Raw genomic sequence first — 70,640 nt, 5'->3', positions numbered from 1 at the left:
GGGATATAAACCAATTTGCAGAACTTTTAGTAAGTCAGAAATATAGACTATATTATATAAAGTGAAAGCCACAAGTCTCTGGCTGAGGAAACTCCTTCCAATCCATTGATTGGTGGTCACACCAAGTATCTTGTCATTGTCAGGGAGATTAGATACTGACCTTTGTGTTCAGCAGCAGCGGTGGCCTCTGACCTCATGGCTGCTCCAACAAACACTCCGTGCTGCCAACTGAAAGCCTCATACACCAGAGGGACACCTGGAAAAGATCCAGGAGTTAGAATTAATATCATTCAGATGCATGTCTCCTGTTCCTTTTCTGCTCTCTTCACTTACTTTGATCCGACTACATACTGTCACTGTACTTTTCCATAATTCTAAACATCTTCTATCCAGTTTGTGCTCACCTTCTGGTCTACGTCCTCCAAAGATGATGGCCTCAATGGGGACTCCCTCAGGGGATTCCCACTGTGGGTCGATGATGGGGCACTGATCAGCCGGAGTGCAGAAACGGGAGTTGGGGTGAGCACAGGGTTCACCTGGAGGGGAGAAAGACAGGACAATAAGCTTTGTTTCACATCATCTTGTTCTTAATTCCAAGTCTTTGATCTTCTCTAGCTCTCTCATCCCTGCTTTCATAACTTGATATGTATGTTGTTGCTCTGATCATCCTATCTAGCAAACCTCTAATCATTTGACAATGACATCAATATCTTTTACTGGTTCAGTTCTTCTGTAAGGTTTCCTTTTCTTGGCTAAACAATTTGCTGTTACTTTTTTCATTCTCATACAAGGTCTTAAGAAGAAAAATAAACAAACTCCTACCATCTTGGGAGCTCCAGGGCTTGTTCTTCCAGGAAGTGATGCTGACTCCCTCGGGCAGTGCCTGGTCCATCCCCTCCCAGTACACACCACCATCACTGGTCTCTGCAACGTTGGTGAAAACTGTATTCTTGATGATGGTTTTCATTGCGTTGGGGTTGGTTTTGGCTGAGGTGCCTGGTGCTACTCCGAAGAAGCCGTTCTCAGGGTTGATGGCACGTAGGTTGCCTTGGTTGTCAAACTTCATCCAGGCGATGTCGTCCCCCACACACTCGACCTTCCAGCCGGGCAGCGTGGGACACAGCATGGCCAGATTCGTCTTCCCGCAGGCACTGGGGAAGGCTGCTGCCATGTACTTCTTCTCCCCAGCAGGGTTGGTGATTCCCAGGATCTGAGCAGGAGAAATATTGTTTGGTAAGAATGGACCAAGTCTTTGCAGGACGTATCTATGATGTATTATGAATCAACAGTTGGGCTTAATCCCCAAATCAGTTCCTTACCAGCATGTGCTCTGCCAGCCAGCCCTCCTCCTTGGCAATTCGTGAAGCAATGCGCAGAGCAAAGCACTTCTTCCCCAGCAGGGAGTTTCCTCCGTAACCACTGCCGAATGAGACGATCTGCCTACGGTCAGGGATGTGGGCGATCAACGTCTGCTCAGGGTTACAGGGCCAGTTGTTCGTCAGGGGCTCTGAAAGGGAAATGGGAAAATTGGAATCAGTGGACAGCATATGGTTGAAGTACAACATCAGTACCAGTAGTCATCAGTGGTATTAAGCAATGCCTGAGTGGTGTTGTTGACGTACTTTTGAGCGGCAGAGGACAGCCGACGGAGTGCAGACAGCGGACGAACTCGCCAGTCCCCAGAGCAGACAGCACAGCCGACCCCATACGAGTCATCACCCTCATACTGACCACCACGTAGGGAGAGTCTGTCAGCTCCACTCCGATCTTAGAGAGAGGGGAACCTACTGGACCCATGCTGAAGGGAATTACATACATGGTACGACCTGAGGAAAGAAAGTCAGAGATATAACCTGTTATACCTTTTCTTACTTTTTGGACTTTCTGTGAAACATTCTGTTTGACTCTTTCTCAGGTGTACCTTTCATGCAGCCGGGGAAGCGCTGGGCCATTGCTTTGTCAAATTCTTCCTGGGACATCCAGCGGCCCAGCTGGCTGACTCCACCACCCACAGGTGTTGGCACCGTGTCCCTCTGGTCCTGGGTCACGATCACAGTCTTACTCTCCACACGAGCCACGTCTCTTGGGTCGGTCCTGGCCAACCAGCTGCAGGAGGAGGAAGAGGAGGAGGTAGGAGGGAAGAGTTAGAAGGCATTCTGGCTTCTTCTTGAACCAAATTTGGTGACATTTTGATTGTTTGCGAATTGGAGGCACGAGTTAGGATTGGACGATTAAAATCTCTTGAGAGGCGATCACAATAAAATTGATGTCCATAACAATGATCATCCTTGGAATTTTTACTCGACATGGTTGGATAAAAGTGGCTATTACATTGCATAAATAATAACAACAGCCGGTTAGTCTTTAGTTTTTGCTTGTACATAAAGTACTGAAAGAGTATACGTCAAACATCCACTGCAAAGCTTTGTCTGAGCAGCTGGTTAAGAAAGTGGATGTTTCGTGGAACCGAAGAGCAGTAAAGCAACAGAGAAAGTAAACTACCGTTTCCCTCCTGGAGACTGTTATCCAGAAATGGTAGTATGATATCAATTAAATGGATTTAGGGGCAGCTCAGCTAGCAACCCCCCTTCTCGGAATATTCTGTGATCCTGGGAATGAGATGAAGAAAGACCTATGGACCGGACCTTTAAACAAGCTAAGCTCATGTGGTGAGAGTAAATAAGCAATATTCTAATTCAACCAATGATCCTTCTGCTTCCTTCACACCTGGTTTATTATCACATTACTCTTCAAGCTGACGTCATTTTAAATTAAATAATGTGATAAATTTGTCAATTTAGAAAAAATAATTATAATATTTTTGCCCTAGGACAAGTGTTTTGTTTGTTATTGGAAAACAAGTTAATGCCTGAGAGGCAGCAAACCATTTGCTTCAGGATGAACAAACAAAATATGTAAGTTGACCTTACACCTGAATAAATGGTGAGTAAGCATAAGCATTTGTCTGAAGGCTGCTTTGAAGCAGGTGTGAAGTAACAAAACAAGCCTGACTGACTGGTTTGTAAGAATGTGAACCTTTCCCAGGTATGTTATTCATTCAAACAGCTTCTTAGGACTGACGAAGACACACTGTCTTTAACAACAACATAACCGGGAAATCTGCTAATTGTGTTGAGTTACCACCCTCATAGTTATCAAAGGAACTGCAGCTATGACGGATGATAATCAAAAAAACATTTAAGACCTGTTATTGATGACCTCAAAGGAAATCTGGCTATCATCAGTAAACATTTCTTCCTTTAAAAAAACCAATAAAAGCCATGAAATAAAAAATAGTCTCTAATAAAATACATTACTTCCAACCTACCAGTTCTCATATTTGTTGAGCTTCTTGATCATCCCCTGCTCCTCCAGCTGGGTCAGGATGGCGCGGTTCTCCTCGTCGGAGCCATCACAGATGTGGATGGAGTCAGGCTGGCACAGGGTCACGTTCGCGTCCACAAACTCCCTGACGGCCGGGCTGAGGGCGCTCATGTCGCCCTGCAGGATCCTGGCACCGCTCTGGTTCTGGGACTGGAGCTGAGGAGGCATGGCGGAGGATTCTGGAGCGGGAGCGAGTCGATAGACGGAAGAAAGGAAAGACAAGAGGAAGTCTTGGAATGGAGTAGCCTAGAGAGACGATTCAAATGAGGGAAAGGAAAAAAGGGAGAAGAGGATGGCATAATAAGGATGAGGAGTAAAGTTAGCAAGAGGGGTACAAAGAAAAGAAAGGAGTTCAAGGGTAGAGAAGTGGGTAATAAAGTGGAATAAAGGATGTAAGATGAGATGCAAAGAAAGGAGAAAAAAGGGTGATGAATAAAGCAAATTAGTCTTTTCCAAAAAGTATAATAAATTGTTACGTTCAAATATGTCCTTCAGATAGAATTATTAATCCTAATTAAATATAATTTCCCATCTTTTCTTGACTCTAGGCAGTTAGACCTAGAAAGAAAAACTGCTGCAACCTGCAGGTCAGACAGACTCTGGTTGATGCAACAGCATCCCGGTGCAGACCCCCCTCAAACTCTGCAGATTACATATCATAACAATATCCCTCCTCACATTACATGCAAAGAAAAGACAAAGCATCAGGTTACCTTCAGTAGTTTGTTCGGAGCAGAGAGCCTTCAGCTTGGCCTCATCAGTTGAGGTTTCTGTTGCTCGTTTTCAGTTGAGTTTAGCTGTTTCTCCTTCTTGGTGAGTTGTGTCTGCTGTGGAGAGGTTTGTTCTTTTTATACTCTGGGATGTCCCACAAGAGGAGGAGGGGGAGGAGGAGGAGGAGGAGGAGGAGGAGGGTGAGAGGAGGCTCGTCCTTTAAGCTATTTGCATGAACCTGTTGTTCCATGCAGTTCTGAAAAACACAATGTTACAGGCCGCCGGTGAATCATTAATCGGCAGGCGGACGTAACGTCGTCTTCATGTAACCGGTTCCTTCTGCTCCGCGGCTGAGCGCTGATAGCTGTGAGCTGGATCAGGTCCAAAACAGAGACAGACAGCTGTGTCCTAACTGGCACCATTTCTTCTGTAACTCCCTCATTACTCGGGGGGAAACCAGGGTGATCATTTCTGAGTGCGCGGTTCATTTTGACGGCTAAATTGTGATTCATGTTACATCTTTTCTTTGCAAATCGATAACTTTTCAAACAACCTGGATAATTAAAAAATTGCAATAAAAACAAATCACTGAAATAAAAGAGTCTGATCGTTCTCTGTTTTATGTTTGCAGGTGCATGAGGAACGTGCATTTAAATGTGTTTTAAACAGGGTTTCCTCTCAATCAGCTAAAATAGGTAACACCAAATAAAGTAATTGATTTCTTTACTTTTTCATTCTTTTAAATTGTGAATCATCTTTCATCTCAGATAAAAGCGTCCCTGATTTTACAATCCTTTGATATTCTTCCTTTGTTTCCGCGTCTCTCACTGGGTGTGGAAACTTCTTGTCCTCGTGCAGCAGCGGCTGGTGACCTTTGACCCACATTTAAAACTGATGTAAGTTCAGGGTTCCACATCGTCAGGCCGCTCTGTGACGTGGGCTGAGCCTTGGCTGGCCTCCTTTTTATTGGCTGTCGGACGGAGGCTCGCCCTGGTGTGGACAAAGGTCAGACAAGGGAATGCGTGTGTGTGTTTCTGGACATGTGCATGTGTGTGTGTGTGTGTGTGTGAAGGGAATCTCTGAACAAAGATAAAGGCACATTTTGCCTTTAAAGGTAACAGTGCTGAGAGTTGTAGTTGAGCCAATATTGAGTAATCAATCAATCAAAAGTGCAGAACGATCGTGCAGCAGGGTCCCAGTTTTATAAAGACATAGAACAAATCTGCTGCAGGCGAATAAAAGCAGGCGAATGAAAGCAAAGAAAGTCATAAAGTTTAAAGTAAAAGAACCACATTAAGATAAATGAATAGTAAAGGTTTGTAAATGGCTAACTACAAAGTTTTGGGTAGGCTGTAGTGAAGAGAATAAAGATTTCTCCTGAGTAGGGGCATTCTAGAGATCAGCCGCACGGTAAGCAAGTAATACGAAACCATCTTTTTGTAACAAGCAGGGGCCCGGCATCCAGAGACCGGAAAGGGCGAGCTGAAATTAGCTCAGATGAGTAAAATGTTGTCAGTGCAACAACCTTAAATCAGCTGTAGCATACAACTAAGGTTTTGGAGTGGACTAGAGAAGGGAAAAGAAGTGAGGGACAGAAAGAAAAGATGGCACAAAATGAGGAGAGGAAAGGAAAAAGGTTACAAAGGAAAGAAAGGAGTTCCAGGGTAAAGAAGTGGATGATACAGTTTAAGGGAATCTCTGAAAAAAGATAAAGACACATTTTGCCTTCAAAGAAAAAAGTGCTGAGAGTTGGAGTTGAGCTAAAATTGAGCAATCGAACAATCAAAAGTGCAGAACGAGCTTGCAACAAGGTTTAAGTTGCAGCACGGGGTCTAGCAGCAATAACTGCATTTTGTGTTTCTCCATGGGCTCCGGTATGCTTCCAGGCAATGAAAGTATGTATGATGTAACGATACATTTTGCTGTGGACATGAAGACCTGACACCTGTGTTTATTTTTTACATATACACTCTTAGGTACACCTGAAAATCGATCGAAAAAGATTTGCTTTGATGTTTCCTGTAATGTACAGGCTTTTTCTAAGCTGTCACAGAGGTGTTAATTCAATGATGTTTCAGCATCAAGATCATAAGTGGTGGTGGGGCTGTACTGAGCTGCATTGTATTCAGAGGTGCTTCTAATACTCCCTCATGTATGGCTCTTGTTGGAGCATGCGAGCTGACTGAGCGTACTCTACTTGCATACATTACACAATAAAAACTTTACTGATTCTAAGAGTAGCAGTACTACGTATGAATGACACTATAAAAACTTTTTTATAGTAGCAGAATTGCGAGTAGTTGTGGTTGTAGATGCAGTAGGAGATTTCAATCTAGTAACTTGTTCTGGCAGTAGTTCATATATTTAGCATTTAACACCAGAAGTAGTAAAAGAAATTCTAAATGCTGAGCCTGCAGATGTTATTGAGCCTTGTCTCGCCTGGACTTGACCTCGGCAGCCAACTGATAACCTCTGGGGGGTCAGATTTAATATGACACAAGAGAACAAGACAGGAAGCTGCATAATACTGGCCTCGGTTACATAACACCCTCTGCTCAGGTGTTGTATGAACAACAGCCTGTCAGCAGTCAGAAAACAGACACCTAGAGGATCTTTAACCTGCAGCTAAACTTTAATGAGTCTGCTAATGTTTGTTTCTTCACAATGAAGAACTCTCAGTAAATAACACGGTACAGGTTTTTAGATGAGGAGGGAGAAGTAGATAGTAATATTTGTGCAATAATAAGAGTAGTCAATTGTTCCTAAGAGTAGTAATTCAAACTAGGAACCTTCTGGCTGTGAGGCGACAGCGCTAACCACTGTACCGCAATTGTGTCTCAATTCAGAGGCTGCCTCCTTCGAAGGACGTATTTGAAGGCCGATTGCGTCACAGCGGCGCGTCGAAGGCTGTCACATTTTGCAGGCTCCTTCAGATGCGACCGACAAATGCGTCCTCCTTTACCCGGGCCACAAAGGATCCATTCTTCATGTTAAAAACCGAAAGGGGCCTTGCAACAAATTATCTTTAAAAAACAGGTTAAGTTACGTGACGTAAAATATGACAGCTAGCCACCTAGCTACCTGTTACTAGGCAATAGGAGCAGCGATTTGTGACGCTAGGGTAAGGGCGGGAAAGGCAGAAACAGGAAATCCTCCATAGACCAGACTGTCTCATTTCAGTTCGGCCTCAGCGGTCTACGTCCTTTGAAGGATGAACCCTCTGAATTGAGACTCAGCTAGTAACCTACAATTCACACAATGCATGCTGGGATTGGTGTCACCCTCAATGACCCTGCATCAAATGGAGTATTTGTGTGCTAAAAGAGTTCCACTTATGGTCGGCTTAATAGCGCTTTTGAACACACCTCACAGCCTTCATCTGTGAATCTAAGTGTCTCACATGTCATCAGGTGACCTAAAGGTATGTGGAGAATGTAGCAGCTAAAGAGGCAAATGTTTCTCTCAGGGAGTAGTTGAGGAGCGAACCAGAAATCCCTGTAAAACAACAAAACAACAGGTTACAATGTTTTACAATGTTACAATAATTTAGCAGACGCGTTTGTCCAAAGCGACGCACATCTGAGAGTTAATACAACACATGCTACGATCAAGACAGGAGGGAACGAAGTCAGCAAGAACCAACAAACAGCCTCAAGTGCGATCAGACACTGATGCCAACAGGCAATGTATAAGGCTTTTTAAAAATAATAATAATAATCATCATCAGCAACATCAACAAGATCAGTATAGTCATCATCATCATCATGAAAATCCTAGTCAGCATAAACAACATCCTCGATGTCATCATCATCAATAGCATCACTATCATGAAGTGCAGAGGTGTTCATAAAAGAGCTGGGTCTGTAGCTTCTTCTTAAAGGTCAAAGGGACTCTGCGGACCGAGTTTGGTAGCTCGTTCCACCACCTGGGGACGACTGAGGAGAAGAGTCTAGTTAGCGACTTAGGGCCCTGTTGTGATGGGAGTACCAGGCGCCTTTCATTGGCAGAGGTAGTGTAGACCTGGATGAGGGCGTTCAGGTAGGCTGATGCTGCTGTTCTGTAAGCGAGCAACAGGGTTTTGAATTTGATGCGAGCTGCAGCTGGGAGCCAGTGGAGGGATATGAGCAGTGGAGTGACGTGTGCTGTTTTGGGTTGATTGAAGACCAGTCACGCTGCTGCGTTCTGGATCATCTGCAGAGGTTTGTGCGTGCAGGAAGGCCTGCCAGTAGGGAGTTGCAGTAATCAATGCGTGATATCACGAGAGCCTGTACCAGCAGTTGTGTTACATGCTCTGAAAGGCAGGGTCTGATCTTCCTGATGTTGTACAGGGCAAATCGACATGGCCGAGCAATTGAGGCCACATGAGTCTTAAAGGTTAGCTGGTCGTCAATTATGACACCCAGGTTCGGGGCAGACAAAACAGAGGTGTTTGTGTTTTGCTAAATGTTGTCGGGCTTTAACCTTAGGGGCCACAAAAATACAATTATTTACTCCAAACAAAATGATTCAGGTTGAACTTGTTTAAATTCTGTCAGTAAGGAAGCAGACTTTACAACAGAATAATTGCCACTGCCGGCCCAGTTGTATCAGAAACAAACCTTGAATGCCTCACAGGAGTAAATCAGTGTTTACAACTCACTGACTCGAAAACATCTCAGCCTCTCTGCGCTCTCTCAGTCTTTTGATGACATAATCGTGACACCAGATTGAAGGAACATCCGTGTGTCTTATGTAACTTAAAAACCACTTATCTTTGAAACTGTGACAAAACACTTTAAGTTATCAGATAGAGATCTAAAGGAAATGAGCTGGTCTGTTCATGAAACAAGATGTAAGTAAATGTTACACAGAACAAGTTCCTGCTGATCTGAGCTACACTGAGAATGCTCTGTGTTTCCTTTAATCAGTAAGAAGAGCAAACGTTTCTGTCATGTCCTTTATATAACAGTTAGTTCCAACCAAGTAATCTGATTGGTCAAGAGGTATTCCCTGAGTGCTGATATAGAGTATAACATCACTGGGACTTTTCACTGTGTATCACTCCACCTCAGGTGTTCTAAGTAGTGTCTATTAACATTACAGCAGACAGTGTTCGTGTAGGTTGATGAGGCTGGTACCTCTGAACCACACAGGCCACCAAAGCGTGACTGCATGATAAATGATGACGAAAAGTAGCAAGAGAGCAGGAACATGTTTGTGTTTTTGGACTCCAGTGAATGATTAAATAAATCACAAATTAACAAAAAGAACCAAAGAGCTGGTGGTGGACTTTTGCAGGCACAAACCCACTCCTCCCACACTCGTGAACATCCAGGGAATGGACATTGGGATTGTGGACTCTACTGGGTGTTCACCTGAACAATAAACTGGACTGGATCACACCAGTATCCTTTATAAGAAAGGCCAGAGCAGACTCCATCTCCTGAGGACCTTCTATGACTCCGCGGTGGCATCAGACATCTTTTACGGAACGGTCTGCTGGAGCAGTCTGCTGGAGTGGCAGCGTCACGGCTGCAGACAGGAGGAGATTAAACAAACTAGTGAAGAAGGCCAGCTCTGTTCTGGGCCGCCCCCTCGATCCTGTGGAGGTGATGGGAGCATGATGGGCAAAGCTATCATCTCTCATGGGGAACGGTTCCCAACCCCTGCACAGCTAAGTAACAGCACTGGGCAGCTCCTACAGCGACGGACTGCTTCACCCGCGGTGTGCGACGGAGAGATACCGCAAGGCCTTCCCTCCTGCTGCAGTCAGACTCTTCAACAAGCTTGCTCCCAGTGGAACAATAAAACACACATCAGAAGTATTTCTGTGATGTTTTTATGTGCAATACATGTTTCACTTTTTTGCTGCTGTGTAACACTGAAAATGTCCCCGGTGTGGTATCAATAAAGATTTATCTTATCTTAGCTTATTATCTTATCTTAGCAATTCATGTCTTTTATATTTAATATTTACCCTTTTGAAATGGAGCCTTCCAGCTAAATAATTTCACACGATATCCTGGTGATCAGAAATAACCGAGTGTTTTTAAACCACAAGTCATATTCGAGCAGCCATCAGTGTAGCCCATGTTGTGACAGCAACACATTGTCCGTTGTGTCACTGGTTTATCAGCAACCAGCGACTTTGAGAATTGTTCATTTCCCAACAGATACGATGAGATTAGAATTCTTTCAAATAAAGTTGTCATATTGTAAACAGTTAAATAACGGTTGGCAACATAAAGCTTGATTTCCTTTTAAATCTATAGGAGATGGTCCCTATCAGCTTCTGTGTGTGTGGGTGTGTCAGAGTGTCAGAGCAGTTTACAAGCTTGCTGGGACAAAAACACTGATAGAGCAACGCTGACTGAACAACTTTCATCAACAGAAACTTGCTCAATAACAGCTGATAATGGTATTGTGTGTGCCGTGCGTGTGTGTGTGTGTGTGTGTGTACTGTATATACAGTAGTGTGTGCGTTACCATATGACGAGTGCAGAGTGTTTAAAAAAGGGCTGACACACTTGATGTCCCCCGACTGCTTTCATTTACAGGGTTAGGGTGTTTTATATACAATGTGTGTGAAAATCAAAATAAATTAAAATATGGTGATAAGATTAATTAAAACAAGATTAAATGTTTCCTAATCGTCGTATAATCATAAAAACATGGATGTGCTGGTTGTGTAGTTGTACATGTCTTTACCCTACATTCATGAACATCACATGTGCTTATATGTTGCAAACTTCCACTGCAGCACAGAGTCAAATATAAACCAGGGTTTTATGTTAAACTGGCACAGAAAGATACGTTATCTCCAGTCTGACCTGCTGTTGTGTAGGTTGGCAGCTTGAAGTGATTTGACACAACAACATAACGACAGAAGGTCACGTTACCCGTATTATTTAGAGCCAAGAGAACACACCTTTCCACTGCCAAATTAAGCTAAAATATGTCAGTGATTTCTTTCACACATGCTCTGCACTCCTGAAAATGTCCCGATATTGCATGTGTGAACGCAAACTTTATGCAGACTTTTTTTCCTGCCAGCCTCAAAGCAAAATGTCAGCGAGAAGTCGGGGTGAGCCGACGTGTGAACGCAGCAGGTATTAGTCAGGAACGTTCACTGCGAGCGATTGGGCAGGGCGATGATGTTTATATCATGTGACCCGTGTGATACCAGAAGAGCGACACATGACAGGATGAATTAAAACATCCAAGGTTGAAGAAGAAGGCGACAAAGATGACTTGCCGGCACTGAAATTGTTCGCCAGCTGCATACTTTTTATGTCCTGCCTCATGAGAAATGGGACATGTGTGAAAGGGAACCTCTGGAAAATGTCAGGGACAGACTGTTTTGAAACTTTCTGTTAATAGTCAGGGGTGCACGTCTGAAAGGGCTCATGTGGCACAGACGAAAACAGTCAATTCTGGCTAAATAACTGAGGAGATAAGAATTTACATACATATCTGCAAACTTGTTTATTTTTTCACTCACTGTGTGGTTGATATTTCACCAACTGTCAGATGGATGAGCATGAAATGAGGTAAGGATAAAAGGATTAAAGCCACATGTAGCCCTGTTAGCATGCTAACATTTTGGTTCATAATCAAACAGTTCCATTCATATCATCCTCAGCTGTTCACCTTACTACTAATATGCTAATGTTTAGCATGTTCACATGCTAGATTTAGATCGGGAATGTGCTACTTTATGCCTTCTAAACAAAAGAAGGGTCTAAAAGCAGCATTTTCATTGAGCATGTGTCGCATGTTGATAATAGCATTTAGCTCAAAGACCTGCCGTGCCATAGCACTCTTTAACTTGAACTCATAAACTGGGTCTATACACTCCACAATCTATATAATATCTAAAGTTTATCTGGTTTATGATCAGAGGAAAAGGAGTTTGAACAGTTGTATCTGTAAAGAGAGAAGGACCAGATAACAGGATGGGCATATAAAGTGCAGAAAAGCAGATAGCTGAAGAACAGGATCTCATTTTAAACAATGAGGGATGAATTGCATGCTTACTCTGCAGTCTGCCACACAGGGTCAAACATTAGAAAATACTATTCACCATTCATCTGAGTAAAAATCTACTTTGGTGAATAAAATCAACAAGGTCATTTGCAGTTGTTCAACGCTTCAACAGGCAGTTTGGGGATAGTAGAAAACAAAGTCAAAATCTTGTTCTGCACCTTTAAATTTTTGTTAGGAACTCATATAGAGCCTTGATGTTTTAGTGAACTCAGCGTAGTGACGACAGCAGCCGGTGCAAAACAGACTGTAGTGTGTCACTCAGCTTCTGTTCAAACTGTGATTCAAACTTTAGCAAACAGCAGCTGCAGCAGAAGAGGTTAAAGTACCAAACCCACTGACGTAAAGACACACAACTGATAACAGCACAGGGTCCACAGGGGGAGACCCTCTTTGTCGTCAGTGTAATAGATTATAGCTACGATGCCAAACATAATGGTACAAATGTGTAATATTAGCAAGAACAATATTGTAATGATAAAAGACTGATAATATTAATAATTGTAACAGTTGAAGTCAGCAGGTCAATTATTACCATTCACAGCTATGATGATGATACTGTGGGGAAGACATTATTAGTTGTTGCAGGCTGAGTTGAGCAGGTCCACAGCAGCAGGTGATCTGCAGCGTAATCCCCAGGAACCCACGAGACAAGGGAGCTCATAAAGTCCCAGGAAGATGTATGGTTAGTAACGTTAACGGGACAAGAAGATACATCGTTAATAAAATGCAATATAACATGAGTCCGTACAGAGGGAGAGAGAGAGAGAGAGACAGGAGCTCGGTGTGACCAGGCCACATGAATTACAGTAATTACTAAGAATACATGGAAAAAGACTTATATACATCTAATCAAAAATATTTATGCTATTCAAAGGACTTACATAAATTCATTGTGCTACTTTATCCACATACATTTTACTTACAAAAAGAAAAAAATACAAATTATCCTCCTTTAAAATTATTAAAATAGAAACATTTAAAGTATATATTTCATATTTGTCATATTAATAATCTTAACACTCTTATAATCTACATCCTTGTTTAGCAATATAATCTACTGTATATATTGAATAAAGTTTTTAATAAGATTATTTTTGTGTAATTGATAGTTATAGTTTTAGTGACGTGCATCAAAGAGCCTTGGTTGGAACTGAACTGGGCTGCAGCTTATCCCCATTTCACACTAAGCAACACAAAACAACAAACACTACGGATTCATCATTTGATATATTGAGTTTATATGTTTGGCTGATATTTTAGCACATAAATATAAATGTCTGATGACCCCAGTGTTTCCCGTCTTTGTCATGGCCTGAGTGGAATGTCGTGACACTGACAGGTGAGAGTTGTGTTTTTATAAATTCAGAAACAAACATTATTTTCTCTTTTTCATTAAGCCTATAAGAAGAGAGCAGCAAACACTTAACTGGGAAGTACACACACATATCAACAAGGAATGATGTCTTTGATTAGAGCGCCACCTTGTGTCTCTTTAATATAATGCAATCAAGTCATGAGTCAGAAATATAGACGGTTAAAGTTCACTTTAGCCTTAGGCTTATAAAAACGTTGCTTTGAATTGATGCAATTCTTTTAAAATGTTGTATTTTACTCGATTTTACGCATTCTATGTATTGTAATATTTAACTTATAAATATCATACAGTACTACTTCACTATAATTATATCCATCAGATAGGTTTATTGAAAGTTTAAGTTATATCTATTGATAACCAGAGGAGTCAGACACGTGCCATTTTCTTACCTGTACCAGCCGGTTTAGTGTAGCAGGCAGTATCCCAGCATGTCAGGAGACAGATTGATGTTCTGCAGTGGCTGAGGCGAGGATATGATCACCTCTCGTTTAAAAAAGCAGTAAAAATTATAATTGGCCAAATGAAAAGGTAGAAATAGACTGGTTCTACTGTTGCGTATAATGTTTTGATAAAAAATGTAAACATTAATTGAGATATTTCGTACTTGCATCAGGGGTTGTAGCTTTCATACTTAGAGTAAAATGCATAAACATGTTTCCGCCCGGTCTCGAACCGGGGACCTTTCGCGTGTTAGGCGAACGTGATAACCACTACACTACGGAAACTGACGCTTGTTTCCATGTGACGTCACGCAACTGATTTCCGGACTCTAAACATGTCTTAATCTTGGGCGTTGTGTTACATTAGCCTACGGGTGACAGCTTTTAAAATAAAGTCAGTCACAGCTGCTGTGCATTTAAGAAACGGTAAATACTGAAGCCTCAGGAACCATAAATGCGTTGACTGTTAATTAAACGCGAAAAATATGGGGTCTCCTTACCCTCACCAAACGGGTGAAACTATGAAATAGCGCCCCCCAAATCCTGCTTGTGGTCAAATATATATTACATCCGTAGTGATAAGTACTACCATAGACAATGTATGGGAAAAGTTAAGAGAATTAAGGTCTACCGTACGGAAGACAACAGTTCGATTCCCTGACGGGGAATGTTATTATTTCCATCAGCTGGTGTTAGAAGTGATCACTTTCCTGTAAATGAGCAATATAAAGGTCAGCTATTACTGGCCTGATGGGAAAGGCAAAACAATTTAACTACTGACAAATATATACATATATCTGTTTTAGTTTTAAATGTAAATTGTGATTTACTTGTTTTATAATCATGTCAGGGATTGTCTGATTAATAGTTAACATAAAGAGCATAATCATGTTTCCGCCCGGTTTCGAACCGGGGACCTTTCGCGTGTGAGGCGAACGTGATAACCACTACACTACGGAAACTTGTGAACACACCCCTGTGACGTCATATCACTCATTTCTGGACTCCGAAAATGTCTTGGGCGGGTGGGGGGGGTTAACGGATAGGTGAAGACTGAGCTGGCACCCCGGAGAGAACGGTGTTCGAATCCAGGACTACCCACACTACACATCCAAGCAGCGGCCGTGAGTATTTCACTAAAGTGTACGTGTATGATGTAAAACGGTTACATATATGCCGAAATGTGTCATGTCATGTGGAAACAATTAATCTTCTAGGATACAAATTTAAAGATAAGGGAAAAAATGCTGCTACTGATAAAAATGTAATTAAATTTTATAATACAAGCAACAATAACAACAAACTATATTTTTACTGCCAGGTTGATGCATAATTTACATCACAACGTGCTTCACATCCTTTCTAAAACTCAAAGGCAGGAACTGGAACAATTTAAAAGATTATATAAATTCGATACAGATATGACAATAGACTGCTACAGCGTTACTTATTAAAGATTTATCAAGGCAATAGGAATAAACAATAGATGTCTGTTAAATATGTATAAGCATTCAGCTTAGCATATAAATATTAATGTTTCACTGAAAGTGAAGTATTTATTGTACAGTTAAATGGTCCCTGTCAGTGTTTTACTGATATGTGTGTGTTGCTTTGCACTTTGATGTTTAAGGTTGCATAAAATGGATAAACTCAAGTGCAGTCCTTTAGTAAATGCTTTAAGTTACATTCCAGTCACAATATCAAGTAAAGACAGTATATCAGTAATGCCTTCAAGACATTTTTATTGGATACAGTAATAATGACGACACTGGTACGCTGCTGCCACTGCTGAGGACAAGTGCAGACCGCAGCGTATCATCTGCTCTGCAGAGAGGGTGATCAGCTGCAATCTGGCAGGACCCTGAGGCGTGCAGGTAATATCGAGGCTGACCCCTCTCACCCCGGACAGTCTCTTCGAGATCCTCCCCTCTGGCAAGAGGCTGCGCTCCATCAGGACCAAAAACTCCCGACTCAGGAACAGTCTCTTCCCTTCTGCTGCCAGCATCATCAACAATAAACCTCAATTCTTCCTTTGGAAGCTAAAAAAGTTTAGTTCTGACCAATAAATCACATTTTCACTGTCATCACAGTGTGTACATTTACTCTCAGCAAACTGCAAAAGGCTGCATGGAACACAAAAGACTGCTGTACAGTCACACTCAGCATGCTGACATTTGCCCTATCAGATGGAGCCCCAGCTAGCCGTCAACTACCTGCAAGCAACAGGTGACTTTGAGATTAGGAAGCAAAATGGCTTAAAACGGAGAGAAGAACAAGGAACATTTGGTTGACAAAAACTTTGCTGTGAAGAGAACAGCATTTCTGGTATTTGGAATGATTCTGATTAGTCTGATTATAAACATTAAACAAGAACAAGTTAAAAGAAACTTTTAACAGACACCAGATGTTATCATAACATCAAGTTATTCAACACATCAGTACTACATATATAACAGTGAAAATGTGTTACTGATTTGTCAGAATGAACTGATATGTATGTGTGATACACAGTAAGTATAAGAGGACTATGAGAACATGCTATACGTTGTCTCAACACAGTGGGCTCCGGCAAGCAGCTCAGGAGGGACTGACAGCGGGGCCTTCGCTGTGGCTATGGAATTAAAAAGAAAAGGAGCGTCATTTAAATTTAAAACATTCTGGGCATCCTCCTTTAAAATGACAAGTAAAACAATATAATTACCTTTCACAGGGGCAACATTTGCAGTGGGGTCACTGGCCTGAGCAGGTCTGGAAACAGTAGCAGTGGCTTTTAGCTGCTGTAAAAACAATTCTTTGTCATTGCCTTCACATATTCAAGTCTGTTCAGCTTCATTACCTGTTTTCTCTGTCACAAACTGGCATCCCTCTGAAGGACCAGAGTAAGAGTGCTGGTTCTCACAAGGCCGAGTTTCTGAGGGGGAGACTTACAATTTATACAGTTTATATTATGTAGTGTAGTCATTCTGTTATTTCAACACTGTTATTTCGGTTAACTATAACCAGCATTCTTTTTGACGAGGTTACAAAACTAGATATCAAACACCTGCAGTATTTACCCATTAAAGCACACTGAGCCCTGCCCAAATACAAGTGCATCAATATATTCACAATGAGAATGTATGCGAATGAACTGAAATGAATTTAAAAGACAAAGCACTGTATTATGGAGTAATAATGATAATGTAAACTGTTATATCAACAGTGTTATTTATGTAAACAATAATCAGCATTTCTAATCACTACAACACTGATATTTCACACGTGTGTCTTAGTGTGACACCTATTGTTCTGTATTTTATGTATTAGTATGTTTGTCATAGCAATTCAATTCCATCATACATGCAGGCTATAAAACAGGAATATGCTGCAGTATTTATTGACTGAAAAAGGCACAAAGCTTCAATCATGACATGAATTTGAAAGACAAAACACAGTGAAAGAGACAAAGAAAGGAGGATTTCGGATCACTATCAACAGGAGAGAAATAAAAAAACCTGATTGACAGCTCTTCCAGATGTGCTTGATAAAAAACATAGCTTACAGTGCTGTTAAGGCTGACATACTGTAAAAACAACGTTATCGTTACCTATCTTTAATGTACCAGCCTGCTACCTTAGCTAACACAACACACAGTACGAACCTGTCCATACGACTTAATTCAAACTGTCATTAAGACGGTTTCTCAACATAACATTGGATTTTTAATGAACTTATTAAAGTGACGGACTTACTTTTGATTGAATTGAATTCTTGACAGAGTCGAGATATTTCGCTGTACGAAGGAAATAACTAACTATTATGTTAACCTCTGCTGTCAATGCTGCCCTTAATGTCAATCAAACGTGAAAAAACGGGGTCTCCTTACCCTTACCAAAGGGGTGAAACAGCGCCCCCCAAATCCTGCTTGTGGTCAAAAATATATTACATCCGTAGTGATAAGTACTACCATAGAGAATGTATGGGAAAAGTTAAGAGAATTAAGGACTACTGTGCGGAAGACAGCTCTTCGATTCCCCGACGGGAAGTGTTATATTTTCCATTAGCTGTGGTGAGAAGTGATCACTTTCCTGTGAACGAGCAATATAAAGGTTGGCTATTACTGGCCTGATGGGAAAGGCAAAACAATTCAACTACTGAGAAACAAGTATGTGCGTCTGTTTTAATTTTAAATGTAAATTTTGATTAACTTGTTTTATACTTCTGTCAGGGTTAGGGTTAACATAAAGAGCATAAACATGTTTCCGCCCGGTTTCGAACCGGGGACCTTTCGCGTGTGAGGCGAACGTGATAACCACTACACTACGGAAACTGGTGTTCATTATATCGTGACGTCACAGGAGTTTTTCTGGACTCAGAAAATGTTTTTTTTGGGGGTGTAGGACGATGTGTTATTTTGTGATACAAAAAGTATCATACAGATGACAGCTTTTAAATTTAAGTCAGTCACAGCTACTGTACATTTAAGAAACAGTAAATACTGAAGCCTCAGGAACCATAAATACGTAGTTTATTAGAGGTTGTCTTTAATCTTGACTCTTACAATTTGTCAATAAAGGTTTATTCAATTCGAGTGCGGTTCCTCATGTATTCAGATTAAAAGGTCTGCAACAAAACAAGAAGGCTTCATATATTATTCTCTGAGAGGGACAAAGGTAGCCTACTACAGCAGGGGTAAGGAAATTATATTTTTTATTATTCTGTATTGATCTTCAGTTTTCGGTGGAAGCTAAACGTAAAAATATGTTTTAGTTTAGCCTGAGAGCTGTGAACGTTTTAATTGATTGTTTTGTCCCTCCGGTTTGTTACAGCATCAACACTTTATATTCAATCTCATGAATCTATTTCAATGCATTGTTTATTTTTGCAAGGAAATTTATATAAACTACATGTAACAACACAATACATAAAGGACTGTTAATTAAAATATGGACTTTTTATAGCCTATTTTACTCATTATATATTGATAAAGCTTATAAGTCCCAGGAAAGCCAAACAGAGTACAGAGACCTTATTGTATAATGGGTTAGGTAACTATTCGTATGTGTTGCCATCGTTCCTGCAAAAACCCCGATTAGTTCTATAGCTTCATTGTAAACTCCTAAGCACAATTTGCATGTGACAAACCCTGTAGTCATCCTTCCTCGTTAGTATAGTGGACAGTATCTCCGCCTGTCACGCGGAAGACCGGGGTTCGATTCCCCGACGGGGAGTATTATTTTTTTTCCATTTGCTGTGTTGAGAAGTGATTACTTTCCGCTGTTGCCGATGCTGCGCTGACTGTTAATCAAACGTGAAAAATATGGGGTGTCCTTACCCTTACCAAACGGGTGAAACGGCGCCCCCCAAATCCTGCTTGTGGTCAAAAATATATTACATCCGTAGTGATAAGTACTACCATAGAGAATGTATGGGAAAAGTTAAGAGAATTAAGGTCTACTGTGCGGAAGACAGCTCTTCGATTCCCCGACGGGGAGTGTTATATTTTCCATTAGCTGTGGTGAGAAGTGATCTCTTTCCAGTGAACGAGCAATATAAAGGTTGGCTATTACTGGCCTGATGGGAAAGGCAATACAATTTAACTACTGACAAATAAATATGTGCGTCTGTTTTAATTTTAAATGCAAATTGTGATTTACTTGTGTTATACTTGTGTCAGGGATTGTCTCATTAATAGTTAACATAAAGAGCATAAACATGTTTCCGCCCGGTTTCGAACCGGGGACCTTTCGCGTGTGAGGCGAACGTGATAACCACTACACTACGGAAACTGGTGATTACAATAACATGACGTCATACTACTTATTTCTGGACTATAGATGACAGCTTTTAAATTTAAGTCAGTCACAGCTGCTGAAGATTTAAAAAACGATAAATACTGAAGCATCAGGAACCACAAATAAGTAGTTTATTAGAGGTTGTTTTTAATCTTGACTCTTACAATTTGTCAATAAAGGTTTATTAAATTCGAGTGCGGGTCCTCATGTATTCAGATTACAACAACTGCAACTAAACAAGAAGGCTTCATATATTATTCTCTGAGAGGGACAAAGGTAGCCTACTATAGCAGGGGTAAGGAAATTATGTTTTTTATAATTCTGTTTTGATCTTCAGTTTTCGGTGGAAGCTAAACGTAAAAATATGTTTTAGTTTAGCCTGAGAGCTGTGAACGTTTTTATTGATTGTTTTGTCCCTCTGGTTTGTTACAGTATCAACACTTTATATTCAGTCTTATGAATCTATTTCAATGCATTGTATATTTTTGCAAGGAAAGTTATATTAACTACATATAACAACACAATACATAAAGGACTATTCATTAGAATATGGACTTTTTATAGCCTATTTTAGTCATGATATTGATCAAGATAATTAGTCCCAGGAAAGCCAAACAAACAGAGTACAGAAACTTAATTGTATAATGGGTTAGGTAACTATTCGTATGTGTTGCCATCGTTCGTATGAAGGACAAAAAATGACATAAGCATAAATAAATAAATAAATAAGTAAATAGATAGATAAATGAATAAATGTAAAAATAATTAGATTAATACTTAAACCAAAGCCAAAATAAATACATTTTGGTCATGAAATAGGCTATTTATATATTTTTATATTTATTTATTTATTTATTTCTACATTTATTTATTTATTTACTTCTACATTTATTTATTTATTTCTACATTTCCATATTTATTTATTTACTTATTTCTACATTTCCGCATTTATTTATGTATTTATTATTTCTACATTTATGAATTTCTATATTTCCACATCATTTATTTCTGTGTCCCTGTCCGACGAGGAAAAGGAAATATGTAAATTGAGTGGGTGGTCCTTAGTCACTCTGAATTGGGATTGGTTATATCGGTGTGATTGGATCTACTACTACTGCCTTGACTTGAACTTTGCCTTAATACCTTGAGCCCGCTGCGCCACAAGCCGCTTAGCTAACCAAAAGTTGTCGAGCTTGTTTCACGTAGTCATGGAAACCTTTACTCGAGCCATTGCCAATGATCTAAGATCTTTGGCGAATGATTTTGAGAACAACGCACCCAATGACTACCTTCAGTTTCGTCTGGAAAGATTATTGGAGGATTTAGTTCAGCTCAACGCTGACATGGATTATGAGGTTGACTTAGTAGTGCTAGATAGCCTTCAAGAAGTCGCCCACCAGCTTCACGTCCTGTCGGAGACGGAGGAAGCGACGATAGGACGTCCATCGTACCTTCTACCTCCAGATATAATTAAAGTTCACCTCCTTATGGGGCACACGGCTGGAGACATTGCGCGGTTGTTCGGAGTGTGCGAGAGAACAATTCGTCGGAGGATGGGGCAGTATGGGATAAGGTAATAATCATAATTCTGCCTAGTCCTTTAGTCTTAAGCAGGCTGCAGAAGTTTGAAGTCACCTTTAGAGATATGCATGTGGCGCAGGGATAGGGACAAAATTAAGACTATTGAGAGGCTGAGGGAGGCTATATCCTTGCCGAAGCCAGCTACTGATCTGTTCAATGATAAGCCAAGCGCTGGTAACTGAGAGCCCGGCGGTTGTAGATGAGCAGCCGCCTATTCATTCGACCAGGGTCATGCTTCTAACAGTACAACCCTTTGGATCGGCTGTCAAGGCTGGTTATTAGCTTCCGAGGCTGTCGACTAGCACGCCGAAGCTAGCTACATTAGCCATTGATTTCGATGGTCATTTTCTTCTGTTGTATTTTAGTGGCGTCCTCCACCAAATGGAGGGGTGCGGTGGGGGTGTTGTGGTAATTTTTGGACTTTTCGACCACAGTGTCTGCTGTCGCCTGCTGACTGTGACAGCAACAGAGATGGTAAAGATGTTAGACAGCTGCCTCCATTTATCAGGCAAAAATGTCAGCTATCTCTGGTTTCAATTTTAATTGCAGCTAAGCTAATGAAAAAACAACTGGCCTGTTGTGATCACTGTGTTTTGTTTGTACTGTTGTCGTATTTGTGTAATGTTAACCATATGGTTTTCTTTATGATCAGAGTCCACGATCTATTAACGCCATTGGAGGACAAGGATCTGGATGAAACTGTCACCCAAATTCTTCAGCACCATCCCAACTGTGGGTACAAAATGATGGCTGGGCACCTGCATGCAAAAGGCATTCGCATACAGAGTAAGTGATTGGAGTCATACCCATTCATCTGATTGGGAAGGTCAGAGAGAGAGAGTCAGAGAGAGTGAGAGAGAGAGAGAGAAACAGCTGACCCATGCATGTAGTTTAGACTCTAGTTGGAAGTACTACAGGAGAAAACTTTAGGATTATTGTGCATCAAAAATTACCTGTGTGCTTGATGAAAGGTTTCTGTACTGATTTCATTAACCTGACCATAGACCATAACCTATATGGATTTCATAGACTAAAACATACAAAAACTTTGTGGAATAAAACTAGACTACAACTAACGATAATTCAAATGAATAAAATGTGACTCACTAAACTAATATGCATTTTAGTCAAAAGACTAAGACATAAATTAAATTAAAATTGGTTGCCAAAATGAACACTGCTTAGAATGTGGGGAGAAAAGATGCTTCATTTACTGCCAGGCTACATTTTAGGAGAGGGTCAACTTGTTTTTGAGTAAACCTAATTTTGTGTCCCTTTTTGCATATTATAGGACAGCGTGTGCAGGAATCAATGCGTCGCATGGATCCCCATGGAGTTTTGATGCGCACCCTCCAGCTTAACCCTCGAAGGCGCAGGAGGTACTCTGTACCAGCGCCTAACAGTTTGTGGCACATTGATGGCAATCATAAATTGATAAGGTAGGCTATCTGAAGAATAGTAACAACTTCAACGAGTTTTACAAAATATCATAGAAACCTCAGCACAGTAAATAATATGTTGAAAACGAGATAGATAGCTAACTACTTTAATTCAAAACACTTTACAGAACCATACATTGAATCCAGTTTGAATCCTGGAAATGTCTTGATGGAAAAGGGGTAAGAGATCCATGGTACATGTAGTGGTTGCTCTTAATATATGTCCATACATAAATATTTCAGATGGCGTTTCGTTGTGCATGGTGGTGTTGACGGTTTTAGTCGTCTCATTGTGTACCTGCATGCCGCCACCAACAACCGTGCAGCAACAGTCTTGAGAAGCTTTCTAGAAGCTGTGGATGTCTACGGTGTGCCATCTCGTGTGAGGTCAGATAAAGGAGGGGAAAATGTTGCTGTTGCACGCTACATGGTGACTAACAGAGGACTTAACAGGAGTTCCCATATTGCTGGCAGGAGTGTCCATAATCAAAGGTAACATTTGTAACCCAGATGCCTCCTTTTCTTTTGTACTCAAAATGCATTTTTAAACAGATCTGTGGATTATGTCCATCATTGGTTACTGTTAGGTTGTTTTCACACCAGTAATTTGGAATGACGTAATGATAAACAGTCTTACTTTTTTCAATCAGAATAGAGAGACTCTGGAGAGACGTTTACGTGGGAGTGCTTGATCTGTTCTACACAATCTTCACAAACCTTGAGAGAGAGGGCTTTCTCAATCCTGACAGCGAAGTTCACCTGTATGCTCTACACTGGTGCTTTCTGCCTCACATCCAGAAACACCTTGAGGTTTTCCAGCATGGCTGGAACTGCCACCGGCTGAGCACTGAGGGAAATCGGTCCCCACTTCAACTGTGGACTCGCCATGAGCGTGAGGCACCGCAAGACCCCATGCAGGTTTGAATTTTTTTGTATGACTGTCCTACATAATAGTCAACATCCTAACCACCTTATCTAATATTATACAAGTGTTTCAATTGTTAATGCAGGGACAGACCACTCCAAAGTTCTGTTCTGCACGGCTGCATCTGTAGAATAATGTTTACATAAGTCTCATTTGTTAAATAATATTTCAAAGTGTTTTAATTCACTTTTTTACATTCTTTTAGTAAATGTCAGGTTGCACAACCAACTATATTTATTATTTCCTAGTATTTATTCGACCTAAAATCTTTAGTAAGTAACCCCGAGTTTCTACGGTGGCTAACACATTATTTTGTGGTTATGTTTTGTATTTACATTTCAAAATTAATTTTTAAAATAGGTTTATTTGAAATGTTTTGAACATAAGATGAAGTGTTTTGAAGTTATCGATAAAGTACCATTTTAAATAGTTTAAATAGAGGTTTGAGATTGCAAAACATAAAAGAAAACATATTATTTCAATACACTGAAAATATACTCAGAAAATAGGTTTTAGAGAATAAAGTGATGCACGTCATGAATCGAATATTGTAAGAGGAAATAAGGCACTCAGCCACACTTATGTCAATGACCAAACTACTAAAGTAGTTTGATATCCAGTAACTAAATGGAGCTTTAAAATTGTTGCTACAATGTTGAATTGAGAATTTGATACGTTCAACCAGTTATTTTAAAACTAGGTTTTATTAAGTTACCAGTTACACAGTTTGAGGACGGCTTTCATGTCTTTAGATAATGAATACAATCACTGATTCTGGTAGAACAGACCCTGTAACTGTATCTCCTGTAATTACAGGTTGACATAGAGTATGGAGTTGACTGGCCTGGACCATGTGGTCATCGACATCCAGATGTTGTTGTCCCTGAAGTTGAACTGCAGCGCTCGCTGACTGAGCAGGAAGTAGAAAGTCTACCAGAGCCTGACGGTCCTCTGTCCAATGTGTTGGATGTCTACATACAAACTGTGAGCCTGTTGTCAGAAATGCTCCAGTAAATTCCAAATTCACAAGGTTCAAGCTAAATGGAGAAGCAAGGGGTAGTGAGTTTGCTATACATTTAACGATTATAAATGAGATTTGTATTTTTTGTACTTGTATAACAAACATAATGAAATTTACATTTGACAAATGGTAAGGGCAGGACATCAAGTGTTTTTATGTATTTTATTATCAACAGTCTTCATATAAAATACCTTCTGTAATGTACAACATGCTCACGAACATCTAGAAGGTTAAAACATGTTTAATTCTTATGGTTATCTAACATTCATAAACCACAATAACTGTCCTGTTGTAAAGATTTCTTGTTCTAAAACATTTAGCTGAAATGTAAATAAAGAGACATTCTGCGAATCAGGCAGCACAACAATCTGCTTTTCTACCCTCTTTCAGAAGAAGATAAAAGAACAAGAACTCAGGGTGTCTCACTTTAAACAATGGACTCTTTTTCAATGGAGTTCTTTTGAATTCAAAGTCAATGCAGGAAAAGTACAGGTGTACATGATAATGCTGACATTGGCTGCATTTCATCAGTTGTCCCAATAAGAAATAACAGTGACCCAGCAGGCGCAGTACCCGAGTGCTGAACTATTGTCTAAATGGAATGCATCCATTATTAATGTTATTAATTACACTTGGGTTTTTCCTTTTTTGACAAGGGTTGCACACTGACAGAACTATGTGCTACTTTTGGTCTCACTCAAATGATTTTTAACTGAACTAGTTGCATTTTTTCCCCAGGAACGATAACAGTTTTTAAATAGCCAAAGGCAAAACATTTTCTACAGTTATGATATGCTGAACTGGGGGACAGTAACACATGCACACTCCTTAGACCAATCCAAAACCAGTATCAACACTCCAGATAGCAGCAAGGATGTCTCTTTCGAAGATATTATAGTCTTTGCAATGTGCTGGGAGTTTAAGGAGATGAAAGCAGGTGGATGACCCAGGGAAGCTGCTCTCCACCACTTCAACATCCAACTGTCTGGGAAGTACATCCCAGCCCACCCAAAACCGCACAAGTTTCCCAAGTAGGTTTGGTGAGGCTACCACAGGAGAGAAGAAAGTACATGTTTATGTTATTAATTTGTAAAATCAGTACAATATAAAACAGACCTCCAGTTAAACAACCTGGGAGGACTCTTACATTAATTACACATCTACTTACCATTCTCAATGAACGTGCGAAGGTATCCTGTGATCCTACATGCATCTTCCAAAGATACATCACTCTCTTCCTCTTGGTCCTGTGAAGGCCAGTTTATCTTTTCCAAGACCATCTGACAAAATAATTTTTAATCATTTATCACCTGCTTTTTCAAACAGCCAAGAAAGTACAATAAAAATGCCATACAGATAAATATAAGACATAGTTGACACACTGATAAAAGCTTATAATAAATATAAATTATTATAAGGATTTTGGATTAATTTCCCTTCAGGTCTCTCCCAAGTATAGGGTTGCAACTAACAATAAGTTTCATTAAACAATAATCTAATAAATATTTTTAAAGCTCTAATCTTAATTTGTCTATGAAATGTCAGAAACAATTTTAAAAGTTACAGTTAAAGTATAGTCGAAATTGAAGTCTTTAAAAATCTTTTTTAGTTGAACTAACAATCTATCATATTTTTAAAAGCTGAGATATACTGCATTTTTCGTCTTTAAAAAAATTGAAGAATGATTTTATTTATTTATGAATGATTTTATGATCAGCAAAATAGTCATGATTATTTTTCAGTCAAGCAACTTATATAATTAACTGAAATGTACTGAAACCAGTGGCTTCCTGAAAGTAGAAAATAAGACCAACTTCCTGGGGCTAGTTGGAGTGTTTTTGACTTTGAGCATTTACCTGTGGTGTGCACTGCATATCAGATGTCCCTGGAAAGAGAAGGGGAATTGTGTCTTTCCTCTCTGTTAGCAAAGGCCAAATCAGTGTCTCCTTTAACCCCCGTCGTAACTGTTTGACTTGTCTGGAAGTCCTTCGAAGGACCTGTAAAACATATGCATCACAACAGAAAAGCCAAGCAGCCTTACTTCTGTTCAACTCGAAGCTCTTATGACAAACCCATCAATGTTTATTTGTGTATCTCACAGGGGGAAAAAAGCCAAATTGCCGAAATGTGGAAAATTCAGTCAAAACTCCATCTCTGTCCAGTGGGATTTCAATGATCTGTTTAGTACAGTATACTCACAGCATGGATGAGGAGTTTGTCCAGCAGCCATCTCCTGTTCTCAGATGTGACTAGAGGCAAATCCCAGGACATTGCCAGCTCATTGATGGTGTCCTTTACATCAGCTGATAATTCTGCTGTACCATCCAGCTTATAATGAAAATTAGAAATTATAATTGATATCTCAAGAACACTTTGTTTTCAAACATTAATATATGAAAAGGTTATTTTTATTTCTAAATTGAAGTTATTAATGAATTGAGTCAGAAAACATTTGTTTCAAATCACATGAAAAATGTAATTATCAGTTTTTGTATTACTCAAGCAAAAACAAAGCCATCTGTACAGAAGCGTAATGCATCCACTTGAGAAAAAAATATTTGTTACGTTTTTCTGATTAAGGAGATGTGTTATTTTCATGAAAATACTTAAATCTATAAAACAATCTCTTCAGAAATCTTGCGAATTTAGAAAAACTAATATTTTTTTCTCAAGTGAATGCATTATGCTTCAGTACAAATGGTTTCTCTTATAATAAGTAATTTGTTAAAATCATGTTTGCTCAAATAACATTTTACAAAATGGCATCTGTCACTATAACTGAGTGATTTATTCAAGCACTCCCAGGTGGTGCAAAGTAGAACATGATTTGATTGCTGAATTATCTATGTTGATCTGCTGAATAAATAGTATTGAAATAGTATTAGTCTAAAAATACTCAGTGACAATTTTGTTCCAATGTCATACTGTTTACTGTTTTACCCCTACTTATTCTTGGTAAAATGTTTTTGAAAAAAGTTATCATACCATCTTGATTGTCTCACGGATATCAAGGTCAGCACAGTCCTTTATATCTATGGTGGCTTCTTCTGGGGATCCACCAAAGAGCACATGCAGGATTGCTGGGCTCAGTCCCCCAAGGCTTGGCCCACCATGTAGAAATGAATGACCAATCATTCGGCCAGCAACAACAAAGAAGTCGCTCTCCAGAAGGAAATGGGAAGTGGAGGGAATCAAATGATCTTTCTCACCCTCAAACAGAAGTGTTCCCCCTGGCGCTTAAAATAAAAGAAAACAGTCAAACCATATATAAGGTAATGTAAAGGAAATAGATATTCTGCTGTCATACAGCATTTGTAAAGTTCATTCCATCAATTAGCAGATATAGAAACAGATATATTCACAAACATGCACATGCAGCAATCAGGCAGGATTATTGTACTTGTCTGGGGACAGATTTTTTTTCAGAGTGGGACTGGCAGAGACCAAACAAAGAACCCCATTGCTGATAAACAAGCTCAGTCACAATGCATCACAAAACATCAGTGAAATAAATAGAATTAAAAATAATATTTTTTACTTACTAAATTTGATGTCAAAACCATACTGAAGTTTGGACATGGTTGTTGCAAAGAAATGGCGAGTCACACCATCACCAGTTGCTGGATCTCCTAAAGAAGAAGACACACATTGCATAAATCAGTAGAAAAAAACATAGTAAGGAAAATATCGTTTGCTGTTTAGAAATCGTATGTGATAATTTGGGATGGCAACTACAGATCTAAATACCTCTACTGCTCCATAACTTACAGAAAATTCCAAATAATCATTCTCTACCCATTTATGACTGCTTTAACTGAGCCTGCACTTTGCTATCTAATATCTGTCATTTAATGTGTTTGTCCACCTCTGTTACTTTCCTTGTGATTAGATGTAACATTACATTTCTATTCCCTGTAGAAGTATAGGTTAAATTAATAAACATAAATTGGTTAACATTTTTTATCTTTAGTTTTTTTTGTTTGTATTAGTGTGTAAGACATTTACCCTTCGGTGTGCATGCCAAAGGGGAAGCCCACTCAACATGAGCCATTTTATAAAAAGCAAGGATTGCCCTTTCCCTGTCTTCTGCACTGTCTCCTAGATCCATGACCAGACTTAGTGGTTTTCCAGTCGCATACTGATTTGAAATCTCTTCTTTGAACTTATTTGCTGCTTCGGCAGGATCTGGCTCAATTTTCCAATCTATAACAGTAAAAAAAAAAAGGAAATACAAAAAAATATGATTTAATCTATATATTATATATATCCATATATAATATATACAGTAATGTGCAGATTTCATGTAACACACCAGAAAAGCCTCTCTCCTCAAAGGGATCTAAATCAATAATCTGAGCTGTAGGCATATTTCCTTGATGGGGCACTGAGTTGTCCATGTTGCTGGCCCTTGCTGTTTGACTCTCCTGCTGTCTTGTCAACGAGCTCACAAATCTACCTTCACGTTGGGGAGTGCGTGGACTCTCTGTGGCAACCTCCATTTGCCCCTCAACACTGCTCTGTAATTGTCTTAGATATAAAGAGGTGATTTTTGTTAGTGTTTTGATCACATTGCAAGATACAATTCCAAAAGAACAGCAATGTAGTAACAAGAGTTGAAAATAAATTTAAATTCAACAGTTAGTTACAGTTCTTAGAAAATATCCAGGACATGCAGAAATCCCCATTTTGCCTTTTACAAAGTGACTTTTTTTAAATAAAAAGAGGACTATTTGGGCCCATACTTTCAATCAAAAGATGCTGTATGTCACAATGTTTGCACTCTTTGTTTTTGAATACATTTCGCACTGCAAGGTACACATACACACAGTCACTATCAAGACACTCTACAACTGCTGGCTGGAGGTGCCCTGCTGTATGCCCCCTTTCTTGATATATGACTATACATGCTGACAAATATGATACATTAACTATGTAGAGCAATACCTCATGCAGTCATCATTATGAGCCTTAATACTTGAAAAAGGGAATTCTTCTCCACATCTGACACATTTCTGAGGTGGTCCAACCAGCTCCCTACTGCATCCTGGTTGACATATCTGTAGAGGAGATCAGAATAAAATTACACACAAAAAATAATCATGTAACTGACATTCATAATCTGCAAGAGCAGTTTTTAAATGAGAAACATACAGGCTCCACATTCAGATTTCTTTGAAGAGGTCGAATGAAAATGGTAGCATGACCAATCTGGGTTTGTGCATCTTTAAGATGTCGGACATGGTAGCCGTCATTGGGACAGGGGATGATGACCAGTTGGCGACTTCGTGTTGCTCCAGAAATTTTAAGCAGTTCAAATCCCCCTCCCTCTCTGAGTTTTGGAAATGCTGCTAAGAGGAAGTCACTGAACTCAGTTGAATTTGTCTGACTGCCTGAGAAGAGAAGACAGAGGATATGTATAACAAAGGCAATTACTAACATAAAAAGTACTTAATATTATAATAGTGTATTACAATAAAATAAAATTTTAATCATAAATTCACATACAGCAGACATCCTCCAAAAAAGGGTCTAAATTGTGATTATGATTCTATACAAACCTTGAAATGTAAGACGTTTATCCCCCAATCCTGCAGCAGCAAGCCTCTGTTTGGCAAATCGATTGGGGACTAGCTCCACATTTTTATCGTTAAGACAGCAGAAGTTATGAGTGTAAGAATAAAGTTGTGCGGGCACAGCAAGGGATCGCCGATCTGTCAACCTTCTCCCTCCCTGTCTGTACGGGCCAAACAGTCTTGAAACTTCGGCTAGGATAAAGTGAAGACAACAGGCATTTTAGGACATAATAATAACTGCACTTATAACTGCACAGCGCAACTGAAGAAACCCATCATCACCGATTGAATTACATATTAGTCTACACAACCAAACTGACACACATTCTTAATTTTTTCATCCGTACAGTCTCTTATTTCGTATCACAAAACGTTAATTGCGGAAACCCACCGTCAACTGGGTGTGCGGGTGTGTGTGATGGTGGAGGTGAATTTGACGGCTGACGTGAATTTGCCGCGTTTACAGCAGCCGGTGCTGCAGAAAAAAATAACAACATGGTCGGTGAATTCAGTTTAAGTTAGTACAGTAGCCTTTGTTTTTTTTGTTATATAACCACTTTTGTGGTCGCACTTGTTAAATGATCGATCTGCACAGGTGTAACTTACTGTTTTCAAGCTGGTTAGCTAAATCCCGCAGCAGATCTGGCAGCGGCCTCCCAGACGAAGCCATTGCGGGAGTAGCAATTATGTTACCAAGGTTAGAGTTGATAGTAATCGATTGCTACGGTCTGGTTTTCCCAGCTGACCAATCCTGCTTCAGAGTGACGTTAGGTCCACCCACTCAATTTGCATATTTACTTTTCCTCGTACGACATGGACACAGAAATACATAAATAAATAAATGTGGGAATAAATAAATAAATAAATGTAGAAATGTAGAAATACATAAATAAATAGATGTGGAAATGTAGAAATAAATAAATAAATGTAGAAATACATAAATAAATAGATGTGGAAATGTAGAAATAAATGTAGAAATAAATAACTAAATAAATGTCGAAATGAATAAATAAATAAATAAATGTAGAAATAAATAAGTAAATTGATTAATTAATATATAATAGCCCTTTTATGTATTTATTTGGTATATATGCATTTATTTGATCATTTATTCATTTATTTATTTATTTATGCTTATGTCATTTTTTGTCCTTCATACGTTCGTACCGTTCCTGTAGAAACCCTGATTAGCTCTGTAGCTTCATTGTAAACTCCTAAGAACAATATTCATGTGACAATGATATTTATCACCCTTCCTCGTTAGTATAGTGGACAGTATCTCCGCCTGTCACGCGGAAGACCGGGGTTCGATTCCCCGACGGGGAGTATTATTTTTTTTCCATTTGCTGTGGTGAGAAGTGATTACTTTCTGCTGTTGCCAATGCTGCGCTGACTGTTAATCAAACGTGAAAAACATGGGGTGTCCTTACCCTTACCAACCAAACGGGTGAAACAGCGCCCCCCAAATTCTGCTTGTGGTCAAAAATATATTACATCCGTAGTGATAAGTACTACCATAGAGAATGTATGGGAAAAGTTAAGAGAATTAAGGTCTACTGTGCGGAAGACAGCTCTTCGATTCCCCGACGGGGAGTGTTATATTTTCCATTAGCTGTGGTTAATAAGTGATCAATTTCCTGTGAATGAGCAATATAAAGGTCAGCTGTTACTGGCCTGATAATAAAGGCAAAATACTGTAACTACTGAACATTAATTATTTTAATGTTCAGTTAATTGCCACTGGTGATTTACATGTTTTGTACTTCTGTCAGGGTTTTCTCATTAATAGTTACAGTAAAGAGCATAAATGTGTTTCCGCCCGGTCTCGAACCGGGGACCTTTCGCGTGTTAGGCGAACGTGATAACCACTACACTACGGAAACTGGTGATCACTACAGTGTGACGTCACCCAATTTATTCGTGACCTCCGAAAAGATAAAATGACAAAATTTTGTTTTATGACCGAATAAGTCGCCTACAGATGACAGCATTTAAAATAGAGTCAGTCACAGCGACTGTGTCATGGATTTAAGAGACAAAAACTGTAGGCACAGGAATAATACAGGAAAAGTTAATTTATAACAATCCTTGATATTGACTGCAACCATGTTCTAATCAGAGGCTGATTTTAATCTGATCAGATTACCTTTTGAACAATCAGGCCTTGGATTTGGTAATCTTGAAATAGCTGTGTCTGGATCAGGCTGTTTCAATATAATTTTCCTTTTAAAATGCAGAACAAAACTAAGATGGATTAGCTGCATGGATAGAAAAAACCACACCAGATTTAATGCCAATCCATTTTAAAGTTGTTGAGATATTTAAGTCTGAACCAGTGATACAAAAGTTCCCAGTTACCCTCCAGTGGTTCCATCCCATCACCACAGTTACACACAGGACAGGCAGAGGTGATATATGTGTCAGGGAACTCTGTCTCCATGACCACAGTAAACAGGTCTGTCAGTGTGACTTACACACAGGTGAAACATTAGCCGGACAGAAAGAAAGAAACCACACACATACACTGAACACACACACACCAGTCAGGACAGATGGCGGATTCACAGCGAACATTTGAACCCGTTAACTTTGTGCATCAGGATGAAATCTGGTAAACCTGCTAACTCTCTCTCTCTCTCTTTTTTTAAATTCTAATTTTTTTACTGGTTTTGCATCAGTGTTTTATTTTGTTTTAAACACTGTATATGCAAAGGGCTGAACATTTGGAAAGATGTTATCACTTTAGTGTGTGATAGTTTAGATAGTTAGATAGTTTAGTAATAGGAAGATTAGTATCTGAATAAATCATGTAACTTTTGCTTGTTCTCAAACAAGGAGTGCATTTTATCCTTTGTGTTTGACAAAGTATTCCTTCATGCTTCTTGTAAATTACTTTTAATTTGACAGTTCATATAGCAGATCAAACAAACACAGATGGATATTAAGAACCAAAACATAGGAAGTAAATCGAATTTGGTAAGGCTAAATAATTACAACCACAAGAAAAAGAAACTGGGACAAATAAGGAACATTTAAAAGAATAGCTTTGATGGACATTTGTGATCTGGCTGAAACATTAAGTGGTGAAGTCATTTTATTCTCTATGAAGAAGTTAAATAAACTCCAATTATCAAAGATACATGCTGTTTTTATGATTACTTTTAGTTTTGTTATTGTCATCATCATTGTTCTGTTTCTATAATTTTTCACTCTCTACTTTTTCCTTTTCTATTCCTCTTAATCTTTACGTAAAGCACAATGTGTTTGAAATGTGCTCTACTAAAAGTAAAGCATGCCACAGTAACTTACCAGGCTACATATAAGCAAGAAAAATGTGTTGTTTTAATGATAATTGGTATGTCATCAATTTGATTTATTTGAGTTAAAACGAGAAAGCCTAGAAAAAAAATATATGCTTCATTATGAGATTATTTGATATGTAGTACATACTAGTAAGATGTGTCAACATAAAACATATATGGTTAAAATGTGTCTCTTAGGTTTTAGAGTTTTTTTTGGTGAATAATCGTTAAATTTGTACTGTATTACTTGACTGTATAAGAAGTTGATTTGGTTGAATTTGGCACTTTTTTTTAGCCAGATTTGACTATTGTTCGATGAGAGGTTGTATAAGCATTACTGTGCCTCTGTCCTGGTTGACACGTTTCCATGGTAATGTGTTGTCAATCACTTGGTAGCCCCACCCTAAACCATTTCCTGCTTTATGGTCTCTGTGACTCAAAATGGGAGCACAATTAACTAAATGAACATCATGCTGTAATGAAGACTTGAAACTAGAGATCAGACTTGTTTTTGCAACCAATGGAGTCACACCATGCTGGATATTAGAAAGAATGCAGGTTTAAGGCCTTTTGGCGTTGGCTTCCCATTTGAACCCAAGAGGCTACATCTACTTCTTATATAGGGATTCAGCAACTTCTTCATATCTCCTGATTGCACCTTCAAAAGTCTGATGATCAGAAGGTTCTACACAGAGGAAGTTTGTAAGAAAAGATAACAGATGTGGTTCAAGCAATGGTTTCATTTTTTCAATGCACTATGAAGCAGGATGTAAAACATAAAGGTATTATCCTGTGTGTGTGTGTGTGTGTGTGTGTGTGTGTGTGTAGGAAAGCACATGTAAAAGTTGAGAAGGATTCAGCTAATGTGTGGCCCAACAAGTGGGGCTTCCTGACCGAGGCCTACAAGGAGGTAAGGACAGAAACCAGAAACACACACACATCCACACACACACACACACACACACACACACACACACACACACAGCGCACCTCCCATTTAAAGGTGATGAAATAAAGGGGCCGGTAGTTGCGTTCACATGCACATTAGTATCCTAGTTGTGATCAAATTCAAAGGGGTTTCTGGTCATTCTTTGTTGGTACAGAAAATAAAAGCAGACTTTGTGCCACAAACAGCAACAGTAGCTAAACTCCGTTCAATGACTGCATTCTACTGTTGATAAAATACAACAGCAAGTGCCTTTGGGGCAAGACATTGATTACACATAGTCATAATATAATGTTGTCCTTTCAAAATTAAAAGCACAGGTATTGTTTAAAGTTTTCGCATTCTCCTTTCAGTATGAGAGGGAGAGTGTGAAGCTGAAGGAGGCAGTAAAAGTGGAGCTTCCCCATCACCTCTCATCACAACCTCTGACCTCTCCAGAAAAACACAACCAGGTATGTTACCTACCTACCTACCTACCTACCTGCCACCCTGTCTGTCTGTCTGTCTCTCTAAACTTTAACACTTCCTTCCTCCAGGTTGGCCTATCTCCTCCAGTCCCTAAGACAACTCAGGCCCTGATTGGTTGGCGTTCAGCACACTCACATCTTCAGCTGGAGAAGCATGGCATGGTACATCATGGGAGGCGTAGTTTTTTGAAGGAGCTTGGCTGGCCTCTCAACGCTTGTATCTGACTGGAAGCATCCATTCCTTGTTGTCTTAGCTTATCACTGATTTGAATATGAAAGAAACACAAAGTACTTCTTACCATGTAGATGATTGAAGTTAAATAAAGACATAAAAAAGTCAGTAATGAGTTTGACATGTTTTAAAAGCCTTAACAAAACAGTTAAGTCTTAACAATCCATGATGATAATAATAATACCAATATGTTTATAATTCTGATTTGAATCTGTAGAAAGAGAAACTCAAATTCAATTCCTATAATTGGAAATTGTCATGTGAAATTCCCCTCACGCATGAGTCACGCTGACGTAATGACATCACGAGGCCTGTGTGGAAAGGCGGAAGAAGAGACAAAAACAACAACAGCAGCCGCAGCAGCAGCAGCTCGGCGACGGTAGTTAACGAGAGAGACAACAGAGCAAATTATCGATCACCGGCGCGGTATAAAAATACCGACGGTTTGTTAACGGTTAATCCACACGTTATTGTTTACATTTAATAACAAAAATGTCGTTAATCGCTAAGTTATTCGGCGGAGGTGGTAAGGGTGGGAAAGCGCCGACACCCCAGGATGCTATCCAGAAACTCAGAGAGACTGAAGAGATGTTGGCCAAAAAACAGGATTTCTTAGAGAAGAAGATCGACGCGGAGCTCATGACGGCGAAGAAGAATGGCACGAAAAACAAACGAGGTGAGAAAAAAAGCTCACAAACTTTGACGGGCTAGTGAAACCGCTAGTTAGTCAGTGAGTTAGTTAGCCCGCAAGCTAACCAAAGAGGAAGAGAGGAAAGTTGGCAGTTGACAGTCTCTGAACACAAGGCTGTCCACACGGTCGCCTGACATTTTTAAAGTCTATTTTTAAGAGCAGCACAGTGCTAGTACTTATTGCTTTACACTAAAATAGCAAGACATACACTTCTAAAGTTAGACGTAGTTGAAGGTAGTTATAAAACTGAATAATAAACTTTGAGACGTTTGAGGTCGTAAAGAAAACTTGTAAACTCGAAGACTGCGGTGAGTTTACTGACCTTGAGTGAGAAACAAACCAAAATGAAACATAAACTAAAACTTTGACCTCCGTTGTGCTTTTACTTTTTATAATAAATAATTACGGTCAAATTGGCCAGGTATTAAACTTATTATTAGGGCCATATTATATATTTATACTCTTTTAATTGCCATCTCTGTTTTTCCATCTTGTGATTATCTCTATGTGGCAACAAGCCCCAGATTGTTACTTTCGTAAGACTGTTTTTAGTAAGATGAATCTGTGTTGACTTTAGAAAAGCTTGTTTAACAACACAAACATCTGGGTTGAAAGTATTGCAAAACATCCTCATGATTTCCTCTAACAGCCTGGATACGACTATTTAGTGTGCTGCAACAGAAAAGTGATTTGTAACCCATTTATTCGTAAGCGAATCTGTTTCAGGCCATTTAAAGATGGTGGCTGAAAAATGGTGGTGATGGTGGCTTTGATTTCTACAATAAGAACAAACATTTACTATCACTTATTTTTGTCAATGTCAGTTTTTCCTTCCTCTATGTAATAATTGCAGCAGCAAGATGAAAATGAATAATTTAATAGTTAACAGATACTTTTAAGTTGTTAGTTCTTCATGGATCTCCTTTTAAAAGACTGTCCCTGTGAGCTATTCTCAGATCATCCATGCTATATTGAATATCTGTAGCCCTTTAGCCCTGTGTATGTCACCATATGATTTTCAAACCAGAGATACATTCACTCTAACAAATCTTAAGAACAGCCTGAGTTTTCATATTTGGAAAGGTAGCTTATCTACTTAACAAATACTGATGACAGGGAGAGGCCAGGTCCACCTACAGGGTTGTGACTGATGATAATCAGTATCAGATTAGATCAGGTTCAGGCCTTGACGAGTTTGTCTTTGTTTGTGAATGCTGTGATACTGGTATAATGCTGTTTAGGCCTGCAGTTGATGAGCTCACTACAGCACTGCTTAGAAGATCAAATAAAAAACAATAATCTAATTATCCCACTTTCTCTGCCCATCCGGTTGTTGCAGTTGGTTTTTCACCAATGAGTCTGGTTCTGCTTGAGATTTCTGACTGTCAAAATGAAGTTATTCTTTAACTCTTGCTATGATTGGGCACTAAATAAACAAAAAATGATTAATTGTTTGATTGACTAGCCGACACTAAGAGTCTAACACCAACAAAAGTCTTCTGAGGCAGGAGTTAACAAAGTTGTTATAGGCAGCAATTAAGAGAAAAAACAGTTGAATTAGCACAAAGCTATATGGAGTATGTGGTAGTATACTGATCAGTGCAGCCTTCAACAATTGCTGCAGCACAAATGTGCAATGGTTACGGTCATATGATTTGAATCATTGAAACTAAAAGCCATATTTTTTAGCAGATTTAGGCAACAAACAGTTGTTTGTTAGTCTGAAAAAGGAACATGGAGCAAAGTGCTGTATTGTGTTTCAGAAACACAAACCAGATGTGTGCAGCTCACATTTGGTTTTATTTCAGTCTTCACATTAGCAGATTTGAGGCGTAATGACCCGATTATCAGCTGCTATTAACCTGCAATGTTTACATCCTATTTCCTTGAGAATGTTTCTTTCCCCTGCATGAAAAGAGTCTTAGTCAGTGGGATCTGATCCAAATACAGGCATGAGATCAGAACACTGATTATTACCAGGCAAAGGGCCTTTGATCTCACGTCATTACCCAGCACGTACCCAACAGATTGCCTGTTAACACCAGGTACAAATGGGTTATCAGACTACAACTATGAGGATATAAAAAGCCTCCAATCATATCTTTATTCCACCATATTATAAACCCTCTACATGAGAGGTGAAGCGTGTGTATCATTGCGGACAGGTGCAGGAGGTTGGCTCTTGTTAGTTGGAACTGGTTCCAATTCAGAAACAATTCTCCGTACACACACCTGTTTGGTCTGTGATGCTCTGGGGAGCAGAACAGGTAATACACTGCCTCTCTGCCAATGCATGCTGGGACAGGCCGCTCCTAACTGTCAACAACATGATAATCAAGATGATGGTGGATTGTGGTCACTTAAGAGCTAAATATGTGGAGGAAAATGCTGCTTTCTTTACATGTTAACAACAGAGTCTCTGCAGACTGTGTAGGTATTACCTAACTGTTTGTTTAGGTGAACTGAGGTGACACTCCTCCTGTTTCAGAGCCATTATACATCAGTCTGAGATAGTCTACCCTTTCAGACAGTAAAAACGTATTTCATGTCAGTTTTTTTCCTGGTTGTTGGATCATTTTAGCCTTTATGTCCTGCTCTGAATTTGTCAGTCAAATTATTTGGTTGCGTAACGCTAAGCTTTGGCTTTTGTTCCTTTGTAATTCACTGTAACAGCACACCAAACTCCTCTATCAACTTACCTGAGCCTCATAAGTTACCTGTAAGATGCATGTATAAACATGTGTTTTTTAAACAGTGTTTTCATGAGCACCGACTGTCAGCCAGATATTAAGACACTTCCAGCCAGCTACATTTAGCCGAAGACAAGTTTTGTCTGTGTTTGTGAAGGCTTTTCTCAGCCTGATACCAAACTATGTCATTTAACCTGTCGTCAGCTAGCAAGCTAAAGCTAGCAGCAGCTTAGCTTGCAGCCCCCGAAGCTCTGAGAAAAAGCATTTGGGAGACACTGAATTTAACTTTTTATTTTTTAACTTTTTTTAATCACTGGTCAGTTTGTGACGTTTGAGGCCTTTGCGGATGATTCGGCTCCTTGTGTGTGATAAACACATATGAAATCCTAACCTTAAAAACAGCGTTATTTAGTTATTTTACTGGTTTTAATCACCAAGTCAGAAGGAGAATTGAGCTCCAGGAATAAAACTTTTGAACAATGAACTCTTTGGGGTTATTTTAAGGTTGTTAGTAAAGTTTACAGTCTGCCATGTTGTTGCTCTTGCATTGCTTTGTGTACAATGACACAGCTAAAAACAAAAGAAGTGCAGACATTTGAGCTGACTCAGAGACTTCTTGACTTCACGACTTCCTCGACTCTTTGGGGGCAGACCGAGTTATTTAAATATAGAAGTGTACCAGTACAGTGATTTAAATATACCATAGTGACTGGCACTAATAATAACACTTCAAAGTACTCGTATTACTGTTACTACTGTACATTTTAGAGGGCTGTGAAAGCTGAACATCGCTTATGTCTTTGTTTGTCTTCGTGGGAGAGACTTTATACCGGTCAAATAGAGACGGATTAACTTCAGCAAACTGTCTGTGTAGCTTTAATAACCAGCAGGTATTTCACATGACTGACAAACAGGAAATAAGCTGCCTCAATGCACCACATATTATGCTCTTCCTGTTTCAGCTCTGACTGCGATGAAGGTTTTATTTCCCACAACCAGCTGAAGAGATCTATTACAAGCTTGTTTCATTTTCAAGTTCAGACTGTGCTTTGGAGCATTTGCACGTTTTGCTAATATAACCCAGAACAGCTTTTAAAGCATTAATATCATGAATAATAATAATTGTAGCAAGAACGTTTATTACTCATCAAAAATTAATTGCATGCAGCCAACTGTGGCTTCAGACAGCGCTGTGATGTAACCTTAAATCCTCTCTGCACCGTCACCTCATTTCAAACTGGTTTTAAAGTCTCTTTCTGCATCACATGGTTCACCAGCTTCTAAGAATGGAACCTGATTGTCAACATATTTCCGCCCGTCACAGAGCCTCCCTCTGATGGGGGGAGAATAACAAACACACTATCTATGTATTCCTCATTGCAAACATACCAACGCTACCATTATTACAGACTCTGCGTGGTGGCTGATTTAGGTTGGTTTGCCTACTTGGTGTTTGGACATTTACTTCTACACTTCACCTCCTTCTCCTCCTGGTTCTTAAATACGACTCTGTGGTTTTGTGCAGCATTTTGCACTTTGTTTTTTTCTCCTCCAAGCTATAAAATGAAGAAATAATAAAAAGCCACAGCATCGAGGACTATAGCCTCTGTATATGGCCACCGATTTAACCGCTGAGCCAAACTGGCGCCCACAAGTTTGCCAGTTTGACTAATCACCATACTTTCCCCGCTCTATACAGTAAATCCATAATAGGAAACCCAATACTTGAAGTCTTGTTGTGATCATTTATCCATGTTCCTAACTTTCCACCAACCAGAGGCTCCGTCACAAATGTGAGTCATTACTGGTCTAATTTTTCATGTAGTTATTACACATTTTATTCTGCGTCTTGACACGGAAGTCGACCGAAACTGATGTCAGAAGACAAACGTCTCGCTTAGCCGATAGATGCTTTATTGGAGGGCTTGTCCCAGTCGCTCACAGAGGATGTGCAATGTGTTACACAGAAAAACTTGTATTGCAACTTTATAAAAAACCTCCTGCGAAATCAGGCATTTTAGGCCGCAAGAATCACAGAACAACCCCCCTCCGAAATCCCAAAGGGACTGATAAAATGTTAATTCTCAATAAATTGGTAAAATGCAAAGTTTGTTTTATTTCCTACACCGAAGTATAAATTTAAACTAAGATAGAACGAGGTTAGCACATATCTTTAGCGTAAGAGTGATAAAAGTTGGTATTTTACCCGCAGTATCACAATATATTTATTTGTCACCTCTATGTCCTGATCCATATTGTGTTGCCAGATTCTTGCCTATACAAAGCCCTACAAAAAACTACTATTAGTTGATTAAAATGTCCAGTTGTGTTGAGCTCATCTAAGCCACAATAAAAGTTGTAAATTCTACTTTGCACATAGAGACGGTCGATGTCAACGTCACTGTAAAGTGCCACTAAAGTGTACAGTATGACAGAGCAGGACAGCACGAAAATAAAGGCTCACAGTATAACGTGACCTTGTGAAATTCAATGTGCGGTCTGAATGCAGGTGAACAATAATGTGATCATATTTGTGTGACGTTTGGTAACGATGTTATCAGTGCAGGAATAGACCTGAGAGCTGAAGTAATCAGATGAGACAGGATCTGTCAGCTGCTGGCTCCTGCTCCTGTGGCCCAGACCCACCACATGCAGGAGACTGAGGTGTGTGTGTGTGTGTGTGTGTGTGTGTGTGTGTGAGAGAGAGAGAGGTGGTGAAACCCAGTTATGTATTTGAACCATCATGTTTTGAATACGTGGCGGAAGTGAAACAAAAGCTGTGCACAAATGTCAAAATAGATTATACTGAGGAACAGCTACATGCTAACATAAGGATGCTAATATGCTAATGGTGGGGGCTTTGTGCAAGGGTCCTGCATCACCCTGTTGGGGTTTATTTCTGCTATAACAACCTGATTACTGTACATTATTCACTTATTCAAGGGATAAGAAATCAGTCATGTGACACAAAATATTGACTTAAAATAATAGTATTAGGGATAGCCGGGCCGATTATAGGCGCCGATATTCAGCATTTTGACGCATATCGGCATCGGACTTTTTGTTGTTTTTTTTTCTCCAACGGCCGATAAGAGATCAATTTAAAACTGGGTTATTTTGGCTCTGATGCAGCCGCGCCTCTCTGTCTGCAGTCATTACTCTGTCTCCAGCATTGTCCCACCCACAGCACTGTTGATTACACGCAGAGCAATGGCACGGGTAACAGCCAATCAGCAGTGAAAGCTGTGCATGCAGAGTGCTCAGACACACGGCGGAGAGGAGAAAAAGTTCATTTCTTTGCAAATTTTATTTTACTTTGTTTTGTTTACTTTATAAAACTTCAGGAAGTTATTTATTTATTTATTTAAATTTTCAGTTAACTTTATAAGAGATGCTGCTGACCCTGGGAACTCCCTGCGCTTTTTGTTTGTTTGTTTAATAAACATATGCTTAAAGGCATTTAAACAAAGTTAAGTGTTGGAGTTTGTATTATTCACAATTTTGACGCCAATATTTTCACTTTTACTGCAAATGAATATCGGCTCCAAATATCGGTTATCGGCCTCCTTGACTACTAATAATCGGTATCGGCCCTGGAAAAAACATATCGGTCTATCTCTAAATAGTATTTCTTATTCTTAGAAATATTAAATTTGCTGTTAGTAGTGTGTCTGCAGCCACTTTGTTTTGTGTTTGAATCAGATACCGTTTCTGTAAATAACAAATAGTTAGTTACTTGTTTCTGCTCAAGAGGGCGCCAAACCCTAATCTTAATTAACGTTTTTTTTGTAAAAACCTCGTCTTCTGATCTTGAGTCTAAAATGAAGCTGTAATCGAGCACACACACGTATCTGTTGTTATTTCATCTCCTCCCTCCTCAGGTATGACTCAGCAGGTTTGTATCACCAGCCCTTGATGAGGTGATTTCCCACGTCCACCTCAGAGGGGAGTTCCCCGTGTTCTGGTTCAGATCATTGTTTCAGTGTGTTGAAACTCACATGGAGCAAGACAAGTGGATGAGAAGAAAGTCTCAATATGATGACAGTAAAGTCCTAGTATTATGTGAATAAAATCGGAATATTATGAGGAAGAGTCATGATTTTAGGCTATTCAATCATTACATGATATAAAAATATTTGTACAGCTTCTACGGCGTTGTTTTTAATCATATTAATGCATAAACTTGTTACATTCTGAGCAGACAGAGGAGCTGGATCTAATAGTGTAGTTAAAGTTCAGTAAGGCATTTGTACTATTGACGATTATGATAAGTTGCCAGTTCTGAAACACAGTTTGATCTCTTTGTTGGTTGATTGCAGACATGCAGTAGAGTTTATGACACTATTGATAAGGCTTCCAGTTCACAGCCTCAGCATGCAGAGTACATTTAGAAGGAGTGTTTGAGATAGATATGACCAGTTATTGACCTCATTTGCAAAAGATATTGCTCTTTGATTTCTTCCACTGCATGCTTGCCACTGCCTCCAGTTGGGTTGCCAGGTCTTACGACACATATTCCACATTGAGGTTGAGGAACACCCGTTTGATTGATGTGAAATATGGAGATAATTGGGAGAAATTACAAAGCGGGAGTAAAGCGGGAGAGTGGGTTAAAATGAGGGAGACTCCCGCCGGGGAGTGTTGGCAGGTCTGCCCCCTACAGTACAACATATAGGCTAACAATAGACTAAAATTATGAATGTATTCTTTTAATACTTCAACTTTTTTCCTCGTATTATAAGATTTTTTTTCTTTAGTGTGCCCCAAATACTCATAGTCGTAGTCTGACAACAATCTAAAATAAAAAGACATGCTGTTTTCAAACAAAGGAATAAGAAACCTCACATTTTGAAGCAGTTAATTTTTCTTATTTTGACAATACAGCCACACTCTCTCTCTCACACTGGTTTGTTATCAAGTTGTTTCCTCCCCTGCCGCCAAAACAACTTTACTCTATCAGAAGCTTCTATAAACGCCAGGTAGAGTACATATATTATTTTTATTGCCTCACATTTTTTAAATATAATCATCCCATTTATTTAGATGAAAGCTCTGTGAGTGTAATAAGATGTTAAAGAGAGAGAAACTGCAGCACACCCTGTCTGCAGGCAGATTGAGTCTCAGACAGGATTTTATCAGATTAACAGAGTCGTGCTTCATCAGGACAAACACTGTAACTCAGCATGAAAACAGTGCAGTGCAGCTCGGCTCCTCCTGCTGCTAATCTGTCCTCCATCACTCACACAAAACAAGCTGCCTCTGCGGCAATGTCACGAAACAACACGAGTCCACTGTGGGTCGTGACTTCATCTCCTGGTTGTGTGGTGGCTCCTCTCACCTCTGTAACAACTCCCCTGCTGGTCTTGTAAACCCTGTGTCTTCAAGCAGGCAGAATTTGTCTTTGTTCTTGGGTTTGAGTTTAAAAGAAAAAAGTCTTAAAAGTCTTGACGCCATGGTTTGTCTTTACACTTAGACCATAAGCAGGAATTAAAGATAATACTGAGGCTAACTTTGTCTCCTCTCCTGTCCCTTTTTCTGTGCAGCGGCTCTGCAGGCCTTGAAGAGGAAAAAGCGTTATGAGAAGCAGCTGGCTCAGATCGACGGCACGTTGTCCACCATTGAGTTCCAGAGGGAGGCGCTCGAGAACGCAAACACCAACACAGAAGTGCTCAAGAATATGGGCTTCGCTGCAGAGGCAATGAAGGCTGCTCACGGGAACATGTAAGAAAGTTATTTTAATTTTACTTTAGGTTGTTATTTAAGTATTATTTGTTAAGAAGTACAAAATAAAATGACTCTATTCCTCAGCTGTCTTATAATCTCAAGGCCTATAAATTAGAGGTCCCTTCCTTTCCTCTCTTGTCATCACTGAACTACACATGGTCAATCAGTGATCCATTTTTTACACGTTTGTATTTATATTTTCATGTCCTGTCCTCCTGTTGCACAGGGACATAGACAAAGTAGACGATCTGATGGCGGACATCACAGAACAACAGGAAGTGGCTCAAGAAATCTCAGATGTCATTTCCAGACCGGTCGGTTTTGGAGAAGACTACGACGAGGTGAGAACAAAGACCAGAACACTGAACGCATTTGTGTAAAACTTAATAGTTATTAAATCCATATTGTGTTGGATTTTCCTGGTAAAACAATCAAAATCTCATGGAAAAATATTCTCATAAGACTGAAGAGTGTGGTGGCCAGTGTTGGGTAACGTTACTCAGCACAGCTTGTAGCCTACTGTACGTCTGCCTTTGAATGTATCGACTCTACCGTCATTGCATAGCCTCGTTTACGGCCCATAATCTGTAACTCTGCAGCCCTATAATGGGAATGACAGATGCAGTATAACATTTACAGCTCTTTATTATGCTAACAATCTGACAGTGAACTTGGCAGAGGCATACAGTATTAGGCACAGCTGTTTCCATGACAACAATACAACATGGGCTCTTAGTCCCACCGGTGTTGTGGAGCTGTGTTTACAGAACACACTTTTATCTCTACTTTGTGTGGTTATTTGTTTTCATGGTATGTATGTGGTCTTGGGTCCGCCTACACAAACCTGACTGGTGTTTGATTTTTGTGTTCAGGACGAGCTCATGGCTGAGCTGGAGGAGCTGGAGCAGGAAGAGCTGGACCAGAATCTTCTGGAAATCGAAGGAACAGCCGACGTTCCTCTACCAAGTGTACCTTCTACATCACTACCATCGAGACCAGGTATTATTTGTCACAAAAATAAAAATGTGTTTTTAATTCAGCACTAAAAATGCAGCAAATCAAAACAACTAAAATATAAACTATAAACTGAAATTAAAATCCCATTTGTTCTGTTTTTTTTAGCCAAGAAGAAGGAGGAAGACGAGGACGACATGGCGGACCTCGAGGCCTGGGCGGCTAACTAAGCTAGCTCGCCCTGCTAGCTATCCAGTGCCCCTCTCCTGTCTGTCTCTATGCTACCAGGCTGCTCTCAGACATCTGGAAGAGAGACAGGGACTCTGGGCTGCTGGCATGCTGCTCCGTCTCAAAGCCCACGTCCCAAAATCCAACCTCACCCCGACCCTGAAGTATGCACTTGTACACAAAATCACTGACACCAAATGGAATGAACCCAGGCTGCTCTCCTCATGTTAGAATCTCTTCACACTATTGTTTCTAAATGGCACAGAGCAAAGCTTATGCCCTCACAGCCTGTGGGTATATATATTGAAGGCCTCTTTAAGAGTGCATGAACGAGCACTTAAGTCAGGAGGGTGCAAGTGCATACTTCCAGGGGTGTGTGGAGGAACAGGGCTCGGCTTGTTTCTGAGAGGAATGCGAAGAATCAACAAATGTGTGGGGGAAAAAGCAAAAACAGAACATGACTCAGCCATTTTTCTGCTTCCTGTGTCGTCATCGCTCTGCTCTTCTACAATGATGACGACACTCAATCATCCACAGCATCTCTGAAGAAAAAGAAGATAAAGTATGAATATGTAGGACTTTCTCATGAAGGTATCACTGTCAAACTACAGAAAGATGACACGAAACATTCTGTACCTCACACTTCCTTCATCACTTGATGAAAGTTAGATTTTAGCTAGCAGGCTCCTTTAACAAAGCGAATGGTGTTTATGCTAACAAGATGATGCCACCCTCTTCCTTATACTTACACTCAGTTGTGTCATGGCAAACACAAAATAGAGAAAAAATACAAATAATTTTGTGCATACCCTTATGATTCTTCATTTATTTTTCACTTTAAATTGTCTAATGACCCCTGAAATATATCTTTAGGACACCTTGGGGAGTTTTGGGTTACTGCTTGATTTGGAAGGACACTAAATCAATTTCCTGTAGCTTGAGTTAGCTTGATTTGATTGTCTATGATTTAGGTAGAATGTTAAAGCTACAAGAAAAAGCTTAATTATAATTATGCAAATCGACACAATTCTTCAGAGCTGTCTCCGTCTGTGAACTTACCTTACACTGCTCTTCTTTCCGACAGCAACATTCTAATTACTCTAAACCTTTCAGAAGACAACATGTAGGCTGTGCAGAAAGCACCAAGATGTTTTAATCAAGACTGACAGTTAGGCCGTCACCATCTTGTTTTTTCTGGATCCAGAAGTTCCCATATTTGGATGACATTCTGTATATATTACTTCACCTCCTTTAAAGTATACACTGAATTATTGTCTATTTACCTCTAAATGGTACAAAAACTTGCTAAAAGAACATCATGCTCTATTGGCGAAGACTTGAAACTAGAGATTGAGACAATAATGAGTAAATAAATCAAGAGAGAAGTAGGACCATTTCCTCATAGACTTACCCAAAATTACCTCCATACCTGACAACTCCCGCACCTTGTCCATCTGTAGTTCAACAGTGACACACTCTGAGAAAATACTACCTACACTGGTTGATGTGTGAGTGTGTGTGATGTTTTCAGCCTTTGGACACAGTGACCTCTTGTGAATATTTAGTCAAATTGAGATGATGAGCTGGATTTTTTTTGTTTTTTTTTTGATTCACCTGTTTAACAAAATTGGATTTATGATTAAAGGAGTCAACCTTCTGCTCACTGCCCATGACTTTTGGCTGCAGCTTCACCTCTTTCCTTCTATCAGCAGACACCTTTATGCATGGACAGGTCGGGGTCGAACACATGGTTAAGATCGTATTTGAACCATGACCCAAGTCTTTAAGTAAAGATTCAAATGAAGCTGCTTTTGCTCATTTTTGTAATGCAAACTCTTCTTTGTGAGCGAGTGGACCGGAGCCCTGATATTTAAAGACACAATATTGAAATAAATAGTCTTTTTCTCTATTTACAAAGAGGTTGGAGAATGGAGGTGTGGCAGCCATGTTGCTCTGTGACTGGGGTTGTAAACAGTTTATCTTAATAAAGTTGGGATACAATGCAAGTAACAGCACTGTTGTATCTGCTTATTGAGTAATACGTTTCTCTGTCATGTCTTCCTCAAGCAGCAATAGTGTGGATCCTTGTTCTGAATTTACAATATGCACAGGGCGGCCATTTTTCTCTGATGTTACGCTCATTAGGTGGAGGTTCAAGTGGATTTATAAAGTCATTCTGCTGAGTTAAGGATGCAAATATGTCAAATAAATATAATGTAACTGTAGGGGATTTTAGATTTGTTAATATTATAACGCTTCCTCATTAATCAGCAACTAAAAATAAATAAAAATAATTTCAAGTTAAAACACATATTTCACTCTCTAACTTGATTTTATTCTGGCAGTCTATCCTTATTTTAATGTTCACTCTATCTATTCTGATGTGTGCTTGTAATTCCCTATAAATAAGCATTTTGAGCTACATTTCTTGTCTTAAATGTCCTATACATTTTTTTTTAAATCCTCATTATTATTATTATTTAAGAAATACAGGATAAACTTAGTTTACCTACTTATGAGGAAAAACATTTTTCCAATTGAGTTATATCTTAAAATCTCTTTAAAAAAAAGCAAATACCTAAAATTGAGTAAGCAGGTATAAAGGTAGCATTGATTTACTCAGTGACAGTGGAGAGTTATGTACTTCTCCTTTAGACTCAAACACACGAGACTTGAGTCTGATTGGGTTACACTCTGCTGAAACTTGCTCCTAAATTAGCCGTAGTCTAATGTTTCTACCAGCCGGCTGAGTTTAGCACCTCCTACTTGAGGCTTTGAGTCTTTCACTCCTTATTTATGTTGCATTTTTAGAAGAAAATAGCAGACATTTGCATGTGAATAGTACTGTACATATTCTACAACATTCTGTGATCTGATCGTCCTCTAGCTGTCTCGTAGCGGTGACGTCCTCCCTGACCAAAACTATATTAAAACAACAGAGAAAATGTAATTATATTATTCGGTCATTTTTCAAGTTATATTAATATTCATAAACATAAGATCAGTTAAATTCTTCAGTACAGTTAAAATCAAAATACAGTCTGATTAACTCTGTATGTGCATAGTTATGCATATGTGGACAGAAAAGTATGGAAGCCCTAAGCGGACATGCTTAGGAGACTACAAAGCTGCACCACTGTAATGTCAGATGGTCATAACTCGTATCCCCTGAGTTGCAAAAGCAACAAACAAACATAGAAACAGGCATAACTTACCTTATTAGTGTGGGCAATATGTAATATCACAGAGACCAGCCTGTTCTGTTTTCTAGATCGACAGAAAGTTACCCCATTATTATGAGAAAACCAGCTTTGTTATCTCGAGATTACAAGATAAATAAGTTAAGATCTCAAAAAAACAACCAGAAATTACTCGTTATCACGGGAAAATTGAGTTAATAAAATATATGGATGCATGTCCGCCCAGGGCTTCCGTAGAAAAGAACTGAAATCATTAAGAAGAAATAAGCAAACATTCAAAGGTTTAAAAAGACTGGTACCTGTATGTTTATTTGAGTAAAAGCAGTTCAGTTTATTAAAATTGTATCCTTTTTTAAAGTAGCGACATGTTCACTTGTTTGCAGCTGCTTAGTTTGCACGTTTAAGTCTGTATCATATTTCAGCTGTTTTTGGTACACTTTGGCAAGCACGGATAGTTTTAAGTAAATAGTAAAATGTTCTTTTTCGGAAAATTAATCACAGATAATACTTTCGAGTTTTGGCACTCAAACATTTCCTCTTTTGTGCACACAAATGTCACCAAACAACTTAATCCTCTTTCTCCAATATACTTTATATAAACTATATAAATCAGTTGATTCCCAATCAAAATGTAAAATAACATGCAGCTGTGAAAGAATGTGTATGAGGATCTTCACCCGCAGTGAGACCAAGACGAAGTCCAGTATTGAGGAAATTCTGGAGCAAAGGCCAAGGCCGGGGTTAGAGGTAAGGTTGGGTAATGGCTATTCTTAGTACACACGCACGCATGCGCACACACACACACACACACACACACACACGGTATAATATATGTTTTTAATGTTGTATTCCTATCCATATTGCTTCATATGTGTATGTATAAAATATATAAATGAAGTATGATGTTCGCATTAGTTTAAAGCGGTCAATCTTGCGTCCACTGTTTTGAACACATCGATGCACTAAGTATTATTTGTGCATTCTGAAATGTTCTGGTTTTTATTTTAATAATTTGGCTTTTTATTTTATAATTTCAAGCAGTTCAAAACAGGCTGTTTTAAAGTGTTTATGAAGATTTTCCAGCCACGCTCGTATGTCATGGTCCTTTTTTTCTTTTTTACCTTATAATGAATCTGTTTGTGGCCCAAGTGACGAAATATTTGCTGTTGAATCCCCCAGCCACTCCCCAATAAACACTTTGCACAAAGCAGACTACTTACAATATCATTCAACAGACACTCACATACAAACAAGTATGCCTGTGTTAAACTGTATTTCTTGGTTCACATGGTGAAATTAGACTACGTGGCCTGTATGCACACTTGATATAAGTAATTCATCAATTCACAAAGCAATTAGCATTTAAACTCTGTGGACATTTGGGGCGTGGTTTGCCTATTTGGGAACATTATGTTATAATGAACTGTAGTCCAGTTGAATACAAATTCTACCTAATGTAGTTCGGTTTATTGAAGGAAAGTACTGCAGTGTTGTAAATGATTGTGTAACCTACAGTACTTTATATTTCTACTCAGTGTTATAGAATAGAATAGCACGGTTACACTATTACTATTTGCTCACTGAGTCCAGACTCAACTTGTTCCAAACACTTACGCCCCACCCAAACTGCACCTCAAGCTATCATTGGCCGGCTGTCTAACATCAACTGTTATCCAATCAAATCACTTATACGCGGGGCGGGAGCTGCCGCAGCCAATAGGAATCCAGATTAGACCCGCGTATGAACCGCCCTCTCATGTAAACTGGTTTGAATGAGTCCTGGAACATAAAAAGCGAGCCGTCATGTGTCTGTCCCTCCCTCTCTGCCTCTGTCCGTCGGCTAGGCTGCCGCTACACTCAACCTCCCCGGAACAAAACACAAGGAAACAACCATGTCTGAGAAACTTTCCTTCAAAGTTGGTCAGTTGCTATATTCATCTTTTCCCACGTGCTAGCAAGACAGGTTTCGCGACATTGGTTGGCGTTCGGTAGCTAATTAGCATGCTGTTAAGTTCATTGTGTGTTGAGTAACGGCTCTCTGTTAGCCATATTTAGCCATAAAGCTAATCACACAACGACACAAACAATTGAAGATGCATGTCAGAGATATGTTGGTGAATAATTTCAACGTTTATAGCTTTTTCTTTACTTCGTTATTGCTAGGTAAACTTGCTAGCATGTCGTAGCGTTAAATTGTATGGTGTTTTTACTGTTTTTTAAAAACATGTTTATCTGTTGCAATGTCTTTAGCTTGCTACTAAAGTAAATTAAATATTCATTTTTCTAAACTGGTAGATTTGTTTAAATCTGAGAATGAATCGACATGTAACAGTCAGACTAGCGCCGAGCATGGGCTTCTTTCCCAACAGAGTCGCCAACAGCCTCTGGATGTTGTAGTTTTTTACTATCCGGAGGCGTTTTGCTCTCCAACACGGACTGTGCTTGTAAACTACAATTCCTATGATGCCTCGCAACAGGTGTAGGCATGAGTGACAGGAGCAGGCAGACACAGAGCTGCACTGTATGCAACTTGGGTATCGTAGTAATGCACGGACTACACGTGGTGTCCCCGTGCGAAAGCTTATCAGAGTTTTGGGGGGTTTTTTAATGTTAAAAAATACATAAAAAGCGTTTTTTCATTGCATAAAGTGACGCGTCTCCTGAGAGACATAATGGAAATAGATTAATAAGGTGCCGCTTTATTTAAAATGCTCGTTGCAATAAAAATATAAATTGCACGTAGTTGAAAAAGCAAGAAATGCAGAAGTTTCTTTATTGAAAATGTATGTCCTTATTTACCGATTGTTCACGTGCTGCTCTGCAGTGTGAAGCAGCTGGTTCAAAGCAGAAGAAGTTACACAATGTCCTGCGAACAGATAGCTCTGGGTCAAAGTCTAAACGCTCTCCATTGAAGTGTAGAGAGTTCAACTCAGGAACTGCCTCTGCCAAGTCTGGCATGTTAATTGATGCAATATCACTTATTTACTACAAACAGTCAATCAGTGCAGCGTTTTGCGTTTAACAATACCTGCATCTTGCCTGGGTCATTAAAATGCAAATCTTCCTCTTCTAAATCTCTGATGCTTTTTCAGTGCAACACAGGTCACAGGAGCAAATAATCAATACAAGTTTATATATGTTTTTGCTATGGTCCATTTTTGGGACATTTCTGACTTAAAGAATATGAAATAAGTTGTGTTTTTTGTGTTTGTCCAATTATCAGTAATGCTGAAGTTGTCTGCGTGAAACTCAAAGTTTGGGTTGAACAGAGTATGAAAGGTTTTTAAGTTCTACCTGCATGCATAGTTTGAAAGTGGCTCCCCTCACCCTCCTCTTCCAAATGTGTTGGAGAACCTACAGTGATTGCAAAATGCCTCTAAAACAAGTGATTGGTTTGTCCATTCTTGGCCACTGTAGAAAGCATGGCGGTGCAATGTTGCTCGGAAAAGATGGAGATATAAAGAGCTCAGTCTGAGGACAAGAAAACCTTTCAGGGGGTTCAACACAAATGAAAACATGCGTATGATTATGATCTATTACTCCCAATAATCCTCCTTTATCTTACACATTCGCTTAAAACGTAACTGACCTATGTTGATGGATAAGCTAATACTGCCCTGTTTATAGTTTCTTTGATTTGAACCATCCATCAAATGATAGTTGTTAACTTAACTGAGCAACATTTCAGCTGAGTAGCTAGTTTGACGTCAGTGTGAATTTCCTAATCCTCTGTCAGGATCATTCAGCCTAGTGCTGGTTCAGAGCAGATATCCCTGCTGAGGTGTGTTTGCACAGGCTGCAGGTTCTGTAATAGAGATGTTGGTGGATGGTTGTACTTTGAGACTTTCATCCTGTGTCCTTAGGTTTACCTGCAGCATTGTAGAGGATGCAATATAGAACAGAGTGCACAGAACGCACCATGATGTGAAGCAATCTCCACATAGAGCATTTTTCCTTCTTGGCTTGCCTCGGCAGGAAATTGGTGATTGATGTTATTGCTTTGCGGCTCGGTCACGATTAAACTGCAATGATTGTGAAACATGTATTCTTCGGGGTCATTTTCCAGTTTAACCGGTCTTCCAGTTTCATGTTTTAATAGCAAAATCCCACTTAATCCCTCTTGCATCCATTGAGTGCTCATGCCCTTCACTTTCTTATAGCTTAAACTACACATGTACAGCAGCAGCAGTCTGCAAATGAATGAATGGACGGACTGTGCAGCCAGCTGTGGTTGGGTTCATTTCCAGTACAGCAACAAAATGCTTTCATTCATCAGTATAAGCATTAGCAGATATATAACATTTATGTCTTATTTAGACTCCTGTACTGGAACTGCAGGAGATTTGCAAGGACTACATCCTGATCCTGATAGATATAAATCTTAACTGTCTTGCACGACATCCTGACATTTGCTCCAAGTCTCCAGCAAATCTTGAAATCTTGAGGTTGTAGACCATATTTGACTATCATCTGGAGGAGGCTGTTACTGATATGTTAAACGTCTGAGGTTTAGAAAAAAATCCAATTTGATATACAAACATGGTAGTTTTAAAAAGGTTACAGGAACTGAGTCTGAGCTTAAGACGAAAAACCTGATGAAGGATCAAGAAGCTTTGCAGGAATACGTTTGTAATAATTACTATCCTCTCTGTCTCCAGCTGACATCAGCCTGGCCGAATGGGGACGCAAGGCCATCGACATCGCAGAGAACGAGATGCCCGGTCTGATGAAGATGAGGGAAATGTACAGTCAGTCGAAGCCTCTGAAGGGCGCACGCATCGCCGGCTGCCTCCACATGACCCTGCAGACTGCCGTGCTCATCGAGACCCTCACCGCCCTCGGAGCTGAGGTGACCTTTACCAGCTGCTAGTTAATATTTAGTCTACAGGAGAGCGTTCACTGATTATGGCCTTTTAGAAACATTTCTTTTATACGAGGGTGACATGTAATGTGCCAGCTGCAACTGCAGGAGGACTTGGTGTGAGACGTAAATTAATGTAGAGTGTAAATTGAAAGAGGTGTATTTCAGAAATTAGGGTTCGGATAGATTTGAAGACAAAAAATGACTGGATTTGATGATAGATTTGTTAGATTATTTTGAATCCCTATTCCTACATTATGTATGTATGTAAGAAACTTGTGTTAATGACCTGGAAATATCAAAAGAGAAGTTATCCAGGGGGACATTTACACATCCGCAAAACCAAAACGGCTCATCCTACTTTTCTTGTACACCTGTGAGATTGGACTTTGTTTCCTCTCAGAAATACAAAACCAAAAGATGTTGGTGGAACTGAGTCCAGTTAAACTTTTCTAGGAGACGAAACACCAGCAGTTAGTCTTTATCTTTTGGTTTTCTTAAGATGCATCGTAGTTTGTGCAATGTACAGGCCAATAGATGCTAAGGATGGGTCATGAATTTCGAATAGTCATTTATTTATAAAAAGTTGAAGAGTTCATGCGACTATTATCTCATCTTCAAATACATTTTTTCCATTGTTTTTACCGGCACCTGTAGGTCATCTGGAAGCTGTTTGCTAACCGCCATTAAATAACAAGAGAAGAAGAAAGCATGAGCGCTAGGTGCCAGTAAAACGGTTGTTGGGCTGTGACATTTGAAACCAGAGAAATATGCAGAATAAACCATAATTTATTCGCCCCAGTAAAACATCAACTTCTCTCTATCAATAAATTCCCCTACACCGCTAGAAAACAGTAAACTACATAGCACTCTGTGGTGCTTCCACCATGGATTTATTATGGCTGCAACTGGCACAGATTTCAAGAAGTGTTTGAAGCTTGCAGAGAGTGTAACCTTTGGCAGCATTAGCAGAAAGTCAGTTTGAGGCCTTAAGGGTGCAGTAGAAATGCTATTCAGGGTTCTAGTAAATGTTAGGTTTATTTATCACACTGGAATTTAATTATTGTACTCTGGATTTGGGAGATGGACCAGGCATCAGAACATCATCTTCTGCTTTTCGCTTAAGTGCACTAGAGCTGTTACACACAGAGGGTCCAAATTTATTTACCCATTTACTGGAACAAGCCGTCTGAGTGCGCCTGGGATTTTCTCTCCCTCTGTCCGCCTCAAGGTCATGTGTCCTGTTATCATGTTGGTTTTTATCTCTCCCACCGAGACTGGTTTAGTCCTGCAGGAACATGAACCCTGAGAACCAACAGAATAAATAACCTGCTCTCTGTCTGGGGATTTTTTTTACCCTGATTGATTTATACTTCTCTCCCAGCTGTGGTGGGTTCATGTGTTACTTGCAGATGTGGCTTTTAGCTTCAAAAGATGGTTCTTTATGTCTTAACTTCCTAAAGGTCACTTTTAAATGATCAGTGTTTAAATGCAACTTCAGTTGAAATGGACTTTACCTGACCTGATGACCGTGAACCCAACTTTACATACAGGTGGACAGATTTGAAGTTCTTTCCAGCTGCAGTAGAAAGTTTTGGACACTAGATGGCAGCAGCTGTGTTCAAACCTCATAATTGAATTGTTAGTTCAGTTAGTTTATAATCAAAGTAACCTAATAAATTTACTGAAGTACTGAACCTTACCAATAATCATTATGTTATTGTTTTAATCATTTAGTGAGTTTTTGGGTCTATACAATGTGAGAAAATGGTCAATTGTGCGTCAGTGTTTCGCAAAGCCTAAGAAGACTTCTGGAAACTAGTTTTAACCACAAGATGTCTTGGCATTTAGTGCACAATTTAGGACACAAGGTGGCGGCAGTGTTCTGACAAAAACTGGGGTCATGCAGCCTGTCTGATTTAACATAAAGTAGATTAGAAAGAATACAAGATATTTCTCACAAGTTACTGATCATATTATTGCATGTTTAAGCAATAATGGCATTGGTTATTTGCCCCTTGAGGCGTTGCAGCCCAACCGTCTGTGTTGCAGCTGTGTCATAAGGTGGCAGAGAGAGAACGGTGGTGGTCTGCACTGAGACTCTACAACTCATAGAGGACTCGGAGTGATACTTCCACCAACAGTTATACACACAAATTATAGTTGTTTTTATATATCTAATGCAGGCTTTCTGCAGGTCTGATTAAATACATTTTAGGCCTGATATTGTCTTGGTTATGTACTTGGTTAATGAGGATAACTATACTTAAGTTCTATTAACTTGAATCTCTCTTAAACGTGTTGTGACCAGTATACATTTGTTCATACATTTGTTTGGGGTTGCATTATATCAGTGCTACCAGTGAATTTAACAATATTGGCAAATAAATTCACATAAGTCAAATAAAAGGGAAAGTCGGGTTTTGAATGAAACTAAACTCCCTCTCTCTCCCTCCTCAGGTTCAGTGGTCGAGCTGCAACATCTTCTCCACTCAGGATCACGCTGCTGCTGCTATCGCCAAAACTGGTGTTCCAGGTAAAACACACACACACCTCTGTTTCGAAAACGTGCACAAATGTGACCATGTTATTTTTATAACTTGTGCAGATTACAGAGTGCCTAAAGACTGCGTACAAACTTTACAGACTAAAATACCTGGACAAAAACACATATGTTTCTCTCCTTTTGGTCTTCTCTCCCTACCAAGATGGATTTATAAAACCGTGTGTAGATCCATCACTGAAACTGTGCACGTCTGTCAAGTAACAAACGCACCTGTACTTTCTTTTCATCAAATCTGCATCACTGTAGAACTGAATGCATGTGCAGTAGCTTCATCTCAACTCGTTATATTAGCCGTAATTGACGTAGACTCACCCGTGAACATGTACTTGCATATCAGAACTTGCACGGTGCATGCTCCACCTTGCATTAGACCTGTCTTATTAAAAGATGATTATATGCCCCTTGAGGCGTTGCAGCCCAACCGTCCGTGTTGCAGCTGTGTCATAAGGTGGCAGAGAGTGAACGGTGGTGGTCTGCACTGAGACTCTACAACACATAGAGGACTCGGAGTGATACTTCCATCAACAATCTAACTACTGCCTGTGTGTGGGATTTCACCTGTCTGTTAGAAAGCAGAGTATTTAATCTGGCTCTCTTAATTTGCAGTGTATGCGTGGAAAGGTGAGACGGATGAGGAGTATGTCTGGTGCATCGAGCAGACTCTGTACTTCAAAGACGATAAGCCCCTCAACATGATCCTGGACGACGGAGGAGACCTCACCAACCTGGTCCACACCAAGTATCCCAAACTGCTGGCAGGTGGGTGGGTTTGCATGCACGCCGTTTTTTTCTTGTTATAGTTCAGCCTAGAAAAAGTCTTCAGATCTAATCCCTCCAAGTGTTTTGAGTTTCCTGCCCTGAAGCTGTTGCATGTTCCTCAATCGTTGCTCGTAGAAATGACAATCTGCGTGGCAGTTCTCTCTGAGAGATCACAGGATCTTAGTGCAGGTTAAGTTTCACTATTGACTGTTAAGAAGACAACATTTTGGCTTGTTCTCACTCTGAAGTTGCTGCTGCAGGAAACTAGTTTAAACCACAAAACGTCTTTGCATTCAGTGCACAGTTTAGGACACAAGGTGGCGGCAGTGTTCTGACAAATTCTGAGTCTGATTTAACAAAAAGTAGATTAGAAAGGCACAAAGAATACAAGATATTTCTCACCAGTTACTGATCATATTATTGCATGTTTAAGCAATAATGGCATTGGTTGTTTATTTGCCCCTTGAGGCGTTGCAGCCCAACCGTCTGTGTTGCAGCTGTGTCATAAGGTGGCAGAGAGAGAACGGTGGTGGTCTGCACTGAGACTCTACAACTCATAGAGGACTCGGAGTGATACTTCCACCGACAGTTCAATATATTACGATGTGTTTACATATAGAAAGTAGGATTGTTTCCCCCAGCATTTTGTCTAACATTCAATAACCTGAAGTTTATCATAGAACTATAGCTTGGCTACTTAAAATTCCAGGTTCAAAAGTTTAACTGAAACAAAATGTGAAAACTTTGTAAAAAATAAAAGGTCCAATATTAGTAGCGAAGCATCTTTTTTTTTTTCCTCCTTCACTTAAACGCCACACGTCACATTTACTGGTCGCTGTGGCTGAGAAAACGGTAGGACCTGAATGCTGTCAGGGTTCAAGTTTGCAGAACAAAAAGCGCAGAAGCAGCACTTCTCTGTCGACCCCAAGAGAGTGAAAGAAAAAGTAAAGTAAAGCTGACCCTTTGTCCGAGAAAGAAAGTAAAAAGGACGATATGCATAGCCTTGGGAGGAAGAAGCTATTAGTTGCAATACGTGCATGTGGAACCACAGCACGCACGCAAGGAGTCTCTAACCGTCGGTTGATCAGGATGACGGATAAATATATTTACACCACAGTGTGACAGGAGGGACGGGAAGGACTCTGCTGCTTGTGTTGTCTTTACAGATGGTAGTTTTGAAAAAACGATAACCAATGTGTCTTCTCAGTCTCTTAAACAACATTGTGATTAACCACTGAACCACAAGGGGGCGTTAGTGTTTAACTGTGGTTAGAAAAATGTAGTACTGCAACAGCCCTAGTTGTGATAACTTAAGTCTCACTTAAACCATGTTTTTAGGGAAAATTGTATTTGACGTGCTGTTACAAAACGAAACCAACCTTCCACAGCATGTTCAGCAAAATCGAGCACCTGCAAAGTTTGCTCAAAGCCTGTTTAAAATAATACATTTAAAGCCTGCTGCGTCTTCTGCAAGAAAAAGTGAATTAGAAACTTAGGGATTCTCGCCCAAATGCATTCACAATGGCTTTAAAATGGTCTTTTAAAAGTCTTTAATTTAACTTGTTGAAACCTATAGAAAGCCTGGACTTACATTGCCCTGTGAAATATGCTTCTCTAGAGGTCAATGATAGTATCTCCGCAACTAACCTTTGCTTCATGCATACAGTTACTAGTACAGGTTCATGGTGGGAAACGCTGCCGAAGAGACATGCACAGTTCTTGCCTTTCTATCAAAAATACAGTGACTAAAGTGTATTAGTAAATATTGAATTATTGAACGCGCCTGTTTTTCCAGGTATCCGTGGAGTGTCCGAGGAGACAACCACCGGCGTCCACAACCTGTACAAGATGCTGAAGAAGGGCGAGCTGAAAATGCCCGCCATCAACGTCAACGACTCCGTCACAAAGGTAACATGCCTCCACCTTTTTTAGTGTGAATTAAAGGAGATGAGGGTCGACAGAAATGTATAATAAATCATTAATTTAACCATTCATTAATCAAGGAATACTGGTTAAAACCACCATAAACATGTGCTACAGGAATTAGAGCCAGAGTTATACAGGTTGCAGAAAACCTTAAAAACAAACTGTATAATTATTGTAGTCAGTATTTCACTTCAAAAGATCATATAGAATTCAGTCATATTGACTAGCTCTGATCCAAAAGGAAACAGACTTGTGCAAATGTATGGATAAATCTGCCACCTGGATGTGCACTTTTCTTTCCAAAAAAAGCTTGAATTAACATAATTTAATTCTCTCTCCTCGTGCAGAGCAAGTTTGACAACCTGTACGGTTGCAGGGAGAGTCTGATCGACGGCATCAAGAGAGCCACTGACGTGATGATTGCCGGTAAAGTCGCCGTGGTTGCCGGCTACGGTGACGTAGGTAAAGGCTGCGTCCAGGCTCTGCGTGGGTTCGGAGCTCGCGTCATCGTCACAGAGATTGATCCCATCAACGCCCTGCAGGCCGCCATGGAGGGTAGGTGATGGGAGGTGAATCTAATCTTGAGACTTCAAACTGTTGGTCCACATTATAAACTCCTCTCCTCCTCTGTGATTGGTTGTAGGTTACGAGGTTACCACCATGGACGAGGCTTGTAAGGAAGGAAACATCTTCGTCACCACCACCGGCTGTGAGGACATCATCGTGGGACAGTAAGTGTGACTAAATCAGATGTTTCTGCTACAACTGGTCTAAAGAGGAAATGTTTGTCTATTTTCATGAGTTGAAGAAGATTTGCATACTTCTTTGACTGCTGCTTTTGCACGGTAACAAGTTGCATTTTGGTCTATTTTCAGTCACTTTGAGCACATGAAGGACGACGCCATCGTCTGCAACATCGGACACTTCGACTGCGAGATCGACATGAGCTGGCTCACCAAGAACGCCGCAGAGAAAATCAACATCAAGCCTCAGGTAGGAAAACTGGCAGACTGATATTTGTTATTTTATACAGCAGGAAGTTTACAGCTCCAGGTTTATTTTTAGTTTGGTGTCTGTTCTCGTAGTTTATTCGTCTTCAATCCTTCTCCTCCTCAGGTGGATCGCTTCCTGTTGAAGAACGGTCGTCACATCATCGTCCTGGCTGAAGGCAGACTGGTCAACCTGGGCTGCGCCATGGGACATCCATCCTTTGTCATGAGCAACTCCTTCACCAACCAGGTACTATGAGACGAGATTTTCAAGCTAGGGGCCTTGACATGTTGACATACACTGTAGCTGCTTCCAGTCTGCTTTATTAAACTCTGTCTAACTGCCTCTTCTTCCTGCAGGTTCTGGCTCAGATCGAGTTGTGGAAGAACACAGACAAATACCCCATCGGAGTCTACTTCTTGCCCAAGAAGGTGAGAAGCCTCCGCATAATGCTGCTTATTTCATAGGTTTATCACTTGGACAGAATTCAGTGATCTTGGACATGATTGGAAAATATATAGCTTGTTGTCTAACAGGGATGGGTCACGAATTTCAAATAGTCATTAATTTAAAACAAATCGAAGAGTTCATGCAAATATTATCTCATCTTAAAAATATATTTTTTCGATGCCAGTTTGGCCGAGAGGTTGAATCGGCGACCATGTGCAGAGGCTGTAGTCCTTGATGCAGCGGCCCCGGGTTCAACTCCCGCACCTCGGCCCTTTGCGGCGTGTCGTCCCCACTCTCTCGTCCCCCGTTTCCGCTACTATCCACTGTCCTCTCTCTGAAATAAGTCATAAAAACCCATTGTTTTTACCGGTGCCTGGTTGTAATGCGCTACTCCCGCATTACAACCAAGATCATGCATCTGAAAGCTGTTTGCTAACCGCCATTAAATAACGAGAGAGAGAACTATTTACAGAAAAATAAGGAGTCAAATGAATAACGCACTTTATTTTATCCCTGGACCTCGTACGTCACTGAGCATCTGTATATGGCAGCTTTGAAAACGGGACTCATTTTGCAGACTTCACTTGCCAGAATTAATTTCCACTTGCATTTACCTTCTGATTTTCATGGCTTTAATATTAATTCAGAATCTAAGACCACCAAGTTTTTCACAAAGGTATGCAGTATTAATACCTGGTGGGGTCAGCTGCGGTGTTTATGTAAAGCAATACCACAGGAGGTCCAGAGGACGGAGCTAAAATGTTTAAAATACACACTTAGGCTGGTGTTGCCAACTTAAAACAGAGGTATCGTATCTATTTGTTTAGCCGACGATCTGTGTGGTGTTCAAGTTCCTCAGAGAAGCAGGAAACGTTAGATTCGATGTCTTAAACTTTCTGTGTTAAAGGTTAAATATGCAGGCTGCACTAGAAAATCTAATATCACAGACGGGTTCATATGGCAGGCAGGAATTTTTAACCTGAGCTGACTGACTGCAGGTTTATTTTGTGCTTTGAGGCTTAAAGAGACAGAAACCGTAAAAGCCAGGAGATGATGTGCAGCTTTAAAGAGCGAGGTTATACGCACAGAGCATTCCAAGTGTTTTGTTTTATCCTCCTCCATGCATAATTCTTCCCTTCTATGGGATGAATATAAGGTGAAGTTTCTAAACTGGAAGCTTTGAAACCTTGAAATCTAAAGCAGCTTTTGAAGGATTGAAACGGTCAAACAAGGCCTCTTCTCTGGCAGGCCGTCCAAATCTTGGAACAACCGCCTTGACCCTTTTTTAAAAATCTTTGTTTTAATCTGTATGTTCATATCTTTGAAAGAGAACGACGCCAACAACTAATTAATGGACGGTCTACAAAAGGCTGACCTCTTACAGTAGACAAGCACAGTTGATGAAGTCCTGGGGCTTTTCTCAAACCCTCTCCCTGCACACTTCCACTCTGTTTGCATGCTTGCGTGTAGTGTCTGCCACATTGAGTGCCGAGTGTGGAGTGGTAGTGGGTTGCTAATCCCTCCACCAGTGAGTCTGCACCGATGCTGACTCACTGAGCAGGTGCAACGCTGTGTTATGATCGTCATGAGATGAGCGACATAAATTAAAGTTCCGTATTATTACCCGTGGTTTTCTTGTCTAGAAACGAGTGAAAAGTGTTTATATTGAAAGGGACGGTCGTAAAAACTCAGCAGGTCATTAACATGAGTTTGAAAAGTATATTTACAGACACGAAAAAGCCACCAAGGAAGTTTGTGTTCCTCCTAATGTGGGTTGATTTTAATGACTCCATGGTTACACACGTTTCCTGCCTCCGGAGTGAGGGGAGTTTGTCTCAAGGCTCGGCGCTGTATTTAATCCCTTCACCCTAAACGAAGGGTGCTCTGTTCAGCTGTGAAGTACTTTTTGTTTAACATGACAAACACACAGCAGTCAACATGATATTAACAATTTTAGGAATTAGACAGCTTATGAACATTTTTTTTCTAGTTTCTTTTTTCCAGGCTCATGATTTTGATTAAACGAACTGGGCTTCAACCTGGCTACGAGATCTCAGCGCGAAGAACAAAACCACACAAGAGTTATGGGGAAAGGCATATTGTATAACAACATGCCGGAAATACACTCGCGGCCAAAGCCGATGCTAACGGAGAGTAACAGAAACATCAGCGCAGAACTAACTTACATAATCATGGACGCACACACGATAAAAAGAGTCCGTCGGCGATCACTGAAGTTTCCATAGTAGGAGCAGTAAACAAGTCCGGGCAGCTCACTGCCGTGTTTCAAGGGGATGTGCTGAGTTGTGCTGCGTTCAGGAGTGCTCAGAAACGTGACAGTTCAGACACGTTTTTACACATATTTTTAAAGATCAATCTCGGGATTTATGAATCGATATTGGGTCATTCAAATCAGAAAAACTTTTTTAAACCCTACCCTACAGATTGTTCTGTACATTACAGAAACAGTTTTGCTTCTTCAACGTGAGGATTTGCTGCTTGTTTTTGTCTTAAGTGAGCAAAGTAAAAGTCTGTGGATTTGGTGTTGGATGGACAAAACGATATGAGCACGTCACAGGAAACTGACGTTAAAATGTGCAAAAAGAAAACTAGTGGGCAGAATTGTGAAATGAATAGAACTGCTGTTTTTACTTTGTTCTAACTGGAAACTTTTCTCTCTGTCTCAATAGTTGGATGAGCAGGTGGCAGCCGCCCACCTGGACAAACTCGGGGTGAAGCTCACCAAACTGTCAGACAAGCAGGCCAAGTATCTGGGTCTGCCCACCGAGGGGCCCTTCAAACCAGACCACTATCGCTACTGAGCCCCCTGTCCAGCTGAGGAGGAGGAGAAAGAGGAGGTGTGGATGAAAGGTGTTGGTGTTTGGTGGGGTTGGTCGGGTTTCACTTTGGCACCATTTGCTTCTGAATGTCGACTTTTCAGGGATACAAAGAGACAGTTTGTGGGATGTTTTTCCCCCCTTTTACAGGCTTTCCATATAGAAATACTAAGAATACGTAGTTCGGAAGCGGCGCCTCGTTCTGTTTAAACTAAGGTGAGATCAAACAAAATCTGCAACACAGAAGGAGCCGGCTCTAGGAAAAGGCATTGACCCGAAGCTTCTGTATAAATTAGCTTTTTATGCTAGTTTGGAGGCTTCAGGTGCTGCAAAGAGTTGTTAAAGTTTCCTGTTCAGCCCGGTCTATTCAGCCCTCATTTCGCTCACACACACACCAATATCTTCGTTCCTCGGCCTCTTCTTTCTTTCTCATCGATGCTCTTCTGAAACACCATCAAGTGCTACTGTGGCTGTTTTTTAAAGAGAATTCCTCTTATTGTTTGTCATTCCCTCTCCATTTATGGATTAAATAAACCCTCACGATGCTTTTCTATCTGAGCTCTTCTCTGCGGTGACAGAGCCAGTTTTCCTTCTGTAATGAATCAAACGGTTTTTATCGTTCAGCAGCCTTCCTCCAGTGTCTCCGCACTAACGCTGCCCTGTGTTAGCACTTAATGAAAACTGTACTTGAACTGTGCGAGAGGCTGGAGCTGCTCGTGACGTGCTGGTCATTGCTGCCAAAGGAAACACCAAAGCGCATCATGTTTACGCCTGATTTACAAAAAGTCTTACTCTTTCTGTTGCAGTTTCTTTTTAATTGTGATTATTTAATTTGACATGAAGGGCCAAAACATGTGCGTCGCCCCGTCCCCGACAGGTCCGCTAACTTCTCTCTGTAGCCAATCAGGGCGCAGTTTAAGGTGGCGACGGTTCTCAACGGTTACAGCCTGAAGTTCAGAGTCCACTGCTTGTGAAACGATTCATGTTGAAACTGTCAAAATAAAAAAACATGCTGACTCTGGATTGTTTCTTCTTGCATTGTGCTGTGGTAAAGAATATTTTCTTATGATTTACATGACAAATACATGCTGGAATCCTTTTAAAGATACAATAACAACTGGCTCTGATGCAGTTTTAAGTTTGGAAACAAGGGAACAAACAAGCCCCAAAGAAGTCGCATGACACAAGATGGAAATGCATCCCCACAAAAAGCCCGGTGTATTTGGAAGCTGAAAGTAGAGATTGGTTCCGGAAGCTGTCCTTTATATAAATCCATCATTTACGGATGTCTAAAATTCTGCTTTTATAATTTTGGTTAATTTACAAATGTAATTTCAATACATCCTTTACTTAACCATCAACCTGAGACTGTAAGAAATATATATTTTAAGAGTTATAAATACAAATGTGAGAGGTACGTTTCAGAGCGTAGAGAGAAATAAATCAGAGTGAGCAAGAAATGTATTTGTCCGTTGCATCTCCTTCATTCAGATTGAGACGTATTTCTATTTAAATGAGAAGAGTGTCAGTAGATGCAATAGAGATATGACAGAAACAATGAAGACTAGAATGTGTAAGGATAAAAAAATATGTAAATGATAGAGAGATGAGAGATGTGGGCAGAGAATGAGAGGATGGTGAGTGAAATATATAAATGAGAGGAATGTGAGATGCAATGGAGAGATGGAGTGAAATATTTAAATGTAGAGGTATACATTTATATAAATTAGAGAAGAGATGATAGAGATATAGGAGAGATGAGATAAGATGGAGATTAAGATACCATTAAGAGATAGTGTCGTATTTACGTGGTCAATGTTGTTGTGTGGTATTAGTAATAGCTCTGTTTTTTAATGTCCAAATAAGTGATCAATTTGTAATTTATTGCTTTATTTAATTGTTCTGGAAACTTTCATGTCAATAAAACTTGAATTAAAAAGCTACTATAGATAGATGGTATAAACGTACAGATGTAGATAGACACACATGCACTCCTGACATTTTCCTGACAATTTCAGCACCGTCTGACCCCGACATTACCCACGGTTGACCTCTACAGCGGGAGACTTTTTCCTGTCGGACACGGAGAGGGGCCAGGGGAACGAGAACGCGGCTGAAAAAATACAAAACGAGAGTTGTAAAACGTGCAGCTCGTGACGGATGTAAATAGAGCAGACATATAAGGAGAGAGATACAGAGAGCTGCTGTGTGCTGGTACAGCAGGTGAAGGTGTGTGGGGAGAAATAACTGGAGAGAAGCGAGGTGAGCAGATTAAAGTAGTTAGTGAACAAACGCTGCCAAGAATGAAGCACAGTTATAAAGAATTACGATATAACTTTATTTAAACATTGAGCAGCAAAACTGAGCACTTTCTCATGTCGAGGGAAATCCGGTAATTTGTAGTCTGCTGTGAGGCTGTTGAAATCTGTAAATGTGCAGTTAAACACGCTTCAACAAATTTGTGCAGAACCTGGAAGGATCTTCAGTGAAATATCTCCAGCAGGACCGATAAAAATCCCAAAAGTAAAGATCCAGGAGTGGTGTAAAAATACACTTTTATGAATTGTAAGGAAAAACCTCTTGTTGGTTCTGTAGAGTCCCTCTGAGAAGGAAGCTTCAGCTCGGATTTACTCTCCAAACAGGCAGGGGGTCTTCAAGATCTCCTACTTCACAGGTCCTCCAGGCAGCAGTCCGAGCTTCTTTTTTATTATAAAAATCGAGTTAGCAGAGAAAACACGAACCAGATGTGAGAGCAGCCTGTCTTAAACAGAAGTACTGTAAGTACTTTAAATCACTTTCAGAACCGCTCTGAAAGTCGGCTGATTGGGTTGAAACTCAGAGGAGGGATTTAAGGACCCCTCACAATCTGATGAAGATTATAACGACTCTAAATACTTTAAACAGATGAGCTATGTTTGAATAGATAGATAAGGCTGCTATCATCTGTTTGAATCAGCGTGCTCATCTGTTTGAATCAGCATGCTCATCTGTATTCGCGGATGAGATCATAGATGTTGCTGTGTTTTATTGCTTCTGATCTCCTGCTCTGTGGCTTAAATGGAAATGAGCTCGTAGCCAAATCTGGTAAAAATCATGTTCTCCTTTTTTTTCTTCCCTTATACAAATGTTATTATTTATGACATTCTGCTTGGCATCACATAAAGCTCCGGATTCCCACCAAATAATCAAACATAAGTGGCGTTTCTAGGAGAATTATTAGTTCAGAATGTTTAATCGTAGCAGAATAAGTTAATTACGTACAAAATGATCGGCAATGACTTCTCTATGCCAAACCATAAGTGGATAATAGGCGGATGTACCCACTATATTTTCCTTCCCTTTGTTTCACTACACTCCCTCACCAGCAGGTGGCGGTGCCTGTTCCCTAAGCTCTACATCAGGGGTGGCCAACCCTGCTCCTGGAGCGCTACCTTCCTGCATGTTTTAGGTTTCTCCACACACTTAACACACCTGGTTTGAATGTTTAGCTCGTTATCAATCCCCTGAGCAGCTTCAGTTGGTTGATAACGAGTATTTCATTCAAATCAGGTGTGTGAGCTCAGCCTCCAAACATGAATGAAACATACAGTATATGTTTAAATAAACCATAAAATTACAAATCTTACTTTAATTTTCTTTTTGGCTTGTATTTGAAAAGAACGGGTAAACTATCAAACAGATGTAAATGCACCTGATTCAGCTGGAAGGTTTCCATCAGCAGCCGTCTGCCTGAAGTTGTAAGGATCCTAGAATAATAAAAAGAATACATTACTAATTTAATGTAAAACATAAAACATGTACAAGAAAGGAATGCAGCACTCGTACCTCCATGCACTGAACAACCAGGTGTTACTCATTTTTACATGAACCTGTGGTTCAAAGAAGCTCGATCTAACCACAGCGAGAAGGCTGCATATGTGTCATGTAACAAGAGAAGTGGACTGCGGTGAGGAATAAACCACGCGCCCTTGACCTACCAGAAGTTAATAGTTTATATAAACCTGACCAGAGCAGGAACTTTACTTCCACGCTCTGTTTCACTTGTTTTGAACTTAATATGAAAGCTGTAAATGTGGTCGCAGCCTTCAGGGCCATTTGTCATCTAACTTTACTGATGTTGACACCTCAGTTCTTCACCTTCAGAAATAATCCAGGGTTGAAATAAAACCTCGTAACAGCTTTATAAACATCAGATGATCCAGAGGCACAATGGGCCTTCAGAGACTTTCCTGGCTCACATCCTTTGACCTGCTTCTTCTCTGTACATTGAATCATCCTCCCTTCCTACTCTTAAATTGTAAAGACGACAGACTGTTTTAGGGTTCAGGTTTCCTTTTCCAGAACCAACAGTGAGATCTGTTTGGCTTTAGCCTGGCTTTAATTAATTTGGAGACTTCCCCCATCCCAGGGACAGCACAACATTATAAAACAGACCAAAACAAAGGAAAAAGATTAAAAAAGAGCTCCAGGAAATCCATGAAAATATCAGAGAGCTTTTGAACTAATTTAAGTAGCCTGTGTGTCAGGAAAAATGTCAATATGTGAAATGGATTGGTCATAGTATCAAAATTAAAGGACTTTATCACCAACTTTGAAGCTCTATGAAGCTTTTTGGCCTCTTGCAGCTCTCACAAAGCTTTGGCTTTTATAGCAAATGTACCATCTTGTTCCATTCCCAGAAACAGCATGCAGCAGTTTCCTAGCTCTGATAAACCCACTGCACAGTACCTGCCCAAAAATAAACTGCAGGTCGACACAGTTGGAGACGAGCTGGTAAATAAAGTGCAACATTGAGCAATTTAAAAAAGTGCTCTCAGGAGCTCAGTGGAGACCACGCTTTGCCTTTAGGGTCAGCTCCCATTTCACAACGACAGTTCTGCGCTTATCCCGAATACTGCCGACCCTGCACCATACCGTCTGTCGATCTCAGGATGCTTGAACTCCTCCGCGTGAGAAAGTAACTCACTTCCAGACAACCCAACAATGTCCAGAGCCTTCAGCTGCTCAAGGCAAACATCTAGTGCCCTGCCATCGAGGAGCTTCTCGACAACCTCTGGAAGGATATTGGTTACGCTTCCTCTGGATGTTCATCAAGGGACTATTGGTTGAGTTCGGGAGTTCCTCAAAGTGTTCCTTCCTCCACTCTACGATATCCCCAGTCTGGGTCAGCAGTTCTTCTTCCCTGCAACCTGTGCCAAGCCCTGCTTTACCCTCTAGTTGTGAACTTCCTTCTCAGTTCAAAGTCCTTCTCCACGGCCTCCCGAACTCCTTCCATATGCAGATTTTTTGCTTCCACGACCAACAAAACCACAACCCTCCAGACCACCCAGTGCATGTCTGCTACTTCCAGAGACCCCTCGACTAACCCAGGCCGCAAGGCCCAAATCTTCAATCTGACAACTTCCTCCACCGCTGGAGTCCACCAGCAGGTTCTTAAGTTGCTGACGGACATCAGCTTCCATTCATGAGGAAAGATCGAGAACTTACCTGCATATTTACTGCAGAAGCCTTGTTCACTGTTGGAGAGCGTGCACATTTTTTACCTTGTGTTGACCGCACAAAGTTTACCACAGGATCATTGGTGTTTATTCGCCATGGACATCCTGTGAATATTTGTTCTTCCAGGTAGGTTGGAAACTGAACTCTATCTTGTTTAGAATCATAACATCACCTGGAGACGCACAAGACTTGGTTGAATTCACAGCCTTTCTCCAGGAACTGAGTTTGCATAACTGCCAATACCACCTACGTAAGGCCGGCCAGTGGCAATTTTGCCGATATGTGAGCTGGACTGGATTCAGGATTTTCACCCAGAAAGCTTCTCTGTTTGTCTTCTGTGAGACAATTCGAGAATGCACGCCTTAGGGCCATTTGCCATCTTGCACAAATAAAACTCTACAGATCATTTAACCGCAGCGTGTTAAAAAATAAGATCAGATGATCCACAGAGATGCTGCACCCCTCAAAGATTTCTTGGCTTGCATCAGTTGTCCTTCTAGGCTCATTCCTTCCTTTAGTGAAATGTTCAGAAAAATTATTGGCAGAACTTGCTTTTGGCTTCAGGTTTCTTTTGCCAGAAACAAACTACTTGGAGATCTGTTTGGCTTTGCACTGGCTTTAATCAATTCAGCAGCTTCCCCTACCCCAGGGAAAAAACAATACAAGAAAACATCATACCGCAAAGGAAAAGAGAGACAATCAGGAGCTCTAGAACATCCCTGAAGGGAGTCCTTGTGTCGGAAAAAGGACCAAAATCTATTGAAACCTGCTGTGATAAACATTGAGGAGGTTGGTTATGTAAGAATCGAGTGAATTATAACCAACTGTGCAGCTCTACAGAGCTTATTAGCCTCTTTCAGCTTTGGGGCAGGTACATTTTAAACTTATTTTTTAAATACCAAAACATGTACAGCCAAATTAACAGAGTGCATGTTTTTATTTTTTAAAAGTAAGACAGGAGACCACAACTTTTATATTTTAATCAAGAGTTTGTGGAGACCAAACCAGAGCTACATCGAGAGTTCTGAATACTGGACGCGTGTACGAGTTTCACCCCGAATAGGGATTGGGTAAACAATACAGTTTTATGTTGCCAGTGCAGGGAGCATTTTTTGTCCAATAAAACTGCAAGTTATGTTGTGCAATAGCCTGGTGAAATGCTTGTAAATAATGCTGCTTGTCCATGTGTTAAATAGAAAATAAATGCTCAATTGAATCGAGAACAAAACTGAAAATGAAATTGTTCCCAGGTGGTCGGTTTTACAGTCTGACATCCATCAGACATCATCCTTCAGAAACAGTGAAAACTTAATTTAGCCTGACCAAACATCCCGAGGCTCCTCAGCCTCTGGGACGACACAGCCATTCAACACCAAACATCACCGCCACAACACACCACATCACTGTGATGTTGTGTGGCAGCAGAGCTTTGGCTCGTGGTTTTCAGGAGGCTGACTTCATTGGTGTTCTGTTCACACTGCTCGCATTGAGTTACAACTCTCTTCCAACAGTCTCGAGTAATGTCTTCCAGCTCGATTCTTCAAAGTAGAAACAAGCTACTGACACTAATGTGAATTGAAAATGGTGTAAAAATGGCACAAGAACCAGAGTGAGAGATGTTTCATCTGCTTTGGTGTCTGTGCTTCTCATGTTCTCTCGTATTTGAAAGTTTTTGTGTTCTAAAATTTGTCTTCAGTACTTCACTTTCAACTGAGAGGAGACTTTGACTCGGATCCACACTAAGAAACTTAATAACAGAATCATAAGTTCAGTGTCCACTGTTTTAAATTAGTTTATTAAGTGAATTCTCGTGACTCTAGGTCATTATGATTATAGGATATAAAAATGGTGCATTCAGGCTACAGGTAAACAAAGTAAAATGCCAGATGCAGTTGCATTACTGCGACTAAAGCTGAAAATGTTTAACCTTAAGGCCTAATACATCAATGTGTGTTCTTCTGAGTACTCTACATTGGTCCCCTCTCACTGGTCTGGAAGTAATACTCCTAATCCATTAATCGGATGTAAAATCAGTTCCGAATTGAATCATGAAACACAAAACAAAATTGT

At 40.0% G+C, this 70,640-nt stretch overlaps 4 protein-coding genes and 10 non-coding genes across 14 annotated transcripts in view; 8 read left to right on the top strand and 6 right to left on the bottom strand.

Annotated features, from left to right (window-relative positions):
- The window catches only part of pck1 (phosphoenolpyruvate carboxykinase 1 (soluble)), a 5,333-nt gene extending 1,149 nt beyond the window's left edge, over nucleotides 1–4,184 (bottom strand). The window contains exons 1-8 of the mRNA XM_069677774.1: nucleotides 4,098–4,184; nucleotides 3,329–3,630; nucleotides 1,922–2,106; nucleotides 1,623–1,826; nucleotides 1,320–1,507; nucleotides 823–1,210; nucleotides 405–536; nucleotides 161–256 (exon numbers count right to left, since the gene is read on the bottom strand). Of these exons, the coding sequence (XP_069533875.1) occupies nucleotides 161–256; nucleotides 405–536; nucleotides 823–1,210; nucleotides 1,320–1,507; nucleotides 1,623–1,826; nucleotides 1,922–2,106; nucleotides 3,329–3,552 (1,417 nt within the window). The 5' untranslated portion in view covers nucleotides 3,553–3,630; nucleotides 4,098–4,184. The remainder of the gene's footprint in view (nucleotides 1–160; nucleotides 257–404; nucleotides 537–822; nucleotides 1,211–1,319; nucleotides 1,508–1,622; nucleotides 1,827–1,921; nucleotides 2,107–3,328; nucleotides 3,631–4,097) is intronic.
- A 9,963-nt stretch (nucleotides 4,185–14,147) lies between these two features.
- Nucleotides 14,148–14,220, bottom strand: trnav-aac (transfer RNA valine (anticodon AAC)). Its single transcript has one exon. It is a non-coding gene; the product is annotated as a tRNA-Val (tRNA).
- Nucleotides 14,221–14,824: 604 nt separating this feature from the next.
- On the bottom strand, nucleotides 14,825–14,897 carry trnav-cac (transfer RNA valine (anticodon CAC)). The gene has a single exon. It is a non-coding gene; the product is annotated as a tRNA-Val (tRNA).
- Nucleotides 14,898–18,171: 3,274 nt separating this feature from the next.
- Nucleotides 18,172–18,244, bottom strand: trnav-cac (transfer RNA valine (anticodon CAC)). The gene has a single exon. It is a non-coding gene; the product is annotated as a tRNA-Val (tRNA).
- An 829-nt stretch (nucleotides 18,245–19,073) lies between these two features.
- Nucleotides 19,074–19,145, top strand: trnad-guc (transfer RNA aspartic acid (anticodon GUC)). The gene has a single exon. It is a non-coding gene; the product is annotated as a tRNA-Asp (tRNA).
- A 485-nt stretch (nucleotides 19,146–19,630) lies between these two features.
- trnav-cac (transfer RNA valine (anticodon CAC)) lies at nucleotides 19,631–19,703 on the bottom strand. The gene has a single exon. It is a non-coding gene; the product is annotated as a tRNA-Val (tRNA).
- Nucleotides 19,704–31,502: 11,799 nt separating this feature from the next.
- trnad-guc (transfer RNA aspartic acid (anticodon GUC)) lies at nucleotides 31,503–31,574 on the top strand. The gene has a single exon. It is a non-coding gene; the product is annotated as a tRNA-Asp (tRNA).
- Nucleotides 31,575–32,058: 484 nt separating this feature from the next.
- On the bottom strand, nucleotides 32,059–32,131 carry trnav-aac (transfer RNA valine (anticodon AAC)). Its single transcript has one exon. It is a non-coding gene; the product is annotated as a tRNA-Val (tRNA).
- Nucleotides 32,132–32,800: 669 nt separating this feature from the next.
- LOC138605987 (ciliary microtubule inner protein 1-like) lies at nucleotides 32,801–35,188 on the top strand. Its single transcript, XM_069678447.1, has 4 exons — nucleotides 32,801–32,859; nucleotides 34,379–34,460; nucleotides 34,850–34,948; nucleotides 35,033–35,188. The coding sequence occupies exons 1-4, from the start codon at nucleotides 32,801–32,803 to the stop codon at nucleotides 35,186–35,188; spliced, it is 396 nt and encodes a 131-aa protein (XP_069534548.1).
- A 346-nt stretch (nucleotides 35,189–35,534) lies between these two features.
- chmp4ba (charged multivesicular body protein 4Ba) lies at nucleotides 35,535–47,492 on the top strand. Its single transcript, XM_069678822.1, has 5 exons — nucleotides 35,535–35,871; nucleotides 44,120–44,297; nucleotides 44,527–44,641; nucleotides 45,173–45,299; nucleotides 45,423–47,492. Exons 1-5 carry the CDS (start codon nucleotides 35,688–35,690, stop codon nucleotides 45,482–45,484), a joined length of 666 nt encoding a protein of 221 aa, XP_069534923.1. The 5' UTR covers nucleotides 35,535–35,687; the 3' UTR covers nucleotides 45,485–47,492.
- Nucleotides 47,493–50,511: 3,019 nt separating this feature from the next.
- On the top strand, nucleotides 50,512–64,092 carry ahcy (adenosylhomocysteinase). The gene is made up of 11 exons (XM_069678418.1): nucleotides 50,512–50,602; nucleotides 53,341–53,531; nucleotides 56,004–56,079; nucleotides 56,716–56,868; nucleotides 58,664–58,776; nucleotides 59,142–59,349; nucleotides 59,438–59,525; nucleotides 59,670–59,787; nucleotides 59,911–60,033; nucleotides 60,144–60,215; nucleotides 62,925–64,092. Exons 1-11 carry the CDS (start codon nucleotides 50,575–50,577, stop codon nucleotides 63,054–63,056), a joined length of 1,302 nt encoding a protein of 433 aa, XP_069534519.1. The 5' UTR covers nucleotides 50,512–50,574; the 3' UTR covers nucleotides 63,057–64,092.
- On the top strand, nucleotides 55,554–55,688 carry LOC138606635 (small nucleolar RNA SNORA17). Its single transcript, XR_011309361.1, has one exon. It is a non-coding gene; the product is annotated as a small nucleolar RNA SNORA17 (small nucleolar RNA).
- On the top strand, nucleotides 56,504–56,638 carry LOC138606636 (small nucleolar RNA SNORA17). Its single transcript, XR_011309362.1, has one exon. It is a non-coding gene; the product is annotated as a small nucleolar RNA SNORA17 (small nucleolar RNA).
- LOC138606634 (small nucleolar RNA SNORA17) lies at nucleotides 57,324–57,458 on the top strand. Its single transcript, XR_011309360.1, has one exon. It is a non-coding gene; the product is annotated as a small nucleolar RNA SNORA17 (small nucleolar RNA).
- Nucleotides 64,093–70,640: the final 6,548 nt, after the last annotated feature.

This window comes from Semicossyphus pulcher, unplaced genomic scaffold (assembly GCF_022749685.1).
Source record: "Semicossyphus pulcher isolate SPU_LCO1_2020_fin unplaced genomic scaffold, fSemPul1.0.p SCAF_3, whole genome shotgun sequence".
NCBI lineage: Eukaryota > Metazoa > Chordata > Actinopteri > Labriformes > Labridae > Semicossyphus > Semicossyphus pulcher.
Note: the sequence above shows the minus strand (reverse complement) of the source record. Positions and strands in the feature narration are given on the sequence as shown.

Coding starts and splice junctions, on each gene's coding strand:
- LOC138605987 (XM_069678447.1), top strand. CDS start 32,801: ATGGCGGATTCACAGCGAACATTTGAACCCGTTAACTTTGTGCATCAG. Junction 32,860..34,378: donor GTGCATCAGGATGAAATCTG/GTAAACCTGCTA, acceptor GTGTGTGTGTAG/GAAAGCACATGTAAAAGTTG. Junction 34,461..34,849: donor TGACCGAGGCCTACAAGGAG/GTAAGGACAGAA, acceptor TTCTCCTTTCAG/TATGAGAGGGAGAGTGTGAA.
- chmp4ba (XM_069678822.1), top strand. CDS start 35,688: ATGTCGTTAATCGCTAAGTTATTCGGCGGAGGTGGTAAGGGTGGGAAA. Junction 44,298..44,526: donor AAGGCTGCTCACGGGAACAT/GTAAGAAAGTTA, acceptor CCTGTTGCACAG/GGACATAGACAAAGTAGACG. Junction 44,642..45,172: donor TTGGAGAAGACTACGACGAG/GTGAGAACAAAG, acceptor TTTTGTGTTCAG/GACGAGCTCATGGCTGAGCT.
- ahcy (XM_069678418.1), top strand. CDS start 50,575: ATGTCTGAGAAACTTTCCTTCAAAGTTG. Junction 50,603..53,340: donor GAAACTTTCCTTCAAAGTTG/GTCAGTTGCTAT, acceptor CTCTGTCTCCAG/CTGACATCAGCCTGGCCGAA. Junction 53,532..56,003: donor TCACCGCCCTCGGAGCTGAG/GTGACCTTTACC, acceptor CTCCCTCCTCAG/GTTCAGTGGTCGAGCTGCAA.